The sequence below is a fragment of the Enhydra lutris genome, unplaced genomic scaffold, assembly GCF_002288905.1.
Source record: "Enhydra lutris kenyoni isolate GAN:26980312 unplaced genomic scaffold, ASM228890v2 scaffoldscaffold30, whole genome shotgun sequence".
Classification (NCBI taxonomy): domain Eukaryota; kingdom Metazoa; phylum Chordata; class Mammalia; order Carnivora; family Mustelidae; genus Enhydra; species Enhydra lutris.
In genome coordinates, this window is record NW_019154114.1 from 9,227,528 (window position 1) to 9,297,374 (window position 69,847).

Consider the following 69,847-nt stretch of genomic DNA (forward strand, 5'->3'; position numbering starts at 1 on the left):
CAATCACCTGCTGTCCCGGCCAGCGCTGCGGCTAGAGCCTCCTGTTGCCTGGACTTCAGTGTTAGGTCAGAGGGCAACGCCCTTTGTACCGTTTTTGCTTTTGGGTTTTTTTTGTCCTAGAGGGAAGAATCAAGTGGCTGAAGAAGCGGCTGTTTTGTCTTCCTTCTGGGGGGAGGCAGGAAGGAGACCGTCCAGAGCCAGAACTGGGCAGGGTGGGCAGGGAGGAGGAGGTGGATTTGAACCTTTTCCTCGTGTTTTCTAGTTATTTGTTCACCTGAGCTTCAGTTTTTAAAATATGTAAAATGTGGGGAGGATGCTGTGGGATCACCTGTGTCAAGTGTTTAGTTCAAGGCCAGACGCAGAGTGAGAGAGCTCGAGGCGTCCAGAGTAGTGGTGATACAGCTGCCCGACATTGTCCCTGGGGTGACTCTGGGGTGACTGCCGGTGCATGTGGGGAGCGTGGGGTCTCCGAGCAAGGACTGAGCTTGGTCGGCCGGCATTTGTTCCCTGGGAAGATCCCTTCGTTTTGTCCCTGAGCTGCTGTGCTCCACTGTGGAACACTGGGGCTCCCCGTTGGGAGACCTGGAGGGAGAAGGCATGTGGTCTGCCTTAACGTCCTCAAAGCTCTGGTCCCCGGCACAGTCCACAGATGAATGCACTCGCTGCTGGTGACTGGGCTGCCGCTACCGTACAGAATTCTGTGTATTCTACCTGCGTGATTCCATTCATTCCTCAGAATTACCCCGTAGGGTAGGAGAGACGAATAGCCCCACCAGCCAGCCCCTCGGTCATGGTGGGGCCTAGCTCCATCCAAACGGAACCTCATGTTTGCCGCACGCCTCTCGGTTCTCCTACGCTGCCCCCTCAAGGCAGGGAAGGAGCCTGTGACACGAGCAGAGTTGCCCCATGTTCACACTGAGCATGAGTCCTCCGTGGAGAGGTACGGTGCTAGACTAAAGGGTGACTTGGATTGCGTAGGACTGGAAATGTCATCTGTGGGTCTGAAAGGAAAAACAAACACCTGCTACTAACATCTCGAAATGTCTGTGTGACACTTTCGCCCTTAACACCATCATTGCCAACATGTAGGATAAAACACTGGTCAGCAGCCAGTCTTTGGCATCCTTTTGGCAACACAGTGTTCTCAGACCCTTGCAAACAGACCCCCAGCAGGGCCCATGCCTGTATCTGCGTCTGTTCTCTTGCTGCAGGAGCTCAGGACGAACTGGCTGCCCGGACACTATTGGAACAGCCCTAGAACCGGGTGACGAGGGGACTGCACTGATCTGAGAGCATGAGTAGAGAGAAGGATGAGGCGTTGTTTCGTATACTCAGTATTTATGATGAGCCAGAGGAGATGAGGAACGTGCCCGAAAGCTCTGGCATTTCCTCCCAGTGTGAGCACCAAACACAGTCCCAACCAGAGGGGGTGTATGGAATGCCCCAGCAGGGCCCCGGTTTCCTGACACAGCGTGGCCTGGTTTGTCAGGAGATGAGCGCCGGGACCCCACAGCAGTGGGTCCTCCAGACTCTGGGCAGATCTGAGCTCCAGGCCAGTTGTCTCCCCCAGGCAGAGCCAGAAGCAGCCGCAGAGCTGGACCCCAGGTAGGTGTTGCTTGAACCAGACTGGGGGAGGGAGCGGGAGCGGGAGCTGTCCTGGGGAGAGGAGATCCTGGCACTGAGCTCTCCAGATCACACTGTGTCCCCCTACCCTTCATCCACGTGTCATAGCTTCCTGCCAGGACCCAAGTTTGGTAAGTCCCAGCTTGGACGCGTGGGCAGGGAAGGTGGCAGCCCCAGGCCGGGCCTCGGATTCGGGGGACGAGGCGTGAAGCCTGGTGTCGGGGAAGCAGACTTCTCCTTGGGTTCCGTGGTCCTGTTGCTGTGGGCCGCCCTCTCCGTGAGCCGGTGGGCCTTGATATTTCCCTGCAGGCCAGCCTTGCCCCTTGCCTCCGCCCAGTGAAGAAGTCTGGTCGTTCCTCAGGACAATTGTAAGTGTCTTATTTTTTCTACACTTGGGATCTTTGCCTTCCCCACTCCTCCCCAAAAGAGAAGCTAGTAAGGAAAGGGGAGGGCATGCGGTGTGCCTGGATTCTCTCCCATAGCTCCCTGCTGCCTTTGAACTTGGCTGCCAGGCTCTCACTGCCACTGTGTGGGGCCTTTGGCTCACAGTGTCTCCTCTTCTAGAGCTGTGTCGGGAGTGGGGGGTGTCTGAGCCGGACCCTGTTGTCAATGCTGATGCATAGAGCTGTCTCAGAACCTCGGGTGAACACTCAGGAATTCAGTCAGAGGACCGGGCAGGTGGCCGCCCGTGGGCGATGGCAGGCAAGGACTGTGCCCTCTGATGGGCACCTGCATTCTCCTCTCCCCAGCCGCCTGTTCCCAATGAAGCGGTGGTCAGGCAGAGGGTCCCCCGGCAGTGCTGGAAGGTTGGCAGGCTCCGCCACGGAAAGAAAGTCTACGCTGTGGCCATCAGCAGCTCGACTCACCACGTGTACACGTGTGGCCACGGCTACATTAAGGTCTGGGACGAGAGCGCCCTGCATGCCCTCAGCAAGGCCCCACAGGCCCAGCTGGACTTGCAGGTGAGGGGTGTTCGGGAAGGACTGGGGGAACCTAGACGTGACCTCTGTCGTGTGACTTGGAGCCTGGCCCTCGAGGAGGTTAAGTGAGGGCGGGGACTGTTCCTGCAGGACCACCAGAACTGTGTCCTGGCCTGCAAGCTGTTCCCGGACGAGCAGTGCCTCATCACCGGGGGTCTGTCCCGGAGCCTGACCCTGTGGGATCTGGCGCCCACACCACGCGTCAGGGCCCAGCTGGCCTCCACGGGCCCCCTGTGCTATTCCCTGGCGCTCTCCTCCAATGCCCAGATCTGCTTGGCGTGTTTCAAAGGATTTGTCGAGATTTGGGATTTGCAGAACCAAATCTTGATCAGGTACGCCCCCGGGGAGGGCTGGACGGTGAGGTCTTTGGGAAGGCTCGTGTCCCTTTCTGGACCTCCCTCGCCCATCTGTGCAGTAGGGCTCGGTGAGTCCGTGCGGAGACTAGATGTGGGGGCTTCCTGGGCCCGAAACGTCCTGGTGTTGAGACAGTGCGTGAACCTCGGAGATCTTCTCCTGCCAGGAAGCATGAGGTCCCTGAATATGGGTCCCGCTGCGTGGACATCACAGGCAATAAGTTCTGGACAGGAGGTGAAGACACCAGACTCTATTCCTGGGACCTGAGGAGCTACCAGAGGTTGCAGGAGCACGAGTTACGGCATGAGGTGTCTGGCAGCCCCCAGTGGGCTGCGGGTGGTCCCCGTGGCCGGGAGTAGGGGCCTGAGTTCCACAGGGGGGCGGGGTGTGAATGACCGTGTAGACAGCTTGGACCGCTGACGCCGGTCCTCCTTCCAAACAGATCCTCAGCATTACCCACGAGCCCACTGAGGAGTGGGTGCTGGTAGGCCTGAGAACAAGCGACATCATAATTCTCCACACACACCGGCCGGAGAAGTTTAAGGCAGTCTTGCATAAATACGTCAACCACCACAACCTCAAGTTTGCCTCCTGTGGTGAGTGGAAGCCAGGTGACCCCTCTAGGAGTCCTGTCCCTGACACCCGCGGGATGTCTGGTCCTCTGCAGAGTCTGGGTCCAGCCTTGTTTCAGGCTCTGTTCTTCCCTCCCCAGCCCCAAGCCTGGCGGAGTGGAGACCCAGGTGTCTGGTTCCCTGCTGCTGTCAGCTCTGCACCCCCTTCCCCACTGCTGCCTCTCCCCCCATCTCCTGGCATCCTACATGTCTTCTGTCCCCATCCCTCTCCTCTCCGACTCTCCCTGTAACGGTTCCTTCCTACACAGAACAGCAGCCTGAAGACAAGGGCCGGCAGAAAAGGCATGAAGCCCCATGTGATTGTCCTTTTGTGCAGTGATACTGAGCCCTGTCCCTTGTGGGGCTGGAGGGAAGGGCCAGATGAGGGAATGGTTTGGCTCTTGTCTCTGGTTTTTCTAAATGGGCACAGTGGGCCAGAGGAAGAGCTTCTCTTTGCTCAGTCACCTTGGGGAGGGACCTGGGCCCGGAATGCAAGCTTGGTCTCTGGCTTCTCCACCTGCCTTTCCTTCGCCAGGGAGCTACTTTGTGACCGCGATCGACGAGTCGATCCACTGCATAGCCGCACCTTCTCTACAAAGGTTGTTTCAGGTATCGGGAGGAAAGCTCTGCAAACCCAGGCTCTCAGAGCTCATGGGGCTCTGCAAACCCAGGCTCTCAGAGCTCACAGGCCCAGATCCCAGTGGGTCGGGTCCCGAGGACAGTGACAGAAACTATCCCTGGGGTAGTATATGGGGCCCTTTACTACACCCAGGGGAATGGGGACTCAAGGTTCTGTGACCTCATGGGCTCCACCGTGAGCCCCGAGACCTGCCCCATTGTCTCCAGACTGAACCTCAAGTCTGTCCTTCACCTTGAAACTGCCCCCAAGTGAGGCCTTCATCTGTGGCCCACGCCTGGCCCCTGCCTGTAATCGATCTTCTGGCCTTCTTCCCTGTAGGTAGAGGAGCCGACAGATGTCCTGTGTTGTGATGTGTCTGCTGACAACCAGTATCTGGTCACGGGCTCCAAGAACAGTGCCACAGTTTACCAGCTCTTGTACTGAAGTTTGCGTGCTGTGTTCCTGCTGGCGAAGACCCAGAGGAGGCCAGCAGGCCGAGGGCATGGCAGCCTCCGTGGCCTGATACCTTCACCTGACCCTCGGTGGTTGGGCCTGTCTGCTCCCTCTGCCCCAGACACACCTTGCCTGTGTTCGCAGGTTTTTATGATACGATGTAGGGGTTTTTCCTTTGTTACTATTCTTACTGCTGATTTCTGGGTTTGGGTGGGGAAACTTGCCTTCGTAATTAACAAAATAGAAAAGCAAAACCAAAATGGCATGATAACGTGGTCAGTTTTTTCAAAGAGCAAACCCCTTGTGATGAATTTCTCAGACCCCACTCAGCAACTTCCAAGGTGGGGAAGGAATTTTACAGCAGATTTAGTTTGGCTTGCAACTTTTTTGGTGGGTCAGAGATTTCTTGGAAACTTCAGAAAGTTCAAGAAGAAAGGCATGTACCTGTGCAAACCTTCACGCTGTGTCACAGAGTCAGCACCCCATCAACTCTCCATTCCTGATGCAGGTTAATACTCCATGAGCTGGTCTAACCATATCCCAAGGAAGGGCTCGCACTCTCCCTCTCTCTCTCTCTCTCTGTCTCCCCCTCTCTGCTTTTAGCCACTGCGTGAAGATGTGTGGCTTTATCTGAGTCTTTGGAAGGCTTGGTTTTTGTTCTGGTATTCTGTAATATTTTTGTCTGGTCCTTTGCAGGTAGATAAAGCCCAGCTCCTGAAATCAAGCCATAGAGGCCTGCTTCCTTATCCTTGCCCATTCTGCCTCCTCTTTGTTTGCTTAGGGTTGGCACGGCTGAGACAGCTCAAGTTTGTAGCTCAGAGTTGGCATTGGGAGGAGATGCAAAGCCAGGGACCAAGTGTGCCATCCTTTGACCGAGATACAGTCAGGTATCTAGGACTTGACAACGGATCTTGAGTGAGGAATGAGTCTCTTACTCCTGGACCAAGGCTAAAGGAGTTGGGGGCATTTCCCCCACCCCCCCGCCCCGCCCCCAGGTTCTGGGTCCCCTTCTACCAGCTCAAGGCAAGGAGGTGGAGGTCCTTGGGGACTGCAGGGCCATGAGGTGGAAGCGTCCACTGGGCCAGACACAGAATTACAAGTGTCCACTGATAGATGAATGGACAAGGAAAATCTGATATATCTGTAATACACACACAGGGGAATGTCGGGTTCAGCCTTTAAAAGGAAGGAGATTCTGACCTCTGCTGCAACACGGATGAACCCTGACGGCCTTGTGGGAAGTGGAATGAGCCAGTCACAGAAGGACAAATACTGTGATTCTACTCCTGTGAGGTCCTCCGATCACTCACAGAGACAGGCAGCAGAAGGGTGGGTGCAGGGGGCTAAGGGAGAGAGAGAGATGGAAGGTGAGTGTTTGATGGGGATAGAGTTTCACTTCTGCAAGGTGACAAGGATTCTGGAGATGGAGGGTGGCCCCAGTGACACAGCAGGTTGGGCGTGCTCAGTGCTGCTGACTTGTACACCTCCAGGTGGTGGAGATGGTGTAAGATCTGTTAGGTGCATTTTACACAATTAAATCAACAACTAGGGAATTACAAAGATCAAGTTCAGAATAGTGGTGATCTCTGGGGAGGGAGGGAGAGAAACTGGGTCGTAAAGTGAGAAAAAGGGAGCTTTGACTCTATCTGCAGTGTTTTTTTTCTTCAAAAATGAAGTTGGTCTCACCCAGGTGCTCATTTTTTATTTTGACTATCAGGAAAGGGGACCGACAGGCCACAGAAGGGGAGAGGATATTTGCAAATCCTATTTCTGGTCAGGGACTTCTATCCAAAATACACAAGGAATTCTTATAACTCAACAATAAAAAGACAAGTAAACTAATTGTACACGGGGCAAAGGATTTGAATAGGTTTTTCTCCAAAGGAGACACACAGATGGCCAGTAAGCACGGGGAAGGATGCTCACCATCACTGGGAAAACGCCAATCAAATCCACCCTCTAGGAAGGCTAGAATAAAACAGACAACAGCAGGTGTTGGTAAGGATGTGGAGAAAGTGGAACCGTAAATGGTGCAGCTGCTTTGAAAAACAGTTCCGTAGCTCAAAGCGCTCACCTAGTTACCCCGTGACCCAGCAATCCCACTCTCAGGCATGTGTCCCAGAGAACTGGAAGAAGAAGAAAACCATGTAAGGAGGGAGGCAATAACTAGAGTGATAAGAGTTCTGAATTTTTTTCTGGGAAGGTAAAAGTCTGGAGTGCTGGGCTGCCTTAGTCAGTAGAGCACACCACTGTTGATCTCTTAGGGTTGTGAGTTTGAGCCCCATGTTGGGCAAAAAGATTTTTTTTTTTTTAAAGATTTTATTCGACAGAGAGACCGTGAAAGAGGAAGCTGGGGCAGTGGAAGAGGAGGAAGCAGCCTCCCTGCTCAGCAGGGAGCGGGGCTCCATCCCAGGACCCTGGGATTATGGCCTAAACCTAAAGCCGACGCTTAACAACTGAGCCACCCAGCTGCCCAAGATTACTTAAAAAAAAAAAGGTAAAAGTCCCAGTTAATAGTAGTCTTCATAAGTCGAGTAGTGGCATTGGGATTTCTAGGTTAATTACTAAAAGAATATTAAACAAGGGTACAGTTTCAAAATAGAGGGAAAATGTTGGCATAATAGAACATAAGAATAACATTAGTATTTATAATCAGTATAATCTTAATATGCATAATTTGATATTAATCTATGAATATAAATATGATAAAGCATTCCAAAAGAGAGGATATATGTTAACTAACTAGAATTTTTAAAAATTTTTAAAAAAGATTTTATTTATTAGAGAGTGTGCATGTGTGAGCGGGAGCACATGTGTGTCCACATGTGAGTGGGCAGGGGGAGGGGCAGAGGGAGAGGCAGGCTCCCCTTTGAGCAGGAAGCCCAATTCGGGGCTTGATCCCAGGACCCTGGGATCATGAACTCAGCCAGAGGCAGACACTGTACAGACTGAGCCACCCAGGTACCAGTTAACTAACTAGAATTTAAAATAAAACAGGCAGAACAAAAAGGGAAACCTTATTCAAATGGTAGATATAAATCCAAACATACCAGTAATTATATTAAATGCAAACAGAGTAAATATTCCTATTAATCTGTAGAGGTTGTATGACTGGGTTAAAAATATCTCAAATATGTGTTTAAGAAAGACATATATATGTATATTTAAAGAGATGTATATTTAAGAGAGACATATATATTTAAAGATCTTGTCAGAGCACAAGCAGGGGGAGCAGCAGGCTCCCCACTGAGCAGGGAGCCCAATGCAGGACTGGATCCCAGGACCCTGGGATCATGACCTGATCTAAAGGGAGATGCTTAACTGACTGAGCCACCCAGGTGCCCCTACAAGAAACATTAAAACAAGGATAAAGTATGAAACTCAGAAAAAGATGCTTCTTCTACACACTAAATCAAAGCAAGCTGATATTACTATTAGACCACACGTTGTTTAAAATGAAAAGCAATACTGGCAGTAAAGGAAACACTTCGTAAGTGTTCGATTCAGGTTCATTTCAGCAGGAAGACAGGAGAATTCTATGCTTTATGCATTAATATAAGCTCAAAATATATACAAATTGACAAAACAGACAAATCTATCAATAACCAATATTTCAAACAGACCCCAAAAAATAACAGATTTAAAAAAAAGAATGTAGAAGATGAACATGAGTAGAAAATATAGTTCATTGCCTATGACCAATACAGAATACATACTTTTCCCACATACACAAAAAGCATTTACAAAATGCGATCATACCGTGAGCTATAAATTTCAGTGGATTTAATTCTTATAGAGTATATTCTATGACCAGGGTGCCTGGCTGGATCAGTTGATAGAGTATGTGATTCTTGATCTCAGGGCCGTGAGTTCAAGCCCCTCACTGGTGTAGAGCTTACTTTAAAAATTAAAAATAAGTAATGCACCTGGGTGGCTCAGTGCGTTAAAGCTTCTGCCTTCGGATCAGGTCGTGATCCCAGGGTCCTGGGTTCGAGCCCCACATCAGGCTCTCTGCTCAGTGGGGAGCCTGTTTCCCCCTCTCTCTGTCTCTGCCTGCCTCTCTGCCTATTTGTGATCTGTCAAATAAATAAAATCTTAAAAAAAATAAAAATAAGTAAAAAATATACATATAAAGACTATAATATATATATTTTATTGATGTGAAGAACAAAGGCAAAATAAATGAGATAAAATTAAATTTCCTTCTAACTTGCAGCCCATTGACAAATACTTGAGGCAGGCCAAGTATGACATTCCTCCAGAAATTCCCGACGATTTTACTGTTAATGCTTTGCTAGAGGGAAAAACCACCTTGGCTAGACGATCCTACCTAGGCCTCCAGGATCCTTTAAATCTTTAACATACGAAAATCCTTTTGGAAACTTCGTCTTGACCTCCCCCAGCTCCAAAGCAGATCATCACTTGCCCCTCAACAATCCCAGCTCCGCTCCTGCCCAGGGTCCTGCCCCGGGTCTATAATAAAGCCACCTTTTTGCACCAAAAACCTCTCAAGGATTCTTTCTTGACTCTTTGCTCGGGAACCCCACGTCAAACCACATCGCTATGACCACAGGGCGACCAATTAAGATAGAAATGAATAATAAAAACTAGAAATTTCCCTATTTTGGAAAATAAGAAATATCCTAAATAATTAATAAAAGACTAAATCACAAAGTAATTGGAAGCTATTGTAAACCGAATAATCAAAACTTGCAGGGGTCAGCTGGAGCTGTGGGTAGAGCCGTGGCCTCGCCGGGGCCGCCAGGGTCGCGCCCCACCTTGCTGTCCTGGGCCACGTGGGGGGCGCCCCCGCCCTGAGCGCCCAGGTCCTCCCCCACCACACCCGGGCGGGCTCTTGAAGGCGGGGTCTGGGATGGAGCGAGGATACAGTCTCTGGAGACAGCCGGAAATGAACGTAGAGACCCGGTTCTGCTCCGAGTAGAGTTGGGGTTAAGGGAGGGGTCCAGGAGACTCGGTGTCACAAGTGCTGCAAAAGCAAGCGCACCACTCGGCCACGCTCTGTCCATTTCCCCGCTGTCACGACAGCACGGCGAGTTTTCTCACTTACGGCTTTTTATTCTTGGGAGGGGGCCGTGGTCCTTGCTCCCGCCTGGGGCTTGCGTTCCCGCTGAGTGAGGTCCCCGGCCGCTGGGGTCTCCATTCCTCCGTCAGCGGCGGCTTCAATGCACCGTCGCAGCAAGTTTTCTGCGCGCAGTGCATTGGAGCGCGGCAAAACCCTCGTGCCCTCTCTGAGGCTCGAACTCAGGACCTTCAGATTATGAGACTGACGCGCTGCCCACTGCGCTAAGAGGGCCACAGGAGAGGAATTCCTTTTTATCACTAAAGGGACATATCTACGGCCCCTTCCGCCGCCTGAGCCACCTTCACGGGTCTATCTCTCCCTGCAGCGACCCGGGGGTCCCTACCCCGCGGCGGGCCCCACGGCCTTGGCTTGTACTGACACGCGGGGAAGGAGGGTCGCTCCTGGGAGAGAAGCGGTTTCCGCGGAGAGAACGCGCGCCGAGCCCCGCAGCCCCGCGCGGACCCGGCCCCGAGCCGCGGCGCTCCGGGCAAGTGCCTGGGCTCCGAGGGTGACCCCGCCGGCGCGCTCGGGCACTCGGAGGGCGCGCGCCTGCCTCGGGTGCGGACAGGTGAGAGGGGGCCTCGGAGTCCAGGTGTCAGTCCAGAGGGCGGGGGCGGGAGAGAGGACCTAGGGCTGGCGGTGCTGGCGCGCTGGGACAGAGGCTGCGGGTGGGCGGCAGGGGGCGCCCCCGAGTAAGAGAGGGGTGGGTAGGGCCACGGTAGCAGGCGTGGGGGGCGGAGCGGATGACGGGGAGAGAGGGGCGTGAGGTCTCTAGGCTTGGTCCTGGATTAGGGGTGGGAGTGAGGTAGGGGAAGGGAGGAAAGATTTCAGAGGACTCTTGGGATGTGAATTCAGGGAAGCACAGGGAAGAAATTATGGTTACCTTGGACTTGTAAGTTTATTAGACTGTATTTTTGTATTTTCTTGCCAATGATTTGCTCCCTTGTTACCTATAAGGGTATCTCATCTGGAAGGTCAGAAGACTGGCACCATTGCCCGCAGCAGGGTTTTAAGTTTCATTGTAATAAGATGGGTGGGTGGGCAGAACATACAACCATCCCTAGGAAGGCTTTCCTTCCTTATTCCTTCCCCCCCCCCTTCCTTATTCCTGAAGGGAAATTTCTGCAGATGCCCAGACAGATGGCTCCCAAGGAATCATTCATTGCCTGTCCCATGTACCCAGCGATTATTACAGGTAAGATGACTACGTTGGACTTGTCAGCTTATTCTCTCCCCAGCTCTCTTGGGATTCTTGCTTTGACCCGAGTAGCAATATATTTTCATATCTGGTAGGACTAGCCCCTTCCCCCTCCTTGTGCCTTTAAGGGTTTTGGTGCTCCATTGCAAACAGGTTTCAAGTCACTCTTGTAACACAGTTCACACTGATTCCCTCTTATTTCCCTGATTTTCTATCCTGTGCTTCCAGATTGTTCTCAGTTGTTCCCTCTGTATCAGTTCTGCCTCCTGTCTTGACTGGGTGTTCCAGTCAGGTGATCCAGGGACAGGAGCTGACCCACCTCTAAGTACACCACATTCAGAAGGATGGGTGGCAGGGCTCTGGGCCCCACCCCAAGCCACCCTCTGCTGCCATCTCCTGCCCAGACTCAAGAGCGAGTGGGAGAGTGTGCACTGAGCAACGAGCACTGCATGGAGAGTCAACGGCTTGGGTTTGGTTTTCTCTCAGCTGCTACCCAAACTTGACTTTGTGGCTTCCCCTCCTTTTCATCCTGGGGAGGCACAAACTCTGCCCCAAGAATAGGAGGCTGAATCTGACAGGGGAAGGGCTTTTCGGGGGGCGGGGGGTATCAGAGCCGTGAAGCCAGAGCTCCCTCTACCTCTCCCACCTTGAGAAGTTGCAGAGGGAAGGACACACTTTGTTCTAGGAGTCTCTCTAAACATGCTTTGCAAGGTGTCCCCACGCCCAGGCTTGAGCCGTTTCTCACTGTCCTTTAGGGGAAATAGCCATTAGGGCCCTGCAGTGGTAAGACAGACCCTTGGCCTCCCAGCCAGGTGAGACGTATTGTCCATCCAGGGCCCTCCTGCCTTCCTCCCGTCTGCCTGCTCCTCCTAATCTGTTTCCTGGGCTCCTCCTGCACAGCGGCCTGAGACCGGCAGAGATGCTTCTCTCTCTCCATCACTTCTTCGAAACCTTTGCTATTCCCCTAAGATGATTGCTCGCTCTTTGGGGCAGAGGTGGGTATGGAATCTTCTGGATCCTCTGCAGCAGGTATATAAGAACTAGTTTTAGCTTATTGATCGGCCTGAGAGGGGAGGGCCTGAGAGGAGAGGCAGGTGCAGCTGGGGCGTGGGGGGTTGGGGGCTTATTGTGAGGAGTCAGTGTTGGGAGATCCCCCCCCCCCGCCAGGACTTGGGTGGGCAGGGAGTGAGGAGCTGAGGGGAAAAGCAGGCCCCAGGGAATGTGATGGGAGTCTCTGCTTTCTTTCTTTCCCTGGGGCTTTCTTACTGGCTTCTTCGTTACTAAAATCATCCCCTTTTCACACTTAGCTCAGCTGTGATGCCTCCCACGAGCCCCTCCCTTGATTCGCTGGTGGGTATTTGGTCCTCCCTTCTGTTCCCCTCCAGCTCTCTGGGCACTGCACATTGTGTTTGAGATGCCCAGCACCTTATCACCTCCGAGGAGACGGACAGGTTTATTTTCTCACATTCGGTCTCCTCGGCTTCCATCCCGGGGCCTCGTCCATGAATGAAAAGCCATTCTCTCTAGGTGTTTCTGCAGTTCGTGATTTCAGGGATGCAGGGAGGAAAAACTGCTTTGCGTGTGTTGGGCCCCTGATAGGACTTCGTTGACAGGGTCCTGGGGATTCGGCAGGAGGGCACTAGCAAATCAAGTAGAACCTCCCGCCCTTCTGCCCTGGCAGGGAGGGTCAGGGTCTTGAAATCCACCAGCCTGGAAAGTGAAGCCTTTCAGGGTCCCAGGAAGGGATGCCTGCAGTTTTCCGGCCCTTCCGCCAGGGGGCAGCCTTGCATCGCCTCTAACATCCAAATGGTTTGCATTGAATGCCAGGAGCCTTGCCTATGAGACCTGGCCTCTGGTCTCTGTTTTGGCTTTGACCAGCTGCATGATCTGCAGAAAGTCTCTTCACTTTCTGGATTTATTTCTCCTCTATGAAGGAACAGGGCCAATCCCTTCCATCTTATTCTAGGTTGCCACAATCCCATAAATTCCCTGAGCTGTGGCCATGCCTCCGGGGAGGGGGGACTAAGTCCTCTAGCGTCTACTTTTCATAATGCCCTTACAAGACCAGGTCTTGGAGAGAGCCGTGCACGGCTGCTGGAGTGAGGGGCCTCTGTTCGTCTCCAGGTCGGCTGTGATTGGTGGCCTTGACCCCTCTGTTCCCATGAAGTGGTGACCACACCTGCACCGGCCTCGCCAGGCTGCAGCCTCCAACCTAGCATGGACAGGCAGCCGTGGTGACTGTTGCTTATCACTGATTGTTCGAGCACTGTGAGCCGGAGGACCTCTTCTGGCTTTGCTGAGCTCCGCTGCTCACTGCCTGGTGTAGAGGGTCCAGCATTCTCAAGGGCATCTGCTAGGGAACAGGAGCAGCCCCCCAGAGCTGTGCCACCCCAGTCCCCTTGGTTCTAGTCCCCTGGTTTCCAAACCTGGCTGCCCATCAAAATAACTGAGGAATGCTTGTTATTTACCCACAAGAAAAGTACTTATTTAAAACGTTAAATTCGTCAATTTCTGAGTTACTTACAGAGCTGAGAGGAGCTAAGCTAAGAACGTCATTCGGTAGGAGGAACGCATTCAGGCAGTGGTTTTTGTAGTGGTCAGTTTTTTCAAAACCCCAAACCTCAGATTGTTGTCTGCGTGCACCTTTTTGGACAAAAGGAAATTCTTAACTTGGGGAAGGTGCATATTGCATCTTCTCAGTAGGTCTCAGGGAACTAACTGTATGTGGAATCCTTGTGGGGGTGGGTAGGGCTCAGGGGCTCCTCCTGGGTGGGGCTGTGCTGGAGCTCCTTGGTGGATGGGGCGTCTTTCTTTTGGGATGTTCATGGGAATCACAGAGATGACAGGTGGCCTGTGACATCCACTCTTTCAAGGAGAAGGATTTCTTTTTTTTTTTTTTTTAAGATTTTTATTTATTTATTTGACAGACAGAGATCATAACTAGGCAGAGAGGCAGGCAGAGAGAGAGGAGGAAGCAGGCTCCCAGCTGAGCAGAGAGCCCGATGCGGGGCTCGATCCCAGGACCCTGGGATCATGACCTGAGCCGAAGGCAGAGGCTTTAACCCACTGAGCCACCCAGGCGCCCCAAGGAGAAGGATTTCTTTTATCTATTGGTGGGACCCCAGCTGGGTGCGCCAGGAGGAGGCCTGCCATTCACTTGACACCCCATGTGACTCCTAGGAACTGGTTTTGGGGCTTCTGGTCCATGTGGAGGGCAGGAAGAATAAGACCCCACAGATTGGCTTCTTGTTGGTGTCGGGAGCCAGATTTCACCTGTGCTGATGGTGGGCCAGAGGAACTCTCTGGCCATTGGGAGTGTCTTCTAGGAAGTTTCTGGTGACTTCTTACTTCTTGGAGTTGTTTTGAGGGATGTGGTTTGTTGATAGTAAGATTCGTATGAAAAATAAACTTGCTAGACTATCCAGGGAAACATTGCAATGTTGAAAAGGGGGAGGGTCCATTAGTGCTTGTTCACCAGACATTAAAGCAAAAAGTAAATCCTCTGTAATTAGAACAGCGCGGCCGTGGCACATGAGTAGACCAGTGGAATAGAGCAGAAAGTGCAGAAATAAACCTAAGTACAAAAGGAAATTGATAAAAAAAAAAAGGAAATTGAGTGTGGGATAAAGGTGGCATCTCGAATCTCAGAGGCAATGATAGCCTTTTGAATAAATGGTGCTGGGAAATGGGGCAGTTATTTCAAAAGAGAATTAAATTTGTAGGTCACATCGTATGGAAGAGTGCACTCAGATGGTTCATGAATGTAGATGTAAAAAAATGAAACCATATAAGTACTACTGTGAAAAGAAAAAGCACGGGTATATTCTACTTAAGCTCCATGTAAGGAAAGGATTTCAAACACCATAAAGTCAAAAGACAACTAAAAAATAGGGAGAAAATATTTGCAACACCCAAAACTAAGGGCTTCTCAACAAAGATGGAGACTTACGCTCCCTAATACATAGAAAACTCTAGAGAACTGAGGGGCAGAGGATGAAATTTCCAAAGGAAAAATGGAAAAAGACTTGGACAGTTCATACACACGCCCGAAGACCATGGTCCGCAAACATGGGACATAGTGAACAAGAACATTTGTAGCCCGAGATCCGTCGGTTCCAACAGCTGAGTGCCGGGTGCTGCCCTGGCTTGGCTCCTGGAACGTGGAAAGGACATTAATGAGCAACTGGCGAAATGTGAGTGCTGTCTGTGAATTAGTTTACATCTCCACGTTCATTTCCTGCTTTTGCTCCTGGCGTTCGCCGTTACCTAAGTGTTAACATCTGGAGAAGCTGGGTGAAGCGTGTGTGGGAGCTTGATTATTCAGTCGGAAAATTACTTTTAAGAGAAAAGTTTTAAAAATTAAAAAAACAAACGGATAAAAGTGAGCGCCCTCTGGTCTCCCTCTAGAGATTCTTGTTAGTGACTCTTAGAAAGGGGACTATGGGGGCTCTATTTTTAACAAGCTCTTCTGGTATTCGGGTGCAAAGCCCTCTGGAGCAGGTGGGCTGTAACATCTGTTTTATTCATTGGCATAAGAAATGTTTGAGAGTCTCCAACCTCAATAAATAATCAATAAAACCTGGAGGCATAATGGCTGCCCTAGTTGGAGCACAGACCTGGCCTGTGGGTGTGCCAGGCAATTTCATGTTTCTCTGTCAGGAAATACATCTGATATTTTTTAAAAAAATGTTAATTTTTTAAAAAAGATTTTATTTATCTATTTGACAGAGATCACAAGCAGGCAGAGAGACAGGCAGAGAGAGGAGGAAGCAGGCTCCCCGCTGAGCAGAGAGCCCGATGCGGGGCTCGATCCCAGGACCCTGGGATCACGACCTGAGCCGCCGAAGGCAGAGGCTTTAACCCACAGAGCCACCCAGGTGCCCCCAATTTTTTTTTTAAATCAAAGGCTCCCTATGGATCAGATACTTTCTGGATTAACTGAATCCCCGAATTCATTTATACAAAATATATCGATGGCTTTGTGTGCCAGGCTGACCCCGTTTTGTGGGGATGAAAAATGGAAGAAGAGTCAGTTCCTGTCCCCAAGGAATTTATGATTCACTGGCTGAGATGCACCCTGGGAAATAATGCTAACAGACGCCAGAGTGTGGTCAAGTCTTGGGGGGCTTGGATTTGAGCTGCACCTGCCGGGGCTGTAGATGGGCAGTTGGTCACTTGGAATGTGGGGAAAGGGAACAGCCTGAGAGGCAGTTGGGGGGGTTGGTTCCAAGCAGAGAGGACCGTTGGAAGAATGAGAAGGCTGCTGGAGAGGGATGGCTCAAGGGGACAGCTCCAGGTCTGAGATGACTGGATGAAAGGTAGTGATATGAACCAAAATAGGGGAGCCGGGAGGGCTCGCTGGTTTGAGATAGGCGAGTCTCCCTTACTGTGCTCGGGTCTGTGAGCGGCCCCTGAGGACCCTACATTGGGGGCAGGAGACCAGCATGGCCATGCTGAACTAGCCTTCTGGAGAGAGTGGACCCAGTGCTCTTGGGGGGGGTGGTGGTGGCTGAGGCCAGAGGGAAGGGTCAGGCACTTGGAGCTGGTTGGGTTTCAGGGGAAGATAGACGTCCATGTGCATATGGTCCCCTGGCCTTTGAAAATGTGGGTCTGTTGAAAAGAGGGAGGCTCAAAACAGATTGGCCCCCACAGCTGCCAGGGGAGGGATTATGGAGGGAGAAGGCGTGTCTCGAGGGTCCTGGGTGGGGCCATGTGCACCGGGGCTTAGGAGAGGGGTGTTTGATTCAGTAACCCCTGTTCTGACCCCTATTGTGTGCATGTGGGAGCTCTGTCCTTCTTGAGTTTTCTCGCCTTTAAATCTGGAAGGAACACAACACGTCTGGAAAGCACTGTGGTAGGATTAAATGGCTCACATATGTAAAGTGATTTCAGGTTGTGTGCAGGACTTATAAATGCTACCATTTAATTAGGAGTCAGGAGGAGACTGAAGGAGCAAGTCAAGGGGCTGCAGAGGCTTCCCAAGCCCTGAGAAGAGTGAGTCCTAAGAAGTGGAATGGCGTCATCATGATTTCAAGCAGCCGCTAGATGCCAGGTAGGGAAGGGATATTAGCACAGACAGTCCTCACTCTAACCTTAGGAGGGATTTTTTGGTTACCATCCCCAGTCTATGCTGAAACAGACTGAAGATACAAGAGTGTGACTTACATTTTCTGTTCTGATCTGGACTCTGAGTATTAAGTGGCCCTTGGGTTAAAGGTTGGCTGCCTCTGGAGATGGTCATTTGCAGGATGTGTTTAAGTGCTGAGGCTCTGCTAAGTGCAGGTGACCTTAAGCTGTCCCCACCCTCCCTGGCTGGAGTGCGGGTTGATCATAACTCCTGCAGAGAGACTGGCCATCCTTTGTCCTGGGAGTCTCTAGAAGCACTTACTATGTCTCTTTCCTGCATCCAACCTTCCAGCTGCCATCTGGGAAATAACTCCTTGAGATGTTCCACATCCGACGGACTCATCCTGAGCCTTCCTGCTCCAAGTCTTTTCTCCTAATTCTGCCTCTCCATCCCACCTGTGCAAATCCTGCCACCGTTGCCCATAGGGACCACATCCCTTCCTCCCCAATTGCTCTGGCCTTAAAAGGGGCCAGAATGAACTTGATCCTTCCTCTGAACTTGTAGAGAAACTTCCCTCAGCATGACTCCTTTATACCTTTCCTGCTTCCCCGGGAGGATTTCTGTTTCTTCGGATGGTTTAGACTTTGCTGAGTTCCCTGGGTAAGAAACATCTCCCAGGTATTGAATTCTCAAGTGTCCCGATTGTGGGCAGGTTTGTGCAGGATTCAGGAAACCCAAGTGTTCATCAGCAGGGCTGAGGTAAGAGGGCTGGGAGAATCCCAGGGATCCTGGCAGACATGGACCTGGCCAGAGCGGCCAGCCAAGAGAGGTGGGTAGATTCTTGAGGTGGACAGCCACTGTGAGCCATGGTGAGTTAGGAGGGAGAGCAGGAGGAAGGAAGAGGAAGCAGTTGGGACAAGGGACGAATGAGGAGGGACATTGGCTGTGTCTGTTCCTGGCCCCAGAAATGCCTTTCCATGTTCTTCTGTCTCCCTCCATTTTCCTCCAGAGCTCACCGTATCTGCCACTAGAGTACCCCGCCCCCCCCCCGATCCATTTGCTTGGTACTGGGTCCCCCATCCCTCTGCACTCACTCCGTCAAATCTTTGCTTCACTTGGTTATCTGCCTCACTCTGGAAACTCCACGGGGGCTGGAACAGTGGCTCACCATCTCTGGTTCTTAACGTACCAGACCCAGTGGCTGGGCTGCCAAAAGCCACCAGTATGTGATCCTGACCAAACCCATTCAGGGATGCAGCAAGGGAGAGGAAGGAAATGATGGTGGGCACGAGTTTCCCGTTAACAGGGATACTGGCGGTTCCTCCGGGGTTGTCTATAGCGAAAGGAGATACTCCCCGGCGGGGGGACGGGTATGCACTGAACCCCACCCTCTGCTTTCCTGGGCAGGGACCCAAAGAAATCTGTGAGGCCTACCTGAGGTTTGGGTTCCTTAGCAGTTAGACAGCAGGGGGTGCTCTGGCCCCACCTAGAGCCCTACCTCGGACCCCCCCCTAGTCCTCTCCCTCCTGCCGGGAAGTGCTGACCCCAGCGGCAGGATGCCCACAGGTGACATTGTAGCAGCTGGGAACCTAGGGCGGTTGGCTGGCTCCTCTTCGTGGGGCCGAGTGTGGGGAAAGAGACCCTCCCCTTCACACCTTCCAGCCCGTTATACGATGCAGACCCTCCCCCAGATCATCTCGGGCTGTGGTGCTGCTCTGTGGAGCCTTCATGCTCTGTGGCTTTAGACATTGCCCTTAGGGGACCGGAGTCCAGAAAATCCACGTCCTCCTGCTGTGGGGACTGGCCCTACACCAGGTATTTCCCGTCCCCTTCCCAGAAGCCACCCAGACACAACTAGGGGGACGAGCAAGCCAGGCAAGGGAAGAGCTGGAGCCTCTTAGGGAGGAGCCCCAGGCAGGCCGGTCGGAGGCTGTGTTGAACACAGGGCAGATGGGGAAGGGCTGTCGCCCCGGGGGTGGCTGTTGTTTTCTGAAACAAAAATTTCTCCATTGGAATACGACTATTTGCAAACTATCAGGAAAATGTGCCTGGGAAGACAGTTGGCTGGAACCCAGTCTCCTGCTTGTCACAGGCCTTCCGGGGACACGAAGGGGCCGCGCTGGGTGGCTTTCCACAGGAAGCCGGTGGTGAGACTGGAGAGTCGTCGGCTGGAAATGAGGACAGAGGAGGAGTCCTGTGCCCGAGTGTCAGAGCGCGGGCATCAGTCTCGGCTGGAGGAGGAGAGTCCCCTCGGTCCCCGCACCACAGTCAGCCCGCCCGCGTCCCCAGCCATCTCTTGCCATGGAACAAAAGCAGAGACAGACTCCGGGACCAAGGAGAGGTTTAATGGAGGAAGAATGAGGACTCCTCGGGGACTCTGGTGATTCGTCATTTCCAGAGGCTGACTGGCTGCAGGGGCCCGTGAGGAGCTCAGAGAGGGGCCCAGAGGAAGGCTGGCTGGGCGGCTTTGGTGCCCACAGATGCAGGCCATGTGCCTGGGAGCTGACTTTGCTGGCTCCGTGAGTCGATCGCCGGGGTGGCAGGTGGTGTCCACAGGTGAGCATGGTCGGAGATGACCAGGCGCTGACCCAGACTGCTGCTCCCTGCCTGGCCTGAGCCCAGGGTGGCCCCTGCCCAGCCCTGCCACTCGGGGGAGGCGGCACAGGGCCCTTTGCCTGCAGATGGGGCCTCCAGGGGAGGGCACTGCCTCCACATTGGTGGGTGTCCACGCCCACACGAGCGCCTGTGGAGCTGCGGCCCCGCGCAGGGTGCTGTCACCCCGCTGGCCTGCGAGTGGAGGGCGGCCCAGGAGCGTGAGCCCCATGGAAAGCCAGCCTGGAGCTGGAGTGCCAGGGCCTCGCCTGCGGCTCTGCCACTTGCTGGCTGTGCTACCTTGGAAAAGTTTTCTTAAGGCTCTCTGTGCCCCAGTGTCGTCCTCTGTCACATGGTGATCATAACAGTCCTGACCCGGTTACTGGGCTGTGAGGTCTAAATGAGGTAATACGGGCCACAGGTTCTTTTGAGCAGGATTTCTTTTACTTAGAAGGATAAAAAAAAAAAAAATGGAATACTCCCTAAGAAGGGTTCCTGATCTCAATATCTTTGGGTTCTTGATATTGGGAGGGGGGCGTGTGGAAGGGCATCAGGGGTAGAATGGCATCAAGGACTCCTCCAGACCGCAAAGCCTCGTGTCTGTGTGTATGTGCGTAAGTCACTTCCCCTCCCTGCCCAGCACAGGTTCTATATACTAAGACGCTCGGGGGGCGGGGCCTGACTGGAGATTGGATGCCTGGGGGGGAGGGTGTGGTGGTTCACGTGTCTTTATTTGAGACCAGCGTTTCTCAGCCTCGGTGCTATTGACACTTGGGGCCGGATGACTCGAAGCTGTGGGGTGCCGTCCTGTGCATTGTAGGATGATTGACAGCATCTGTCGCTCTTCGCCTCGAGATGCCAGTTGTGACAATCAAAAATGTCTCCAGATGTTGCTAAATGTCCTCAAGGAGGGGAGAGGGGGACAGACGGCCTCTGCCGGAAAGCTCCTGCTTTGTCCAGTTTTCTAGGCAGCGAGCCCTCTCTAAGCAGACCTTCTTCACTGTCCCGAAATTTATAACAAAGTCGCTTTTCTGAGCCTCCATCTGTCTGTGTCGCCCTGTGCGCGGTCCACATGGGGTCCAGTGAAAATCCTGGCAAAGGGTTTTTCAAAATTGGTGGACCGTGGGCTTTCCAAACCCCAGTCCCGTCTGATATAAATTACTGGTTCCTTAACCTGGCTGGGCAGCTGGATCAATTGGAACTTGGTTTTTATTGTATTTCTTTTTCGCTCAAACCTAAAGGGTTTTTAGAGCGTTAAATGCAACATAAATCACTTAGTCCTTTACTATTAAAACCCGAGCTATGATGAAAATTAAACAGTTAATTCTGTGGAGCACAAGATCTTGAGGTAATCTTCTTTTGTGGTGAATACATTTTTTTTTTTTTTTAAACCACAGACCTCATATGTGTAGTTCCACATTCAGGGGAAAGGCCAGAGAAGGGTTTTAAGGAGAAGACCCAGCAAGAAACAGATGTGGAAAAGGAATCGGAAGCATTGGAGGTTCCCACTGTTTAGGATTCTCGGCACGGGTACCCTCGTGCTGGGGCATCCTGCTTTTTTCCTAAATGCTGTGGAGCTTGCTTTGGGGCAGGTCCTTTCAGCCATGGGTTTGCCAGCACCAAGGCCCCCTGTCTCGGGACCAGGGTGCCCAGGAGCGGGCATCAGAAGCAAGCTTCGGAAATGTTGGGGTTGCAGCCGGGAGCGCCTCTGGGTGACAGATTGTCTTAAACGAAGCGGCTGGTGTTTGCCCTGTGGGATTTGGGAGGTCTTGTCAGTAACACCCGGGTTCAGGAGCAGCATGGCGTCCAGCTCGCCGAGGTGTGTGTCGGTAGCACTGAGCGTGGTCATTTGAGTCCCCTTTGTATTCGGTGGCCTGGGCTGTCATCTGCACAGCTGGTCCTGTGGGCACGGTGATTAAGATTCCAACCAGCGCCTGGGGACACCATGGCTGTACCAGGATAGATGTAACCTACATGCGGAGACATCTAGGGTCCCGTAAGGTGTGGGCACCCTGGCAAGGATGCTGGCTGCTTGGAAGGCATTAAGATGGCTCTGGGCAGAGCAAATGCGGCTCCTGTCCCGGGGTTTCTTAAGAATGCACTTGGATGCTGTTCCGTGTGGACCAAGTAGATGCTGTGGGTCATCCTAGAGCTGAGCAGTAGGAGACTTGTGATGGCAGATGGGCGTGGCAGCCCCAGGGCAGGGATATCTGTGATGAAGTTAGTTGCAAATGGGCCTCTCAGAGAGGAAGTTTCTTCAAGCCAGACAAGCTAACACCAAGGGTTGTGGTGCAAATCGCCCTAACAGTGTAGAGTTGTTGTGTAGACGGTCTTGCCTTGTAGATGGTCGAGCTGATGCTAGAGTGGATCCGGTCTCCACTGGTGGGGCCACAATCTCATTTAGAAGAGCCAGGGAGGACGGGTGGGGCAGGCGATGACGGGGTTGGCCCTGGATTGGCCATCTTTGTGGGCACCGAGTTGGGTCCTCTTTGACACTGACACTGTGGTTCTCCTGCACTTGCCTGCTGAAGTGAAGGGTTTCAGCGAAGCACAGAGACGAGGTCGGGGGCCCGAGACCTCAGACAGGCCTGGACCCTGGTGGAGGCTAGGCTCCTCCAGTGAACCATGAGGAGAATCTTATGGTTTGGCTCATTGCTGGCGCTGGAAGGAAGCAGTTTGAGCGATGGTCTTTGTAGTGCTTAGACAGTTTTTTGAACCCCCAAGCCTCAGATTGTTGTCTGCGTGCACCCTCTTGGGCAAAAGCATGTTCTTACTTGGGGAAGGTGCAGATTGTGTTTTCTCAGTAGGTCTAAGGAGAACCACAGGTTCTGAGCCTTCGTTTGTCTGCCTCCTTCTGTGCACGGTCCACATGGGGTCCAGTGAAAATCCTGGCAAAGGGTTTTTCAAAATTGCTGGACTGTGGGCTTTCTAAACAGGTGGAAGGACAGGAAGTCCTTCTGGGTGGGGTGGTGATCTCTGTCCCCAGTGGGCTGGGCATCTCCATCTTGGAAGTCATGGAGACGATGGAAACAGCAGGTGGCCTGTGGCATCCAGCTCTTCAGAGGAGAAGGATTTCTTGCCTCTACTGGTGGGACCCCAGCTGGGCCAGCGAGGAGGCCTGCCATGCCCTCAAGGCCTCAGATGACCCCTAGGAATTGGTGTTGGGGCTCCTAGTCCAGGTTGGACTCCTTCAGCAAGAAGACCCTATGGGTTGGCTTATTTTCAATGCCAAGAGGCAGACCCCACCTGTGATGGTAGCTGGGCTAGAGGAGCACTCTGGTCATTGAGGGCACCTTCCAGGAAGTTTCTGGTGACTGCTTACTTCTTGGAGCTGTTTTGAGGGACACTGTTTGTTGACGCTCTCTTTCCATCTTGGTGTGTTTGTCCTAAAACGTATCTCGGATTGGAGGCATCCCATTTCTGTGGCAAGAGCTCTTGTAATGTCCTGTGCCGTGGATGGGATTTCATGGCTTTCCAGTTTAAAATGCAACTGTATATTTTACAGGACCTTTCTTGATGGTTGTTTTTTGTTTTTGTTTTTGTTTTTTTAGTTTTTTCTCCAGGGCCTGGATTTCCTCCTGGTTCATTTTCCCTTCCTCAAGCAGCTTCTGCTCTTTTCCCTTCCTGCTGGGCTGTCTGTGCGTGCCCATGACGTGTTGCCTGTGGACTTCATTAGGGCCTGCGGGGTGCTGCCTTCCTGCCGCATGCGAGCAACCACCCAGGGCAGGGAGCACCTGCCTCCTTCGTTGCTTCATGCCCTCTCGCAGTTCTGGCCAACGGCCCCATGGTCCCGCGGGGGACTGGACGGCTGCATCTTTCTCAAACCACCCTCTTTCTTCCCGACTCTGTGTTGCAGAGCCATGACCCTGCAGAGCCATGCCAGCGGCCTCCTGAAGGCTTGTATGATGCTCTTCTCGATTTTTGGGTAGTGTCTGAGCCATACATATTCTTCCCTGTTCTTCCCGCTACGCCCTGGTGGCCCCTCCCTATCCTGGTGGAAGAGAAAGAGGCTGCCCGTTTCAAGCCAGGGTGGACAGTATTTCTGTCTTGGGATGATCATGGTCAGACACGATCATCAGACTTTGTCTTTTCTCATCCTGGGATTAAACTGCTTTCTGACTCGTGGTGCATCGGAGGCTGGTGGGGGAGGGGGTTGGCGGTGTGAGCCATGGTAAACGCCCCCGGGGATGTGGACTCCTGTCCAGCCTCCTTGGTGGAGGGATGCGGTGCACGTGTCAACTCTCCGGAGCTTTTGTAGCCTCCTCACCTTTTGGGGCCAATTTCTTTTGCCTGTGGCTCTTCCTCTTCTTCCCGGTTAATCCAGCTGTGGCTTCAGCTGCGTGGTCTTTGATGAAATAGCCTGTCTTCCGAGGAGTGTCTCCTGACTTCAGTGATTTTTCACGAAACCAGAGGCCAAAGAAACAGGGGCCCTGGAAGGGGAGTCGCAAGCAGCAGCCCGGCTTCTCAGGACTCAGGCCACCTTTGGAGAGGGACTAAGACTGTGCCCTCTAGGCTGTCCCTGACTTCAGTTTCTCCTTCCCGGGTGCTGACAGTAACCCTGGGGGTTGCTCCCGCCCTGAAGCCAGGTTCCGCCTTTGGTGATTTAGAGCAGGGTTTTGTTGTGGGGGAAGAAGAACCCTTCAGAACTTCACTTTGGTTTTTAAAATTTCCATTCCAAAACCTTGCTTTCCTTTAACCCTTTAAAATCTGTTTGCAGTTTCTGCTCTAACAAATTGTATCGATCCCTTTTAAGGAGGGGGGAGTCCGTGAGATTCTGGGTCCTGTTCGGAGCAGTTAGTGGTGAGAGCCCGGGACTGAGGATTGCAGGCAGGCCTGTCCTGTTCGGCCCAGGGCTGGTGGTCAGCAGCTCACTGGTCTCTCCGCGTCCCAGAGGGGCAGGGTGGGGTGGGGATGGCGGGGCGCTGGCTTCAGGGACTTGCCCCCTCTGCTTGGTTTAATGCTCTGCTGTCATTGTCTTGAAATTCTTTATAATTTCTGGAAGAAGGAAGCCATGTGTTTTCTTTTAGCACTGGGCCCTACGAATCACTGACGTGGTTCGTCCCGATGAGGGGCAGTTCGCTGAGGGAGCTGTGGAAGAGGCGGGGGTTGACGATCGGGGGTAGAGGGTGGGTGCGGGTGGGAAGGGAAGGAGCCATCTTAAAATCAATGGGATGAGGAGGGCGAGATTAGGCTTTCTGTATGGGACTCAAGGCAAGAACATCCGTGTGATCATCGGCCATCTCATCAGACCGGGAGCTCTGGGCAGGCGGGGACAGGTGCGCTTTGGTTCTTGGCTCTGTCACCCCCGGCACGGGTGCAGCACAACTCATGGTTGTAGTTAACCCCCCAGAAAATGGTTGTCAGCCCGTGACAGGTCTCAGAACCCAGCTGAGTGACAGCGGAATGTGCTGCTTTGGCAGCTGGTGAGTTTCCTCCTGGTCAGGGCACTCGTTAAGCAGAAACCAGCTCCTTATTTGATGTTGTCGTGATGGTTTTCTTGGTGTTTTCACACAACAGAGCATGCTGCCTTTGGTACATTCCTTTCCGTGGCCCTGAACTTGTGGATTACTCTGTGCCTTTTGAAGAGCGTTGTTCTCCCAGCCTCTGGCCCTCCAGTCAGGATTTTTTCTGTCTCTGCTGGGTTGCTTTTTTCTAACCCCCACGACCTCCCCCAGTTGGGCACCATGACACTCTTAACTCATGCACCTTAAAAACGTCCGCTGAACGGGATGGCGGAGGCTTCCTGCACGTGCCTCCCCACTGGCTGGCACTCCCGCCCTCATCCCTGCAACTGAACCAACCCTCTGGTCACCAGTGAGGTGGTCTGAACATAGTGAAGATGCTCGCATGGCCTCTGAGCTCTCTACCTACCCGGACCTGCCTTCCCTGTCCTGGGAGCTAATCCCTCCCAGCTTGTGGGTGTGGATGTTTCCCTGCTCTTTACTGTGCCTGGATTTGCTGGAAAAACGCCTCCAGGTGATATGTCTTTAGGAAGGAGGTGGTGCTGGAGCCTATGAGAGGGTCAGTGTGTGGTGTCCGTTCTGTCCTGGGCAGCTACAGCTCAGTGGGGGAGCCCAGAGGTACTTTGTTTTGGGGGTGGGGGCTTGAGATCCTCACCTCCCACATGCAGAGGGTTAATGTAAGCACACTTCTCAGTTCCTGGCAGGTCATTATCAGTGGTCTATGCCGGGTCCCTCTCTTGGTGTTGCACTCCCTTTGGGTGAGATTTCCCACAGCCATTCATCTCCCTTGGGGACAGCCATTTGGGATGCTCAGTGGGGGTCCTTTTTTTTTTTTTAACGCTCTGCTGTAACAAAACATCATTACTGTCTTGTGTATAAGCACATTTAGTTCACATAGATGAAATTGTTAATGCCATTTCTTATTCTGTTTCCTTCCTCCTTTAGCACTGTGTTTTAAGGTGCGGTCTTCTGCTCTACGTTCTTAAAATGTATTGAGATTACCCCAAGAGCTTTTGTTTATGTGGGTTAAAACTATCGATACTTGCTCCATTAGAAATCAAAACAGACGTTTACAAATTTTTTTTATTCATTTGCAAATAGAAATGGTGAAAACATTGCAAGTTAAGATAAATAATATTTTGGCATTATTATGAAAATAGTTTTGACCCTGCAGACTCCTTGCCCTGTAGTAAGGTGTCTGTTTGTTCCAGGATCCAGAAGGATACTATGAAGGGTAAGGTTTGGAAAGTGAATTTCATTTGTCTTGCTTTATAAAACCTGCATCTGAAGAGAAACGGTGAAATGTAGTGTATTGTAGGAGAGTTTGCTAGGTTTGATGGGCTTGCCTCCCTGGTTTACTGATCATTGCCTGCAGTATGGAAGGTTATTCTAGATAGCAGAGACTCTGTGTCTTACCAGAACACTTTTTGGTGCTTTATGTTGAATTTGTCCTGTTGTAGGATAGGTGATTTTAAAACACAAAAAACCAAAAACTTATCCGTTATGAACATGCCATATGTATATATGTATATGTATATAAACAGGCATTTCCTGTTTATTTTACTTATTTCATAATCCATAAGGATTTTTTTTTAAGGAAACGAAGAGGATATTCACTTATTTTTGGTCCGTGGTTTTCAGTATATTATTAGGTTGTGCAACCATCCCCACTATCTAATTCTGCTTGATTCCAGACAGAATTAATTCCTAATTAATGAATTCCTTATTGTTAGGGCCCTAATTAATTCCCCAGCTCCCAATTTGAAAATGAAACCCTGCGCCCACTAGTGGTCGCTCCCTGTTAAGGTACCCCTTCCCCACCCCCTGGCAACCATGACTCCATTTCTCTCCTGGCCTCTCAGTATACATGGCATCACCCAAGATGGGGCCTTTTTTGTCTGGCCTCTTCTACGTAGTGTCACATTTTTTAGGTTCATCCGTGTTGTAGCCGTGTCAGCACTTCATTGCCTTTTGTGGGCGACTCTCCAGTCATCCCCTCGTATGGATGTATTGTACTTTGTTGGTCTGTTGCTTGATGGACATTAGACTTGCTTCCAGTCTTTGGCTATTATGAATAATGCTGCTGTGAACACTATGTGCAAGTTTTTATGGGGACAGAGGGCTTCTCATTAGCCCGGTGTCTGTTTACTTTCAACAGTTGGCACTTTTTGACCTGGGTGACCAACGGGTTATTTCTCAGGCGCCCATGATCATATGTTAATCAGGTGTCCAGATCTCATCTGACAACTCTTTAGATGTTTGCCTTCTCAAATAATTTAATAAGTAGAGGGGAAAAGAAAACAGAGGAAAGGGAACTTTTTAGGATATCTTCTACACCTGCAGTGGTCTTTGAGGTGCCCCAGAAGAGCCCTGGAAAATCACAAAGATTTGGGTTTGCTCCTTATTAAAAGAGGGATGCTAGCAATTATTAGGTTGGTTTGAAGTGTTCCTGTCATAAGATTTGCACTAGAGGAGTTGTCAGATCAGAAGACACGTTCCGCCTTCCTGAAGTTAAGCTTATATGGATGAAATGTGAGTGTAAATATTTTAGAAGAATTGTGAGTGAGTGTGAGTGATGGGAAGTCCCTGGAGATTTGTCAGTGCCCTCACTGCCCACATATGTGTGTACCTTCAGGGGAAGCGCCCGTCTAAAATCTTAGGAAATAGTTCTGCACTGTCCTCAGATAGAGACATGTCCTCTCCTCCATTCTGGTGATACTGGTGAGAGTAACAGACAAACCACAGCTACACAGGCTTTGTCATACAGGCGTTCTGGGGCAACACTGTACAGCTTGTTCTGGGACACGCTTCCCCGGGGGCTCTGCTCTAAGCCCCAGGATGCAGTTCGTGTGTCTGAGACAAGGGACAGTCCTACAGCCTCATGAAGAATGACTGTACCAGGTACTTCCAACCATCCTGCCTTGAAAGAATAGACTCAAGGTTGCGGGCTTCTGAGCAGACGTCGCTAGAGCAGCTCTCCGACTAGCCCTGTGGGCCGCATCAGGATTTCCAGAACTCTCTTTGTTCCAGAAGCAAGACGGAGTCCTGAAAGCAGACCGCTAATCCAAGCTCCAGTGGAACAAGAATGGATTACGTAGGACTGCATGAAATGATGTGGGGATTTTATTGTGCTTTTGTGTTTAAACTAATAATGTCTTGTGGCTCTATATTTTTCTGGTTCTGTGGGGAAGACTTTTCTCTTCTTTGGGCTCCCTGTAATCCACACAATTTAGTAGACTCTGCTTTTCGAAACAGAAATAAGGCATTTAAAAACGATACTTGGTTCCCTCTGGTGTGTAATGGTATCTCATCTCGCCAGTGGCTAGCGATGTCAATCTTGTGTTTGTTTTCAAGTAGGCTCCCTGCCCAGGGTGCAGCCCAGCACGGAGCTTGAACTCACAACCCTGAGATCAAGACCTGAGCTGAGATGAAGACTCAGATGCTTAACGGATTGAGCCACTCCGGCGCCCCAGTGATGTCCGTCTTTTTTGTGTTTGCTCGCCGCTCGAAGACACTTTCTGGTGTCTTCCTGCCTCTGCTGGGGGTCAGCGTGGCAGACAGACCTGTGCCCCTAAGGTGTCTGCCAGGTCTGGAGAACTCCCGTCCCCGCAGGAGGGGACAGCGCACCAGGCGGGCACCTTCTCTGAAAGCTGAGTAGGACTTCCCAGATTTGGAACCAGCTGAGTCCCTGAGAGTCCTGGGGCAGCCGGGAACTCCCACCTGGGGGTCGAGGAAGCCTCTGGCTTTTGGACCTGGGCAACCTTGTGTGTCTGCAGTGGACTCATAGGCTCTTGCTGCTGCATTTATCACAGTTATCACAGACTTGGGGCCTTAAAACAGCACACGCTATTATTTTACCGCTCAGAAGTCCAAAATGGGCTGCTGTCAGAGCCTTGAGGGGCTTCTGCAAGCTCTGAGGGAGATCTATTCCTGCTTCGCTGAGTTTCTGGATGCCTCCGGCTTCCACCTGGTATGGCCGAACCTTTCCCACAGTGCCTCCCTTGACCTCTGCCTCTCTCTTTCCCATCTAAGGAACCCTTGGGATTACTTGGGGGGCACTGGGGTGATCTCCCTAAAGTCAGCTGATTAGCAACCTTAATTCCTTCCTGGACCTTAATGCCCCTTTGCCTGGTAAGAGAACATATTGACTACGTCCTGACATCTTTGGGGGCCCCTAATGCAGGACAGTGTTGGGGTACTGGGTGGGGACGCTGGGAGGAATGGGGTGGAGCAGGTATGGGCAGGGGGAGCTTGCCGCCCTCGGGAACTCCCACTCTGGCTGGGGGAGCGCCTGGAACACATACCAGGTCACATGCTCACGGGGCCATGGGGGACAATGCTGCCGGCAGGAACTAGGGGTCATGGGGTGCAGTGGCTGCAATTTAATCAGGGTGGGCCTCACCGAGGAGGTTCTCTGTCTGAAAACAGGATCCATTGCATAGGAATCCTGCAGCATTAAATGTAATGTCAAAATGCATCCTGTAGACCATGAATGATTGCATTAAAAAAAAAATTAGTTATTTCTGTATTCTAGGATCTCAACTCTGTGGATGCCTGGGCCAGGCTGGCCCCCTGCCATGGGGCATCTGAGGAGTGGTGGGGCTCATTACATTGTGAGGAGGAGAGGTTGGCTTTGTGGTGGTCGGAGGAGTCCCCAGCTTGAAGGACATCACCTAGTCCCACTGTTGCCACACCCAGCTGGTGTCCCTCCTAGAGAGAACGTGGGTCCAGTGTGTGTGGGAGCGTGCCCGGGCTCTGCCCCACACTGGCCATGAGAGGCTCTGCCCCACACTGGCCATGAGAGGCGGGGCTCTTCCTTAACCTCTTCGATCTTGAGTTTCCTTTTCTGTGCAGTAGAGGCGGTCACAGCACCTCTCTCCAAGGAGTGGGGGATACTTCAGGTCCACCGTTTAGCATAATACAGAGCACTTCGCTTTCAGGGAAGGGATCGCTGCTCCCATTATCTCAGAGGTGAAGAGACAGACGTGCAGCAAAGAAGGGACAGGTTGGTGAAGAGACAGGCGGGGGATGACGAGGGAAAGCCCAGAGTCCTGGGGTCCTACGCCCCTGCTTTTTGTGGTTACTGCCCAGTTGGGTGGTCCCAATGGCTCCCCCCTCCCCACCCCATAGGACAGGCGCTCTTCTCATCGAGAGCTGCTGCCTGCAGAGAGAAGTTGACCACTTGACTAGAACTGGGTGAGCTTCCACGCAGAACGTTTCCACTTTATTGTCTGTAAACTCTTCTTTGGTAAACAAGGAGACAAGAAACCCACAGAGCAAAGGAGCACGCTTGAGTCCAGAAGACAAAGGGCCAGCACCCTCCACGAACAGGGACTCCGAGAAGACAGCTATGCCATTAGCGAGGTGGTGGGTGGAACTAGGGAGTTTGGGTGGGTGGTGGCACCGGGGAGAGGGGAGTGGGAGGGAAGAGTCCGCTCGGTGGGACAGAGAAGCCTAGATCATACAGCAGAGGAGCTCATGCATCACAGCGAAGAGGGGCAGGGAAGCTCCGCCCATGTCCCCGCCCACCGCCCACTAGGGTGGTGCACTTCCGTGGGCAGAGCAGCCTGCGAGTCGGGTCAGGTCCGGGGAGGTTGGAGAGGGCACCTGGAGGCCTGTCAGCAACCCACCCTCCTCTCCTCTCTTCTCTCTCCTGCTCTGCAGGCTGGTGGGTGCAGGTGGCAGGGGCGGAGGAGGGGTGCTCACGATCTCGGGGGTCCGGGGAGAAGTGGCAGGGCAGCTGGGGCAGGGTTTGGGGGAGGCGGAGAAACAGCCCCCCACCCCGCTTTACATGGGGGGCTCGCTGCAGAGGACGATCTCCAGGTCCTTGCGGTAGAGCTTCCCCGCCTCAGCCAAGGACATGACACTCTTTCTGTAGTTGGTGAGCTGCTGGATATTCATTTCCTAGGAGACACACGGAGAGAGAAAGAGCCCCTCACTGGATGGCTCCAGTGGAGCGTCCTTTCTGCTCATTCACAGACACATCCACCAGAATGCTCCTCTTCTCCCATCCCAGCAAACGTGGGCTTTGGAGTCAGAAAGCCCTGCGTTAAACCCTCTCTTACTGGCTGCCTTGCTTTGGGGAAAGTAGTCAACCTTTCTGAGTCTCAGCTCAGCTGCCTCATCTGTAAAATGGGTACATTAACAGCGTCTGCCTCATTGAGGAGTTAGGATGGTTAGCTGAGGGAATGAACGCAAACGATGGGCAGTGCGGCCCCTGACACACAGCGTGCCCTCCCAAATCGGCTAGTCCCTATCTCTGCATGCCTTGTATCAAGTTCTCGTCTCCCTGGGGCTCTGGTACTCGCTGTGGGTCCTTGTAGGTGAGGAAGAGAACACCAGGGAAGCTCCCTGATCTTGTCCCCCGGCCCCACGGAAAATACTTTCCTAAACCTCCCCCATTTAAACAAGGAATCCTAACTCCTGCCGCCTCCCAGCAACAAAGCTCTCCTGCCTACTTCTTGTTCCCAGGCTTCTGTGGCCATTCAAAGGCCACGAGGACAGGTGAGCCATGGACATAGGGCCACTGTCTCATGTAAAATGGAGGCCAACATTAGAACATCAATACCTAATATGCCTTGGGTCGAATACATGCTTTACAATAACTGATTGGGGTACAGATAACCAACAGGGCTAACATACAGAGGAGCCATCACTTACACTATGTTTTTGTCTCCCTTTCTCCCTCCCCCGCCTCTTCCCTCCTCTTGTCTTGAAAATGTTGGCAGATCTTCCTCCCTCCCTCCTTCCCTTCGTTTCTCCCTCCCTTCCTTTCTCTCTCATTCTTTTCCTTTTTTCACCACCCCTTTCAGGCTGATGGTCTTTATCTCCATTCAGCTAATAAAAAAAAACGGAAGCATAAAAACTATGGTATTTGCTAAAGGACTGGACCAACTCTACAGCCACGATATCCTTGGTCTCCCAAGTCTCAAAGTCTACGTAATTCTTTGTCTGGCTTGCCTGTCCTCAGTCACCTCTTTTTTGAGTGCTCAAAGGTCAGGCCTTTACAGGGTCCCAGGACATCCCCTCATGTTACTGATTCCTGGTTCTGTGCCAGCAGCCACCCCAAAGGCACTTTGCAAGCATCGTTAGCTTTGGGGAGCATCTTCCCTAAAGGTCTGAAGTCCCTGGAAATACCTCCTAGTTTGCTATACTATCCACCATTCAAATTAGGAGCCAAGGAAGGGACCCCATATATCAACACAGAGCTGGAGAACCACCCCGCCCCCCACGCCGATTCAGTGAGAGGGCTATGCTCACTTTCTATATCTAGAAGTTCTGCTTGAAGCTGAGGAAGGCTTTAGTGAGCTGCAGTGGCCCCAGGAGTGGTGAGAAATACTGAGGTTTGGGGCGCCTGGGTGGCTCAGTGGGTTAAAGCCTCTGCCTTCGGCTCAGGTCATGATCTCAGGGTCCTGGGATCCTGATCGGGCTCTCTGCTCAGCAGGGAGCCTGCTTCTCCCTGCCTCTCTCTGCCTGCCTCTCTGCCTGCTTGTGATCGCTGTCAAAAAAATAAAAAAGATCTTTAAAAAAAATACTGAGGTTTGATCGCACCAGCCTGTCCCTCAGGGACCTCAAACATGAATCTGTTCAGAATCCATGTCCGAGACCTCGCTCCATCCAAATGGAATGTGCACCTGCCATGTAGGTTCACAGAACACGGCCCGATCCCCTCCCGGCATAGGTGCTATTTCCAGTCCTATGGTTCTCTCTACTGGTTCCTGCTCTCCCATCACCAGGCACCACATCCTGAGCTTAGGGCAGGTGGAAGACTCCCAGGTAAATGACTGTATCATTGTTCTCCAACCTTCAGAGTTGCTTCCTAACCCTCAACACCTGTTTTTGTTTCTATATCTTGAGTGAACCTGTGTGGCTGTAGGATTTGTATTTTGTGGTAATTAAGAAAGAACCTAGGAGCACCTGGGCTCAGCTGGGTTAAGCGTCTGCCTTTGGCTCAGGTCATGATCCTGGGGTTCTGGGATAGAGCCCAGCGTTGGGTTCTTTTTTTTTTTTTTTTTAATTTTTTTAATTTTTTTATGTGACAGAGAGAGAGATCACAAGTAGGCAGAGAGGCAGGCAGAGAGAGGGGGGGAAGCAGGCTCCTGGCTGAGCAGAGAGCCCGATGTGGGGCTCGATCCCAGGACCCTGAGATCATGACCTGAGCCGAAGGCAGTGGCTTAACCCACTGAGCCACCCAGGCGCCCCCCAGCGTTGGGTTCTTAGCTCAGCAGGGAGTCTGCTTCTCCTTGGCCTTCTCCCTCTGCTCCCTCTCCCCATTATGCTCTCTTTGTCTCTCAAATAAATTAGTCTTAACAAAAAAAAAAAAAAGTTAGGTGAAGAGCAGAAAATTGAGGTCACTCCCAAGATTTAATGCTTGCCTTCAGGGTCGATCAACCTCAGGTGTCGAGCAGGACCACATGGAGAATAATGATGCCTCATTAATACAATTACAGTTGAAGATATTTTCCACTAGGATGCCAACATTCCTTGGACACATAAGGTTGCATAAATAATTTTCTCCTAGAGTTTGGTGCCAGGAAGGAGTCCGCTGAGTTCAAACACCTAGTGAAGACCCCCTTCTTCCTACGAAGCATGTGCTTACTTATGATTTATTTTCTGCCTCTTTCAGAAAGCATTTGTAGGTAACAAAAAAAAAAAACGTAGGATGAAAGAAATGAATCATGATATTCAGGACAAAGGTGAAGCGGCCAGAAAGTAAGCAAGTGGCAGGGGAGACAGATTCAGGCCGCAGTGAATGTTTTCCCCTGAAATTGAGCAGTAAATTCAGCTTGTGCCTGGCAGGCAAGACGGTTAGGCAACGTGAGGAAGTATGGAGTGTTCCTCATCTAATTAAAGAAAACGGCAAAACCATTTGCTTAGAGAAAGGCATCCCAGGAGGTGAAGGAAGGTGGCTGCTAGGACAGCTGTGGGCTCCTGGTCCCCTGCTGCCACCGGCCCTCCAGCCCTGAGAGGAGCCCACCGCCTGCGGGCTATCCTTCAAGCAACACCACCAGGCAAAGTAATAGTTTGATTCCCCGCCTTTTGCCTTTTCTTTGAGGGGAACAAATGCTTCCGTGGCTCCTCTTAGCCTCTTGCCCTCCTCCAGACTCTGCATTTTTTTTTTTTTTCAAGATTTTATCTATTCATTTGAGAGGGAAAGAGCGCACATGCACACACAGGCGGGCGAGGGGCAGAGGGAGAAATATCTTCACCTCCCACTGGCCCCTTCTTTCCCAAATCACTCCCCCCTTTTTTTTTTTTTGTAAATTTAAATTCAATGAACATATATTATTATTGGAAGTTCTCCCAACTCTCTTTGTGGGGAAAGTCTTTTCTGATGGCGGTCGGGTTGCCAGCGTCTTATCATCGCACTACTGTAGAGGGCCAACAGGTGGGGACACACTGAGTGTCTGGGGATGGCTGAACAGATAGAAAGTGCTGGACACAAACCCTGGAATATTACTCGGCCTTAAAAAGAAAGGATGTCGGGGCGCCTGGGTGGCTCAGAGGGTTAAAGCCTCTGCTTTCAGCTCAAGTCATGATCCCAGGGTCCTGGGATCGAGCCCCACATCGGGCTCTCTCCTTGGTGGGGAGCCTGCTTCCTCCTCTCTCTGCCTGCCTCTCTGCCTACTTGTGATCTCTCTCTGTCAAATAAATAAATAAAATCTTAAAAAAAAAAAAGGAAGGATGTCGGCACTGCCACAACATGGGTGAACCTGGAAGGTGTTATGCTCAGTGAGGTAGGTCTGTCACAGAGACAGGACCTGGATGCCACCATTTGTAGGAGGTGCCGGAAGCGGTCAAGTTGTAGCCTGGTGGGGGTCTGGGGGCCTGAGGGTCTGGGGGCTGGGAGAGGGAGGGCTGGAGAGCTCTTGTTTGCTGGGCGTGGAGTTTGGGTTTTGCAAGAGGAAGAGCGTTCTGGACGGGGTGGTGATTACAGTATGGGTGTCCTCAGCACTGCTGAGGGGTGCTCAGAAATGGGGAAGAAGCTTTGCACGAAGGGGGTTTTACTACAATTGAAAGAAACGTCAACGGAGCATCCATCCAGAAACCAAACAACAGCCCCCACACTGCCGTTGCCCAGTTATGGGTGATCAGAGGAGAGCGAACGCACCCCACAGGCCTTTCCCCCTCCCTCAGAAGCCTCTCTCCTGCCCCAGGGTCAGCTCCCTCGGCCTCGAGGCTCCCCGGCTTACCTTCTTGTTCTTCTCATACAGGTCCTTCAGCAGGGCGTCCAGCTCATTCTCGTCGATGTAGCCGCTCCCGTCCTGGCGGTGGGGAGCAGGGGCACACAGAACTCGAGAATCAGGCCCCGCCACCCTTGACCTGGCCTCCCGATTTCCCCAGCTCCTCCCAGGGAGCCTGCAGAGTCTGACCTTCCCTCTGCTCCGTGCAGAAGGCGTTCACACCCTGCGGTGTCAAAATAACACCGAACTGCTGACTTCCCCAGCCAAGGCAGGGACGGGACACTCCAGGGCAAATGTGTGTCCCGGTGTTTTGCATTTGCATTGAAAATACAGATGAGGTTCCAGAAGCATTTAGCTAACTCCCTAAGATGTCAGGATGAACACAGGGGCTATTTAAAGCTTACCCTCCAGGCTTTGGTTATAAGGGAGACTACTGGAGTCACACAGGTGAAGCAGCAAAGGAAGGGGTGACGGCGGTGAGGGGGTCCTCTCCCTTCCAACTGCCTAGCAAAACAGTTGGCTCCGATGTGAAATTATGAGCCGGAAACAAGGGAGCAATACTGAGCCCCTCCTTCCCCCGAAAGGACAAAGAGGAGCCAGTGGCTGGGGGCTCCCCCGCTGGCGGGCCCCCTGCTTTTCCCTCCGACGCTGCTCTCCCTCTTACCTTGTCGTAAAATGTGAAGATCGCGTTGAACTCCTCTGAGGTCAGCTTCATGCCCTGTAAGGCCCGAGGTATTAAAGAGAGAAGCAAAAGCCTGGGAGAGTGTGGGTGCATGCACGTGCGTGTGTGCATGCTAGTGTGTGTATGCAAATTAGCGCACCGCTTGTGTGTGCACGAGTGGGCGCGTATGTCCGTGTGCACATGCATGCACATGTGTGAGCGAGTGTGTTTGTGTGCTTGTGGGAGCGTGTGTACATGGATGCGTGCATGGGTGCATGTGTGTACAAGTGAGCAGGCACAGGGCTGCGTGTGTGCGTGTGTGTCTGCACGTGCGTGTGCGCACGTGTGTGCTGGAGGGCCAACAGGAGGGTGGCAGCATGAAGTGTGTGGGGTTGAGGGAAGGGAGGAAGCGAAGAAAAGCAGAGGCTCTTTTACCTGAAATTTAAGCAGGAAGTTTTCCTGTACAGGCAAGAGTCTGGAAAGGAAGTGTTAGAGCAGAGCTTAGGAGACAGGGCAGAGGCTGGAACAACGGGACGGAGGGGATGTGGAAGCCACGCCTGTGGTTCTGGAAACCGTCTCTGAGCACGGAGGAATTAGTGGCAAGGTCTGCATGGAGGGAGGCGGATGCACTGAGGTGCTGGGACTCTCTCTAGCTTGCTCTTGAGCTTCATGACACCCGACCTGTCACTTCTTACAGCCCTCCCCCCACCCCGACTGGTCTTCGAGCCAGGGAGGGTGGCACAGAACCGTCGGCAGAGGTCCTGGGAGAAGTGACCCTGGGGTGGGCTCGGGCACTTACCGGGACATCTCCGAGAGGCCCAGCTTGCCATCCCCGTTCAAGTCGAACATCCGTAGCTGTTGGGGACAGACAGAGGTGCCTGGGTGATTTGCTTTGACCTCTCATGGGGGACCTTGACCCGCCATCCCCTTGCATAAGAGAGGAAGGGAGAGGGGTGGGTGTGCTCTGCCCCCTCTGAGGTCACCCGGAGGCCAGAGACCAGCAGGGTCTAAATGGGTCCCTGGTCCTCTCTCCTCTTCTTTGGGGGAGGGCGTCAGGAGCTGGGCTGGCCAGCAGCAAAGGCCCACCCTCTCCCAGAGCTGGGGAGGTTGTCATGGAAACAGATGCTCCCGTCTCCTCCTAGCTCAGTGAGGATCTCAGACAGAGGGTGCGTGAGGCCAGGGACCAGCATCCCTTTTGCCACTGGGAGTCACTTCACCAAGGCCTGAAGACAGCCAGCACAGAACCCTGGAAACCCAGAATCCCGCTGGCGTGGGGCGGGCCCCAGTCCCGTGCCTCTGCCCACTCACTATGGTTTGGGTGTATTCCTGCAGCTTGGGTTCATCATATGGCCGGTTCGCCTTCTTCAGCAGGTCAGACAGAAATCCCTAGAACACAAAAGGTCTCTTGAGAGCTCCTGACGCAGTCAGCCCCTCCTTCATTACTTGCTCCTTCAGTCAGTCAACACTGTTTTCTGAGGTCTCCCATTTGTATGGCTTACATCCCTCCTGATTCCCTAATCCCTAATGCTTGTGGGATGATCATGAAGGCCTGGATGCAACTTCAGCCCCCAGGAGAGGCTGCAGAGACTGGCTCTGGCACCTTAGAGAGCCCAGGACCCAGGGCTAAGCATCGGCCTGGGCACCACTGGTTGCAGAGGGATGGTGGTGGGGTAGACTCACAGGTGGGAGACAGATCTGCAGGAATTGTCTTGAAGGTGCCTGTCCCGGGCACTGATGTGCAAAGGAGTAGAGTCTGGTCAAGCTCCCTGGCCCCGTGGCTCCCTGTAACTCATTCACGTGGCTGTCCAGAACACGTCCACCGATTTGGAGTCGGGCTTAATTCCTGAGCATTCCATAAACCCATGTTCCTCACTCAACATATCCTCCCTCCCTGGGTTCCTTAAACCTACCACCACTCTGGCCTCAGTCCTATTCTCTGTGCCTTCCGTACCCTCCCCAAGGCCCATCCTACCTTGAGCTCGTTGGCTTCAATGTAGCCACTTCTGTCCGTGTCATACTTCCGCCAAGCCTGCAATGGGAACAACAACCTATTTGCAAGGACCCGTCAATACCTCTAAGCCTCCTTCCAATTCCCTTTAATGGACCAGGTTGGGTCTTGATGTTCAAGAATATTACCGGGGGATGGGGATGTGGAGATGGTCTAGCCCAGTACCTTCCGTGTCACAGATGAAGAAATGGGGAAAGTGTCTTGGCCAAGGTCACACAGAGAAGGAAAAAAAAAAAAAATCCCTGGGACGATATCTACCTACTCTTAACTGGCCTGGGTCTCTTTTTGGATCATTTTGTAACTACGGTTATGGTTTTCTTTTCTTTTTTTGGACAGGGTTATGGTTTTCTAAGGTGCTAACCAAGCAACTTCTAGCACTAGGATCTGGTGGATCCAATTTTTGCTGTGGGTATACAGCATGTTCTTTTACTGCTCTGGAAGCTTCTGATTGTCTGGGTGGGGCCTGGGCCAAGGGTAAGAATCTTCTGGAAGGGTCAGAAGGGTCCCTCCTCCATCCCTTCATCATGGTGCACATGGCATCCACAGCTAAAGGGGAACAGAAGTGGTAGTGCTGTCAGCTCATTTAGACTGTCCCAAGGCTACTCCCTACCTGTGTGATAAAAAGCATTTCTTTCTCTGTTTTTTAAGGAAACCACCCCTCTCCCTGATCAATCCAGAGGGCCCCACTTCCCCAAATCTTTGATCTAAGTTGGTGCCTGAATATATTTTTTCTATTTTCTTTCAAGGTTTCTTCCCTTGACTTTTTCTCTCTTCTCCCTCACCTCCAAAGTGCACACCAAACACAGGTGACACCAGGTTTACTAAGAATCACAGGTACTAATTATTTTGCCAAATTTGGATCCCCTGCATCCCCTCCCTTCTCTATGTCATGCCTCCCTTTTATTGTCTGGATGGTGAGTTTGCAGATAACCCAGGACCTTTCTTCCATACCAGCAAACAAGGCTGTGTAATTCTCATGGGAGAGTGGTGGACTCAGAGAATTTGGTAGTTTTTTTTTTTTTTTTTTTAACCTGATTGCTTAAAAAGTTATGAGACATGAGCAAATCCCAGCAAAAATGTAAACTTATGCCACGGACAACTTGGATAGATGGTATTTGATCAGGGAATTGTCTTTTCTCTGCTTTGGTTCCATTCAAGTATTCCTTCCTGTGCCCAGAAAGCCTGCCCTTGAGAAAGAACCAGTAAGAGCAGGTTTATAAATACGACGTCACCAACCACCTGCATGTACCCAGTGCCTTAGAGTTTAGCTCATCTGAGTCTTGACTGAGAAAATAGGCAGATAGCCCCTAAAAGTTGGGGCTAAAGTTGCCTAAAAGGAGGGTAACCTGGGGGTGCCTGGGTGGCTCAGTCTGTTGAGCACCTGCTCAAGCCCCACATCAGGCTCCTTGCTCAGCAGGAAGCCTACTTCTCCCTCTTCCTCTGCCCCTCCCCCTGCCCTCTCTCTCTCTCTCTGACAAATGAATAAAATCTTGGAAAAAAAAAAAGGAGGGTAACCTGAAGGCACCCCAGTCCTCACTCAGAGCAAAGCATCGCTTTGCTTTTTGCTTTTTTTTTTTAACCGGGGTTGAGGGGCGGAGATCCTCAGCGGCTCTGACCTCCCTCCCCCCTGGCCCCGCCTCCTCCCCAGGCTCTCCCCGTTCACTTCTCTTCCCTCCAGTGCTTTGTGCTCGTCCATCAGTGGGTCATTCTCTTCCCATTCAAGGAAAAGAGTTCAAGGGACCTGGGCTTTGTGAAATCTCAAAGAAACCCTGAGGCGTCACTAAAATTAGAAATTACAATGTTGTGCTTAGCAGTGGGACGGAGCTCTCTGCCCTCGCTAGCCTTTCAGGGCGGCACAGGGACCAATTCCTGTTTCCAGCTGATGAAAATGGAACAAGCGGCCAAGCCCAGGGGGGTGGCGCTGCGGGATGGTGGGGTCCCCGGGAAACTCGGTTGAGGGGGGTTGTCTCAGCTATACCGTGGATTAAAGGATGAAAGCAGATAAGAATATGGAATCATATAAACGACACAGAGAGGAACCACTAATGACTTTGAGAGAGGGGGACACAGCGAGAGAAAGGTCTTTTTTGCTTCTCTTTAAGTATTTTCAGCTCCCCTCACCCCCGCAAACTATTCATCATCCCCATTTTCCAGATCAGAGGTGGAAGAGACACCAATTTTGGGCTGCCTCCCTCCCCATCAGGGAAGGAACCATCAGGCATAAGGCTCCCTTTTCTACAGACAGAAAAATGGACTCTCACAAAAGCAGCGCTCTGGCAAGGAGATGCAGACTTTCCCCCCCCCCCCCACCCCCCCCCAGAAGACAGGCAAGAGAAGGACTAAGAACAGAATCCAGAATGTCAATGACTAGCTTACGGAATCTGGCCATCTTGAAAAGCCTGGAGAAAATCCTTTAAGGCACCATAAAATTAAATCCATATCTGAGGCTTAGGCAAGCTGCCACTTAAAAAATGACTTTTCTGCCCTGAGAATTGGTTCTTTCTAACCAATTTTCTACCCATGTGGGGAACTCCATGCCGTGTGGGTTTCTGGGCTAACTCTCCATTAGTTTTAGGCAGTAAATCACGGAGAGGGGATTACCGGTGTCTGGACATGGATTTAACACGAGGAATGGCAACTCAAGTCAAGTTGAAGGCTAGTCATTCTCCTAGCAGGCAGTGTGTATGGGGTATCGGTTAAGTTTCCCTCTGGGGGACACATATCCTGAACAGCTAGGGTGCAGAGTCCAGAAAAATACCAAGAAATAATCAGCAGTTTGCCAGGTATCAGGATTAGTCATGTATTTGGTTGAATTATATGGAATTTCCAATTTTTATAAATCAAAAATGGTCAAATATCAGCAATTTCACATGGCTGCATCTATCGGTTCAATATTACTAAAAAAAAAATTGAGTTTCGGTGGTCTTCTTCACTTGAGGATTTCAAAGAGTTTCTTTTGCAAAGATCTCTTTTGGGGGGGGGGCACTGATGTGTAGACCACAGTCAAGAATCAGAACTGGAAGGGGCGCCTGGGTGGCTCAGTGGGTTATGGCCTCTGCCTGCGGCTCAGGTCATGATCTCAGGGTCCTGGGATTGAATCCCGTATCAGGCTCTCTGCTCAGCAGGAAGCCTGCTTCCCCCTCTCTCTCTGCCTGCCTCTCTGCCTACTTGTGATCCCTGTCTGTCAAATAAATAAATATAATCTTAAAAAAAAAAAAAGAATCAGAACTGGAAGATGCTGCAAACTGAAATTCCGCCCCTCCCCAGGCTTTTCCAGCTTTGGGATGGCCCAGAAATCCATGGTCCCCACTCATGCTCCTTGGAACCCTGACCTCAAGGGACACCAGTGTTATTGAGAACACAGTGCGTGAGCTCTGGAAGCCAAAGGACGTGAAACAGGTCTCTTCACTGCAGTATTTCTGAGATACGGCAAGATGCAAATGTCTATGGACCAGTTCCCAAAGGGGAGATAAGCGTGTACCTGGCATTTCCCACATGTACTTCCCCATACTTACTTCTCACCGTATTCTGCACGCTTTGATGTGCGCATATCATATGCGGATCTTGCTGAAAGGTAGATTCTGAGTCAGTGGGTCAGGGACTCTGCGTTTCTCACACGCACTCAGGTAATGGTGATGCAGACGGCGCTGGTCCAGGGACCACACTCTGAGTCATGGAGCTCTAAGGGGTTTAGCATCGCCCCCCCCAGGGGGGGGGACCACTCCCAGGCACTGGGGTGGGCCTGGCCCTGAGCATGGGAGAAAGGCAGTGCCTTGGCCTCACCTCCATAAACTCCGTGCTGGAGCCCACGTGCTGCCGAAAGCACAAAAGGAAGTTCTCTTCCGTCGGCAGGATCTGTGCCAGCTGCGGGGGGCCGGGGAGCAACACAGAGACACAGAGACATTACTGGAGGGCCCCGCCAGGGAGCAGAGCCCACTTTGCCAGAAGGTGGTGAATGGCCAGTGGCAAGGCAGTGTGGGACCCACATTTTGCTCTTCTTCCTGAGAACAGCCCCTTAAAAGGGAAGAAGGATGTTCTGAGGAGTGCATCCCCCCCCCACAGCTAGAGGGACAGATAGTGGAGCCCCTTTAAAAATGCAAGTGTCCGGTCTCCCAAAGAATACTTAATAGATGATTCCAGTGATATAAAATTCTAAAGAAGGCAAACGAATCTGAGATGAGGGGTGGCCTGGGATTTTTTTAAAAAAATATTTTACCAAAATTTATTATTTTTTTTAAATTAAAAAAAAATTTTATAAACATATAATGTATTATTAGCCACAGGGGTATAGGTCTGTGAATCGCCAGGTTTACACACTTCACAGCACTCACCATAGCATATACCCTCCCTAATGTCCATAACCCCACCGCCCTCTCCCTACCCCTCTCCCCCGGTCACCCTCAGTTTGTTTTGTGACAGTAAGAGTCTTATGGTTTGTCTCCCTCCGGATCCTATCTTGTTTCATTTATTCTTTTCCTACCCCCCCAAACCCCCCACATTGCATCTCCACTTCCTCATATCAGGGAGATCATATGATAGTTGTTTTCCTCTGATTGACTTATTTCGCTAAGCATAATACCCTCTAGTTCCATCCCCGTGGTTGCAAATTGGCCTGGGATTTTTAAGGGCAATAGAAATGCTCCATCTTGATCGTGGTGGTAATTATATGGCTGTGCACAACGTCTAAGCTCCCAGAACTTGGCTCTCCCAATCAGTGCAGCTTATTGTATATAAATTATACCTCAACAAATCTGATTTTCAGAAAATGCAAAAATACCCTTGTTCAGCCCCCCTTATTTTGCTCCCAGCTTCTTTGGGTCACAGGCAAATCCTGATTGGTCTGAGTCAGGTAAATGGGCTAATTTCCTTGCCAGGGATTGGCTTATGAGCAGGCATGTGACCCAGTTCTGGCCAATGGGATGTGAGGGGAGGACTGCTAAAAGTACTCCAGCCAAAGCTTTCCTTACTCCCAGGAGGAGCCAAATGAGACGGATCCTTTCTGCATCCCGACGTGGGTGCTTGCAGATGGGATGGTTAAAGCAGCAGGCCAGCCTGAAGATGAAGGTGTTTTGGGGGGCAGAGAAGTGCAGAGAAGCAGAGCTGGGGACCTGGCCTCCTTCATCTAGAGCCATGCCTTCTCGTGGCGCTTGTCTCACTAGAAGCCTCTCATGGTTTAAGCCAGGAGTAGGTAAACAATGGCCCGTGAGCCAAATCTGGCCCAATGCCTGTTTCTATAAATGAACTTGTCTTGGAACATGGCCATGCCCATTCATTTACATGCTGTCTATGGCTTCTTTTCTGCCACAGTGGCAGAGTTGGAAGAATTGTGACAGAAACTATGTGGTCTAAAAATCCTAAAACATGTACCATAATCTGGATCTTTCCAGAAGAAAGTCTGGTGACCCACGGTTTAAGCCCATTTGAGTCAGGATTTTCTGAGACTTGCAGCTTAGACATCTATGCTCTTGGTGCCCTTCCCAGACCCCCCTTAGCTAGGCTGGTGGGCCATCCCTCATGCCGTGAAGGACACCTGCTAATGGCTCAGAGCTGCTCCCTGCATCAGAGCTGCCCTCCAACAAACCACCATTGCCTCAGGCGCCCACCTCCACTTCCCCGACCTGGAGGGGGCAGCCTGTATCCAACGACTGACTGAACTGAGGGTACGAAGGACCACCCCATCCCTTGCCCAGGATGAGACCACCTCTGGTGCAATCCTCATTCCAGAGCTCCCTGTGAGATCAGGTCAAGACCCAGCTCCATCTGACACCATGTCCTTCCTTAGCTCCTTCCTCTGCCTTTTCCTGCTGCGTTCTTCCCTTCTTTCAAGAGTTCTCTCTCAATAAATCCCATCCACTTGAGTCCTTTCTCAGTCTCTGCTTCTGGGGCACTGACCTAAGGCAGCATCCCACCCAATCCACCCTGGGAGGAGCTATGCCCTCATTCCTGTGCTGCCGTCATTATTCCTGAGCCTTAGGCCACACATCACAAACTGATGTACGTAGGAATGTATGTGTGTATATGTGTGGATACGTAAGTTGTTTAATTAGACAAGGAAGCCATTAAACTGAGGTGACCTTAATGCCTTAGTAGACTATGTGAGCAGACCCAAATGGAAACCAGTCACAACAGCTCAGGAGGGGTTCCCAAATAATGCAACCACTTAAGCGATAGCCAATCAAACACCTTCCTTGCTCTGCTCCCACCTCTGCTCTATAAGATTCTTTCCCTAGCTACTGTTGGGGGGGGTTGTTCCTGATCACTCGTGGTTTGGCATTGCCCCATTTGAATCAATTTTTGCTCAAATACACTCTTAAAATTTTTAATATGCCTCAATTTGTTTTAGCAATACGTATTTATGCAAATGTAGGTGTGTATATATAATATATAAATGATATGTGTTATATATGTAAATTATGTGTTTACAAATTAATTAAGTAATTAAAACTATTGCCTTGGGATGCCTTTTGGTGGGGCATGAACTCTCTTGTTCTCCAACGGTCCTGCTCCTTCCTCTCTCAAGCTGGGCTCCTCACCCATTCAGAGTAGCTGCTGGGACCGTGAGAGCACGTAAGGTCTCCCTCCCTGTCTTAGGCCACTGTTTGTTGCTTCTTTCCTTGTGAGGCTCAGAAAAAGTCCTGCCTGTTCTCGTTGATCAGCCTAAGTGCTGGAGGTTGGGTGGGGGCTTCGAGACCCCCCCCCCTTTTAGAGGCCTAGAAGGACACTTGTGCTTGGCAGAATGGAGGTGACAGGAACCCCTCTCCCCCATAGCTCTTAGCCAGGATGTAGGACTCACCTCTGCCATCTCGATTTTGCCGTCAGAGTTCTTGTCATACTTCTGCATGAACTCCTTCATCTTCTCCCCAAAGTTGTCACTCTTTGACATCTGGGGAAAAACAGAGGCCAGGCCCCACGGGAACCACAGATGTCTCACCTGCTTGGTGTGGCAGTGGCACGGAGCGTTCTATGCCCCAGATCTGCAGGCCCAGAACCGGGCCGGGCCGACGCTCTGACTGGTCAGGGCCCCACTCATCTCCTTCCCAAGATCCCTCCAAGTCCAAGTGATCTCTCCTCTGAGGCTTGGTCACATGGGGACATACACCCCCATCCCATGTAATTCATGCAATCAAACATGCCCCTCTGCCTTTGAGACGGGATTAAACCACAGCTTTGTCAGAAGGGTGAGGACTTATTCCCATCACTCAGATGCGAGAACTGAGGCCCCAACATTTTATCAAGGCAGCTTCTCATACAAGCCAACTTATTCCAGGAGGAAACCAGCACTACCTCAGAGCAAGGTAAATCATGCATTTTCTTCTCTCAGGTCTAAAGGGAATTTACTGTATTTTTCACTCTGATTTTAAGCCAGGAGGAAGGTGAGGAGAAGGTCTTCATATAGCTGAGGGGTAATTTCAATCATCTGTGCGATTATTGTGACTACTCCAAAGGCAGAGAACTTCAAAAGCTCCTTTGGCCCATCACTGCCCACTGTAAATCTAAGGTTCTCTGAAATTCTCTAATCTTAGCCTGTTTGGGGGTGCTGCTGAATAGTTCCGTGTGTGAACACGTTCTTCCTTAACCCTCACTGATGGGCAGTCTGCTTGTACAGCTGATGGCGCCTCTTGCCTTCTCTGATGACTTCCGGGGTGCTTGGACGCTTCCTCAGATCGGGCCCTGGAGAATTCTACCAGTTCTTCAGATTAGAGTCTGTTCTTTCTACCTGGGAAGTGGTTTCAGTTTGCCAGGATTTATTCATCAGCATTTCCTGCCTTATATGTTCAAGTGTGCATGGAATGCTCCTAGGCCTGGATCCCAGATGGGGTGAGCTGATTTAGTTTTCACAGCAGCCCCGGTGGGGTGAGTCGTCTGTCCATTCTACACACCGGTGCAGGCTGGGGTGCCATGTCTTCTCCCGAGGTCACCAGCCGGTGTAGCTAGAATTGGAACTTGTGGCTCCTGCTTCCAAGGCTACTATCCCTTCTGCCCAGCTGCTCTGAACACCAGTCACGGAGGCGGTCAGCTGAGATGTTGTTGACAGACTTGAGAATCACCCCTGAAGCCATCTGAGGAGGGGAGTGACTAAGATTTCAGACTAGAAGCACTGATCCCAGAATCAGTTTTGATGCCTGGGATTTCTGGGATGCAGGCTTCATTATCCCAGTAATGAGGGGTGATGGGGGAACAGGTGATAAACAAACCCATGAATCAAGGCCGTCGCCGAAGCCCATGGCTGGCCCTCCTTCTCGCTGGGGCGCTCTGCCGGGCTCTGGACCAGGAGCTCACTGGTGGATTTGCTGCTCGTCTCCCAGACTGCCCCACGGAGACTTGCTAAGAGGCAGGGGATCGGCCAACAGACACGTAGCAGGAGAGAGTGGGGAGACCCCCAAGGGACCAGCGGGAGCTGGGGGGAGGTGATGAGTCTGACTGTGTATATCTGAGAACCAGACGCGGGGATCGCAATAAACTAGGTCCAATTACCTCAGCTTTTCGGTATTTCAGACAGTCCTCCCAAGGCTTTCGTGAATTTAATAGTGTAAGCTTGTGACTACAGGCCCCACAGTGACCCTGCTGTGAAGGGGTGGGACGTGATTTGGAGTCGCTTCAGGCAGGCTAAGAAAGGCAGACTGATACCACCACGAATGAGGCCAGGCCGTTCTCTCGGGTTCAGATGCTGGTCTGGAGCAGCCAAGTTTCCCTCTAGGTCCTTGCTGAGGATTCCAGACTCTGTTGGTCTAGAACAGTGCTTCTCGGGTGGGGATTATTCTGTGCCCCCCAGAGGGGACCTTTGGTAATTTCTCGAGACATTTTTGATTGCTACAACTGGAAGAGGATGCTGCTGGCATCTCACGGGGAGAGCCAGTGACGATGCTATATACCCTACAATCACAGGACAGGCCCCCTCCACCTCCCCACGATAAAGAATTATCCAGCCCTGTCCATAGATCCGAGGCTGAGAAACTCTGGTCTCGAATAAAAACACTTGAAACCCCTGAAGCATCCAATCGAGTCATGACTCCCCTGAGAATCTTAGATAGGCTCTGGACTATTCCTTAGGAAAATAAAAGGGTTTTATACACATATACACAGACACAAACGTTGCAGTTTTGGGGGGTTCAGTAACCCCTGGTATCCATTCACGAACACCCCTCAATCCCAGACACCCAAAGGTATTGCAGGAAGGTTCTCTTTTTAAGGGATTATTCCAATTTAAAAAAAAAAAAATTCTTACAAAGGAAAGAAAAACTTGGAAGGTCAAGACCGGAGATGTCAGGCTGGCTTAGGAGACACAGAATTTGGGACAGACAATGCTGACCAAAGCCACGATCGGGGTCATAGAAAAATCAAACAGTTCGACAGAGTACTGGGCTTACCATGCCAGAGCCTTTTCTTGCTTTTTCCAGCTCTTGGAAAAAGTTTTCTAGCTCTTTACCTTCAATATACCCATTTCCTGTGAAGAAAGCAAAGAAAAAGAAAAAAGCAGTTGACCTCAGAGCTGAATAGTAAGACTGATGGGGTGGGGTGAGGAGGTGGGGGAAGTCAGGGGCTTCAGGGAGAACTTCTTGGTCAACAAACAGGTGTGTCTGGGTTAGCCTCCGACCGTGCAGCGTGAGGGACGTGGGTCCTGCCCTCAGGGTGTTTCCAGCTGTACAGCTGCACGATCAGTAACTGCGGGCCTTTGGGGTATACATTCAGTAGGCGGAGAACACTGGGAGGGACCAGGATCAGGGTCAAGCTGGTAGAAGTGGGCGGAGCCGGAACTGGCTGCAGCTGGCTGGGTGAGCCCAGGATCGAGAATTTGACGGGGTGACGGTGGGGGGGGGGACACAATGTCATCAGCATCCCAGCTAGTCAGCAGGTGGCAGACCCCCGTCGCTGGGGGGAATGAGGCCCGAGACAGAATTTGGGTCTCTGGAGTGGGAGGGTATACTGAGTTGAAGAGGGTCCCCCGTGCCCCCAAACCCATGTCCATGGAGAACATCAGAATGTAACCTCACTTGGAAATAGGGTAATTAGTGAAGATGAAGCCATAGTAGATTAGGTAGGCCCTAATCCAAAGACCTGTGTCCTTATAAGAAGGCCTTGTGGAGACATAGAGATACTCACAGGGAAGAAGATTATGTAAAGACTGGGACAAGATTGGAGTGATGTTACCTCCAAGCTAAGGAACGCCATGGATTGCCAGCAACCACTAGAAGCTGGAAGAGAGACACGGAAGGATTGTCCCCAAGAGCCTCCAGAAGGAAGCAATTCTGTCGATGCCTTAGTTCTGGACTTCCAGCCCCAGAACAGGAAGAGAAAAAAACGTCTGTTGGTTTAAGCCACCTGGTCTGTGGGACTCTGTTACAACAGCTCTGGGAAACTAACAGAAGGGAAGAGTGGGAAGAGAAAGGCAGGGCGTCCCTCCTTTGGGCTGGGGGCACCCGAGAGCATTGGTCACCAGGATTATGAGGAGGGGAGGCAACCCGCTGCACGGCCATGAAGAGAGGAGGCCCTCTGTTCTGTGAGCACCTGGGAAAACCCTGTTCTGCTCGCTCACTGCCTGTAGGACTTTGGGAAAGTCATTAACCCATATCAGCTGCAAAATGAGTTATGACACTTAAATGGGATTTTGTATGTACCAAGCCACCCATTATGAGTGCACCGTGAACATGACTGCTGTTCCAGTTCAATGACCAGAACCTGTGCAGAAGATGGAATGAATCAGGGCAAAAACTGCAATGATCAGGACTGGGCCCCAAGGTCAGTGCCTGACTTTGAAGATCACATTTAGTGGTGAGAGGCCCTTTAGGTTCTCAAATCTTAAACCAAGATGGCCTAGAGACTGGGTAAGCTGAGCCCGTGGCCAAGGTCACTGGTCCCTGCTGTGATTGAGAGCAGGCATTTGTGGGTTGGAAATCAGACAGGCCGAAGGGAGTGCTCTCCCACACTCCCCCAAACTGGAATCTCCTGGGATCTTTTTTTTTTTTTTTAAGATTTTTAAAAATTTATTTGACAGACAGAGATCACAAGCAGGCAGAGAGAGAGGAGGAAGCAGGCTCGCCACTGAGCAAGGAGCCCGATGTGGAGTTCGATCCTGGGACCCTGGGATCATGACCTGAGCCAAAGGCAGAGGTTTTAACCCACTGAGCCACCCAGGAGTCTCTCTCCTGGGATCTTTAAAAAAAAACCAAACATATGGGTGTCTGGCTTCCACCAGACATGCTGGTGCCATTGGTTTGGGGTGTGAACTAAGCATCACGGTTTTTTTTTTTTTTTTTTTTTTTTTTTAAAGCTCCCCAGATGATTTCCATGAGCAGCAAGTTTGGAAACCACGGGCCTAAAGTCAAGTTTCAAATCTGATCTAAAACAATTGAGCAAGGTTCCTATAGAGAATAGCCAACTGGTAGCTTTCGTCAAGGGCAAATGGAATTACAAGTGAAACAGAGACAATAAAAAAGGAGTATTTATCCTGGCCCTTGGGGGTGGGATGGGGTTGCGGTGGGGGTGGGGGTTCTCCTCACCCTCTGCCCCCTGGCATCCCCTGAAAATTTAGATTCCCAATAAATAGCCACAGAGGCGCCCCCTGGTGGAGAAGATGCCACAATAAACATGGCATGGAGAGGATCCCGTGAGATAAATAATCTATTTTTTCTCAGCAGGGAAAAGATGTGATTGTATTTAGGGGGTGGGGGAAGGGGACTGGAGCTCCCTTTCCCCCCCCTGGCATAGAGTGGTCATCGTTCTTGTGACGGTTGGAATTTCATGAGCGTGCGTCTAATGGCCTGTGAGGCCAGCGGGAGAGGGGGCGTGAGCGGAAGGGCCAAGGGCTTTCTAGGCAAAAGGCAGTCTAGTTGATGATGCCTCGGTATTGAAGGAACAAGTGCTTTTTCTCTGCCTCGCCAGTCCCTGCAATGATCCGGAAGGATGGGCTTCAGCTCTGACCAGCATCTCTCCCCACCCTCAGAGCTGGCCCTGCTATGCCACTTTGCCGCCAGCTCCAGCACCTGCTGTAGAAGGGGGGTGCGGGCGGGTTACCCACACTTCTTGCAGAGGCACCCACACCCACTTCTTGTCCTGCCTGTATTACTCACTGTTTCGCTCTGGGATGTCACCTCTGCGGACCTGTTTCCTCACCTATAAAATAGGGATAATGACGGTGCCTGCCTCCTATGCTATCAGTGAAGACTCCACGGGGGTAAAAACACATGGAAAGTGCTGGCCCACAGTGAGCCTCCAAAATGCCAGTGGTCATCACCACCACGGTGGGTGTTTCTGCCCAGGCCGGGGGACACCTTGCCCTTGGGCGGCTTGCTTTCAGCCACAGGAAGAGTTGGGGTACAGGAGGCCAAAGCAGGTGAGGCCAGTACTGAGCCACCTCCCATTGAGCAATATGAACGGGAAGAAGAAATCTAGAAGAGTACAGACCTGTGGGACCCACCTTTTCCTTGCAGTTTCTCTGAAACTTACTAAGAATAAATGTCCTTGTGTTTATTCCTGTTCTAGAAAGGTTTTAAGGTGGTTTAATAACCCCCAGAACCTGACAATCAGCCTGTGCCTTGCTCAGCAGGAGACATGGACACTTGTGAACATCAGGAATGCTCACGGATACAACGCTTTTAATTTTTCAAAGCACATTCGCTTCTCTCTTTGCTTCAGGAGATAATCTGAAGCCTCACTATGTGTGAAGCCCTGTGTAGGTTGCCATGAGGGAGGGATATGACACTGCACAAGACCGAGGTCCGATTTTCCAAGTTGTCATAATCCTTGCAGACACACAGGATGGTAACAGGGCAGAGTAGAATCCTCCTCTTGTGACAAAGAAACTTGAGGCACAGAGACGGTAAGCAATCTGTTCAGGGACACACAGCAAGGCGGGACCAGAATTGGAGTATCCTAATTGCTGATCTAGGTTTCATCCATCCATTCATTCATTCATTCAACATTTCTTGAGCATTCACTTTGTGCCTGCTGTATGCTAGGCCTCAGGGGTATAAAAGTGAGCTAGGGGGCGCCTGGGTGGCTCAGTGGGTTAAAGCCTCTGCCTTCAGCTCAGGTCATGATCCCAAGGTCCTGGGATCGAGCCCCGCATCGGGCTCTCTGCTCAGCAGGGAGCCTGCTTCCTCCTCTCTCTCGGCCTGCCTCTCTGCCTACTTGTGATCTCTGTCTGTCAAATAAATAAATAAAATCTTTAATAAAAAAAGTGAGCTAGACGGGGTCTGCCAGGATGGGTCTTATGTTCTAACTGGGTGGGGTTGGGGCCGGGCAGACAAACAGCAAGGAAAAGGAAAGATGATGTAGTAGAATGGGGAGGGGCTCCCAGGGCTACTTGACAGGGTGGGCAGGGAAAGCTTCTCTGAGAACCCTCAGCTACCAGGAAGAGGAGGAGAAAGGGAAGACTAACCGCGGAGGCCCGGGGAGGAGCCAGGACCCAGCGACGGGTAGAAAGAGGTCCCCTCCCCAGCCCACCTTGCACAGCCTGAGCAGCAGGAGGGCCCCAGAGGCTGGCAAGCCCCTCGCACCCTACTAGAAATCCCACCACCACTTCCTCTCCGTGGCCCCAATGAAGAGACAAAAGGCGGCTCAATTCAACAAACCTATACTGTTGGAAGTAACAATAGTTCAACTTTGTGCCTGGTGCTCAGCGGCGGGGGTTGGGGGGCTAGGGGGGCTATAGACAAGTCCTCGATGTGGGCTTACTCCCCAGAGTGGTTCATGGTCCAGTGGGGGCAAAGCAGCCAAACAAGAATTGTCAGGATCTACCAGCCGAACGCAGAGGGAGAGGGGCAGAGACTGGATAGGGAGGCAGGGGCTGTGGGGCCCAGAAGGGGGCATCCTCCACCATTGGAGGGAAAGGCCTTTGCTACTTGGTCTCTCTCAGGGCAAATCCCATCCATCCCCCAGGAGGCAGCTGCTATCCTGGTCTTGTCTGGGTGGGGGGTAGGCCGGGTTGACCTACATCCTTCCAGAGCAGACTTCAGCACCAGACGAATGGATTGCTTTTTCTCTGACCCCAGTATCAGGGCGTGGGGTGACTGGCCACCCAGCGAATCTCATGTGGACGGGTATTGATAAGAATGCGGTTACCATGGCAACCGCCACTCCTTCGCTTCCTATCAAACTGTATCCTGAGAATATTAGGAAGAGGGGGCTGGGTGGGAGTCAGAGACCCTGCATTTTTCCTTACTGTACTCTGGCTACCATTCTTCGTCACCATCGTGCCTCAGTTTCCCCCAGCTGAAACTGAGACAACATTTGTTGGGGGCGCCTGGGTGGCTCTGTTGAGTGTCTGATTTTGGCTCAGGTCGGGATCTCAGGGTCCTCGGATGGAGCCCCTTGTCTGGCTACTTCTTCCCGCTCAGTGTGGAGTCTCCTTATCCCTCTCCCTCTGCTCCTCCCCTACCTCTTGAGCCCGCATGCATCACACCCCAGATAAACAAACAAACAAAAATCTTAAAAAAAAAAAAAGTGACCCACCACTTCTTTACTATTAAGCTGATCACAGACACCTGGAAAGCCTTGACTAAAGGATGCTTTGCCCCCTGTTGGAAAGAGGCCCCCTTGTTTCTCACTGAGATTCACGTGTACTAAGAGTTGAACAAGGAAGAGAGTAAGAGGTATAATTCTGCTACAAGCTCCATGACTGCCCATGTGACATCGAGTGAATCAATCTCACTGAGCCTCCATTTCTTGACCCCTAAAATGGGTATAGCTGTTTATGCCCTTTCTGCTTTATAGAGCTGCTGTGAGAGCCACACAAGGTATTATTGTGAAAGCATTCCAGAAAATGTAAAATCTCACATGAATGGAAAGCATCATTTCTAACCTCTGTCCTCTGAACCAGTCCATGGCTGTCAGCTCTTCAGCTCAGAGTAGAGAGTACTGGTTTTCAGCCAAGCTGTCTAATAGAGTCACCTGGGGGGACACCTGGGTGGCTCAGTGGGTTAAGCATCAGGTCATGATCTGAGGGTCCTGGGATAGGAGCCCCACATTGGGCTCTCTGCTCAGCAGAGAGCTTTCCCCTCTCTCTCTGCCTGCCTCTCTGCCTGCCTGTGATCTCTCTCTCTCTCTGTCAAATAAAAAAATAAAATAGGGGGTGCCTGGGTGGCTCAGTGGGTTAAAAAATAAATAAATAAAATAAAATAAAATAAAAATTAGAGTCACCTGGGAGGCTTTTAAAACACCATTGCCTGGGTCCCGCCCCTGGAGGTTCAGATTTAATTGATGGGGGTGGGGACTTCTCGTGAGCCTGTTTTCAAAAGCTCTGTCGGTGATTCTAACGTGCAGTCAGAATTAAGGATCGATTTATGGTGAGTCTCAAGTGTTAAGGTGTGCAAGAATTACCTGGGGATCTTATTAAAGTGCAGAGTCTAATTCAGCAGGTCTGGAGGGTAAGGGCTTGCTGTTTCTAGTGGGGTCTGTGGAACAGCAACATCAGAATTACCTGGGAGCTTGTTAACAAGTGCAGAATCCTAGACCTTCCCCAAGAACTCCTGAGGCAGAAGTGCTGGGAGAGAGACCCCGAAATCTGTGTTTTCACAAGGTTCCTACGCTTCAAGTTTGAGAACTAGGGGCCTGGCAGCAGTAGTGCTCACCAGTCCGTGTCTCCCCGTGATGCACAGGTTAGAGAAATCCAGGACAGGGATTGCCAAATTCCAGATGTCCTCGTTAAGGAAGTGTTCCTGAGACCCAGCCACCTGGTTGTCTGTCCAGAGTTCAGATTTATGGAAAGGCAAATAGCCCTCTGCCCACCCAAGCCTGAGCACCCTTTGGGACAGTCAAACCCCACCCCCTGGGGCAAGAAAAGGGCTGAAAAAACACAGAGCTTTCAGACATGACTTTCAGTCTGTGTTTCTGGACCGAGCTGCTTCTCGAACAGTGGTTCTAGAGCTGCGCTGGGTCCTCTGAACCTGGGGACATCTGGCAGCCGAACGCTGGGCTCGTTCCCAGGCTTGGGGGAGTCCAGAAGGCTTGGGCAGATTGGACAGCAGAGAGCCAAGGAGGAGCGGGGGAGGGCCAAGCGAGGCCAGAGGCCCCAGATGGGTCCGGCTGGGCCAAGGAGGGCGTGGCCTGCCACACGGGAGAGCTGCCAGGAGAGGCCTGTTTTCCAAGAGCCTCATGCCCGCTCTAGTAATTCGGGCTCCCCAGGTGTTGGAAGAGATTTCCCCGAAGGGTCTCCTCAGCCCTGGAAACCTCCCTCAGGGGTTCAGCCAGGACAGCCACTGAAGTCCGGAGGGAAATAAGCTGGGTGAGCGGGCAGGGGCGCAGGCTCCCTGGGCTGGCAGCTGCCGTGGGCAGGGCGGGCTCAAGCTACCTTGTTTGTGAAAACTCTCCCAGGGCTGCCTCCCCGGGGAGCCCGAGCTCCTCACAGACACAGCACCTCCTTACAGATACAGCACCTCCTCACAGACACAGCACCTCCCCGGCTGGTGTAATCACCCCCAAGGGCAGGCTGCGGAGCCCAGGGCGTCCCCAGAGGCCACCAGCGCGGGGCGACCCAGCAATGCTGCAGACACCACAGCAAAGGGCCCTGTTAGCAAAGCATTTGGGGGTTTAGGGGTGAAAGTGGAGTGGGGACTGATTCCTAAGGCTTACCCCGGGTGGACCAGGAGGCTGCCCCCAAAGAACCCCACGTCCTGCCATCACGACCAAGCCCGTCCCTTGCTGTCCCTGATGAGACCCACAGACCCCACAGAGATTGGCAGACAGGGTTAAAAGACAGCTCCCACCTCGGCTCCCCGCACCAGACCCCCTGGACTCTCTTGTGCCAAGAAGCGATCGTTTGTAGGAGTCCTGGAATCACCCTAGGAATGGCACAGTGATACTGCATTGTACATGTTAGAGTGTTTGCTGAAATACTTAATATATACCAATAATATATACCAATACCAATATATACAATACCAAGTATTCTGTAACCCTGTTTGGGCAAGTCTTTTTTACTGTTCCAAAAGCCTTCACTTAGTATCCCAGTGCAAGTTGCCCCAACCTCTCCCCACCTTGGAGAGGCCCTGGGGCTTTGCTCTCCTCGCCTCTCCCTGCAGGCACACGGACTAAGCCGTGAGGCTCCACCAGGCCCGCCTGGGTGCTCAGGCCTCCAGGTGATCATGGTGCCTGGATCTGAGGGGACACTTCTGTTATTACCATCGGTGTGGGAGGACAGAGGAGGGAAGACAGGGCAGGGCCTTCCTCTCACTAATTTTCAAAGGCCTTGAGGCCCCCATGGGTAGCAAACAGGCTCACTCCCTGTAAGAGGCTTTGAAACCCCCCCCCCCCCTCAACACCAGGGCCACCTGGAGGCAGGCAGATACCCTGAAGTATCTGGGCAGATTCCCACACCTGGAGATACAGATCTTCTTACATCTTTACTGTTTTGCGGATTCACCCCAGAAACATAAGCTCTTAGAAAATTTGCAAACACTCCTGAAATTAACTTAGTTAAGGCAAATGCCTTCTAATTTTTACCTCAGCCGCTCTGTAGAGAGAACCACCATTTTCCATTCCCCATAACGTGTGGCATTCTCTCGAATATCTTCCAGCATTTGAGCTTAGTGAATAATGAAAATGGGTTCATATGGTAATAGTGTCCTGCTACCATTAAAAAAACAAAACAAAACCCTTAGTAGTCCATCTTGGATGTTTTCCCATGTCAGTGGAAAAGCTCCCCCTCCCTATACTTGGTTGCATAATATTCCCCTGTAGAGATGGGTACAATTCATTTTTCTCCTCCTTTGTGAAGGGCATTTCCTTTCAAATTTTCAGCATTCCCAAGAACTCGGTAATAGATGCCCTTGTTTGTCTAACTTTTTGTACACGTCACGGTAGAGCTATGTTAGAGAGATTCCGGAGGTGAGTTGTGGTCCCTGTTTGGATCCAGGTGTCTGCTGGCCTCTGGGAGAGAACCCATCCTGTTCCTGTGATTTCAGTGGCTTCTAAAGGCTATGGTATTTTTCCCTGTTGAGCCACACCTTGGCTCTCCATGGAAATTCCTACTGGTCGTCCGTGAAACTGGAGCCTGGTGGCCCATCTGATCGGAACCACACGGACAGGCCAGTGTGGGCTCCGAGCTGGGCCTCGCACGGCTGCTTGGATCGTGCAGAGTGAGGACATTCTGGAGAAAGAGGTGACCAGGCAGCATGGGATGGGGCTCAGACATGGAGGGCCGTGTAAGGGTCACTCTGAGCATGGAGGCGGCATGTGGGTCAGAGCGCGGGCTTGGCTGCGGTCTTCCCTACTTCTGCCTTGGGGAGATGACATCTGAATTCTCCCAAATGCATGGCTGCAGCTGACCTTGGAGGGAGAGCCCAGGGATGGAACCAGACACGAGGAGACAGGATCCCTGGGTGCCCCCCGACCCTCCCACTTTGCCTCTTGGAGTCCCAGTTTTTCTCTCTCCAAACACTTACTCCTTCCTTTCTCCACGAGACTGATGCAGATTTTGAAAAGAATCTCTTAGGGCAGCGTCACCAGGCTGACCTTCCTCCTGGTTAGTAACGGGCTGAGTTAAGGTCAGAGTTCCCCGCCCCAGCTCCCCTCTCTTTGGCATCCAGCTTCTCCTAAGTTTGCCTCATCTGTTTCCTAGAGGGTCTGGGAAGAGTGGGGCAGTGGCTCCCTCCCCTGGGGGGCTGTGTCTGACTGGGCTCCAGGGTCCTGGTGGGTTGCAAACGGGAGTCCTCCCAGAGCTCTTTCAGTTTGTAAGAGGCAGGGGGACTCCATATCAGGGAGCAAGTCCGAAGTGAACACAGAAGCCAGACTTAGTACGGGGGAGGCCCAGATAGGGCAGGGAGTGCCTCAGGGGAGGGGGTGGGCTCCCCAGAAGTCTTTGGGTGTGCTCGAGGGGTTAGGTAGGGAAGGTACGGAGCAAGGCCGTCCACAGCCTCTTTCTGGATCCTTCCGTGGAACTCCAATCTGGCTGTATCCTCCTTTTCCTAAATCACCTCTGTGCCATCTCTGGCACTGTAAGCCCCTTTGTCTTCTCTCTCTGTTAGGTCTGGGGCTCCTCCTTGGGACCTCCCTGAGGCAGTGGCCGGAGAGGGCAAACGGGGTGTCTGGTAGGCAGGAATCAAGAAGCATGCATTGAGCTCCCCTTTGCCATGGGAGCAGGAGGGAACCAGAGGCCCAGTGGCTTTGGGGGTGTTTGTCGGACTCTTGCGTCTAGTGCTAACTTAGCTTTGCTCCAGCCCGCACCAGGACCCCTTTCTGGGATTAAGGAAACAGCTCATTGCCTCGGAGGCAGGGGGTGGTAGAGGCTTTTAGGTGGTCAAGTGGGAAGGTGGTTTCCAGCGTCACAGAAAAATCCCTCTTGCAACCCAAATGCATGTTCCCAGGGAATAAACCCTGGCCGGGAAGGAGCCCCACGACTCCCTTGCTGTACAGCCTGTGAGAACCCGCCCCTCATGCCCCCGTCCTCACCTGCGCCAGGAGCACCTCACCTGCCCAGCAGCCTCACAGGGACTCCAGGAGGTGTGACTGCGTTTGGAACACTATGAGGTCTCAGATAGATGTAAGGATTTGCATGATTATTGAGTGTGCTATTGGTTGTCCCCACGAGGACAGGGGGAAGTAGGAACCATGGAGTCCTCTGTTATAGCTGACTCATCTGACAGGAGGCTGGTGGCATAACCTTGGCCACTTGGTAACTTTCCTTGAATCCTGCGAGTCTCTGGTGCAGATAAACTGGCAGAAGCATCCTCGGGGAATGTGCGTGTCATCTGGAATACTAAGAGGCTGCACCTTACATCCCTTTTCACCCAGGCAAAAGACAGTCTTATGGTCCAAGCTGGGGATTGGAAGTACAAACCCTCCTTAGCCTCATTTTACAGATTTAACAGGCTACCCTCCTCCTTCAGTAATTCTCAGATCACCATCCCAACCCGGGGATTACCTGCCCGGTCCTCTGCCTGGCTCCCAACCCAGCTTTCTCAGGTGGCTCCCAGGGAACAAAACTTGACTCATTAACTTTATTAGACATTAACCCTTGCCTCTCCAAGCACCCTGGGCAGAGGGCCTCTGTTTAGCCACCTGCATGCCCTGCAGAGATGAGGAAAGGAGGAGGGAGGAATTAAGTGAGCCACCCCTGATCCTCCCTCTGGTTCCCATCCCCCCTCACTGTCAATCCCAGGCTAAAACCCCGACGCCACCACCCTGCCAGTAGTCCCAGATGCCTGAACATTTGGGATGCCCATCTCGGCCAGGTCCTGAGAAGGGAATCAGATCACTTAGTTTTTTTGGAAGGGTGGAGAAAACGTCTCTAGCAAGATCAGAGGCTCCTAAAGGGGTGGGGGTCTCCCTTTATGCCTGAATCAGACCATCATAGACCCATGGAATGCCAGCCCAGGGAGACACCTCCTAAGGTCATTCTGTCCGGCCCTCGATTTTTGGGGGAGTCGGTGTCTCAGTAGGCATTTAAGATTGTGCCTCCCTCCACCCAGAGATGTCACCTAAAGCAGCCAGGACTATCACCATGAGGGAATATGTCAGGCTGGTCCCCCAACCCTGTCCCCACCACACCCACTGCTGCTGTGTACAGACCCATTTGCCCAGGGAGGATGGGAAATGGGCAAAGGAAGCCCAAGGGGTGTTCAGGGCCCCCAGGTCACTCTCGACTCCCGCTCCCAGCCAGTTCGTCTGGGGGAGGCCCAGGCTTTCCCTTTAGTATCCCCCAGCTTGTCCCAACCTCCAGGACGGGGGCGGGGGCGGGCTAAGCTGGCATTAAACAAAAGGAGAACCCCAAGAATGAAGCAAGTGGGCTTGAGACCTGTGGCTGCAGCAGCTGAAGGCAGGCCATTACCATGAAGAGAAAGGTGGGGATGATAAGATGGCAGGGGGAATCACGGGGAGCCTTGCCCGCCCAGGCCTCCTCTTGGGAAAGCTCCAACTTGCCCAGAATGAGGCTGCAAAAGCTGGCGGGCTCTCCGCCGTCTATGTCGGAGAAAAAAAGTTGCTGACAGTTGTCACCTGAGCAGCCCGGGCATCTCCCAAACTCCAGACCCCGACCTCAGCAGGCTTTGGGACCCAAACACCACCACCACCCCGCCCCGGGGACAAACGTACACCTGCCCCCATCAGCGCTGTCCCCTTCCCCTCCACCGCAGGTTCCCTGGGGGTCCACGGGCCCAGAAGTTGGGAGATCTACTGACCGTCTGCGTCAAAGTGCTTCCAGATTTCCAGGAACTGGGATGCCGTCAGCTCGGCCAGGTGCAGGTAGGGGGGCTGCTGCTGCGGGCTAGCCATGGCGAGCTGCTGGGAGACTTCAGGCGCACAGCGTTGTCCCTGCGCCCGGCTCCGCTCCCGCACTCGGCCAGGTCCTGCGCGCCACGCTGCCTTTATATACGGTGCGGAGGCTGCGCCCGCGCCCGGCCGCCAGCAGGGGGCGCGCGCGCTCAGAGAATCGGCCCGGGGCTCGGTGGCGCGGCGGCGGCGCGGGGCTTGGCCGGGAGCGCGGGGTGGGGGCCAGGGGCGCGCAGGTGGGCCCTGAGACCACTGGAAGCAGAGGCCCCCGGGTGCGGAGGCGAGGGAGAGGCTGCTCTTGCCTCTCTCTGACCTTCTTGAGTACAGCCACCCCGTATTGTTACTGGCATGGAGCAGTAGTAATAGCAGTAGTAACAGCAGCGCCACGAGTAGTAATAATAATAGAAGCTTGACAAGGAGTTAGCACCCGCACCTCGCAGCTCACTAGGTCTCTCTCAGGGCTCCTCTCGTCCGGCCCTTCCACGGTAGCAAGAACAGGGACCGCTTTTCTGAGGAGGGCACTTGAGTCTTCACATGACGAACTGACTTGCCCAGCAAAGAGGGGCCGAGCTAGAATTTGAACCCAGCTCTTTCCCATGCTCTCATGGCCCCTCAGTACAGCCCATGCTTGGGGGAGAAGCCGAGAGTTCTCAAGGCTTTGTGGGGCGGGGCAGCTGGAATCAGGGACACCCAGGGAGGATCCAGATGGAATGGAGGAGGGGCTTCCACGGTCCCCTTGGGTGGTGGTTGTCGCCCTCCCCTGCCTGACTGTGTCCCTCAGCGCTCTGGTTACCCACCTCTCCCTGGACAGGCTCTAAGGGCTTTTAGACAGTTGTTCAAGGAGCGTCTCCCCTACTGGGGCTTAACCCCATCCACCTAAGGACATCATGGGAACCTGCCTCGGCCAGTGGGCAGAGAACATCCATCGCTGACCTTGGAATGTTCCATGCTGGTCTCAGAGAAAACAGAAGTAGCTGCTGAGGGCACAGTTCTGAGGACAGCTGACGGGACTCCCCAAACTGGGCACTGGGCTCCCTCCCTATTCTCTCCAGGAGCCTGAAGCCTGCAGCCTCCTGGCTGGCTGTGGGTACCCATTACCCCTGGAGCAGGCCTACTTTCTCCCCTCTCGCTGGCTGACTGAGAAATGAATTGATGCTCATTAACACGTGCTAATGAGTGTTAGCTGAACTGCCTTCCGAAGGGAGAGCGAAAGGGAAGGAGGTAAGTGAGAATCAAAAGAAGGTCGCTGGGGAAGAGGAGCCGGTAGGAGACAGAGGGGGAAGGTTGTCCCTTGGAGGGAGGGACAGCCTAGAGCGAGACTCAGAGGGGCAGTACAGAGCGAATGCTCCAAAACCTCTTAATTTTGCTTGGAGCAAATGTGTTTAGAGTCTCTTGCAGGAACACACAAAGGGAGAGAAGGAGTCCTAAAAAGCCAGAAGCCCAAATGTATTCCCCTCCCCCTTGTGCCACAGGAGAGCCTGGGCCTGGGAAATTCACCAAAGCTGCCAGGTTTCTCTTGTATTGCCTCTGGGAAGGTAGAATGGCTCAGGTATTGGGGGTGGACACTCTGGAATCAGGTCTGAATCCCAGAATAAGCTGTGTGACCTTGGGCAAATTACATAACCTCTCTGTGTCTCAAATGTTCTCTTCTGCAAAATGGGAACGTGGGTATTTACCTCTTAGGATTGCTCTGAGGTTTCAATGAATTGATGTTCCCACTGCCCTTCGTGGATCCAGAGATCAGCAGTGATTAGCTTGGCAAGAGATTCCTTGGCCAGCATCCCTCTCCAGGGTAACCATGGCTCCCTAAGGGGCCAATCCCAGAGGGAGGCCAAGGGGAAGTCTAAGCACAAGCTCCTCACCACAGTGCTGCAGAGTCCCGCAGGGTGCAGGCTCAGCCCCTTCCAGCTCTGCCACTGTCCTTTGGGCTCCTCTGTCTCACCTCCTGCTCCTCCCCTGGCCCAGATCGGTGGGGCCAGCGAGCTCATCCCTGGTTCTCTAAGGAGCAAAGCCAGTACTTCCTTGCTGCTTTGGTTTTCCTGGTGAAGAAGAGAGAGTAGAGCTCATGCTTCCTATTTTCCGGAGGCTGAGTCGGGTGTTGGGTACGTTGTGGGGTGGGCGGGGGGCATGTTGACCTGCCTGGGGGATGTTCTGGGTATGATGGCAGCATGGCCGCAGTGACCACCAACTCTGACTTGGGACAGCCCAGCATCATTCATGTTAGATGCGTGATTGGAGTCTTCCTGGAAGGCCCATCCCTGGGCCCATCTCAGACACAGAGGACTGCAAAACCTAAGCAAGTCCCTTTGTCCTTTGTCCCCAAGCCAAGCACTGCAGAAGCAGTTGTGTCGAGGAGTTACAAGCTCTGCTCAGGGGTCAGAAAGCTGCAGGTTCAAAACCTACTTAGTATTTGTGAAGCCGTGAGCAAGCTCTTTGACCCTTAGGAAAAAAATAGAGATTAAAAAAAAAAAGTCATATTGGGCACACAAAGTCAGTGTAGGGACCAAAAATATTGTAGTCAACGAGTTAGCTAGCAAGAATCCTGGCAGTGGGGGTGCCTGGGTGGCTCAGTGGGTTAAGCCTCTGCCTTCAGCTCAGGTCATAGTCTCAGGGTCCTGGGATCGAGCCCTATGTCGGGCTCTCTGCTCAGCAGGGAGTCTGCTTCCCCCTCTCTCTCTGCCTGCTTGTGATCTCTCTGTTAAATTAAAAAAAAAAAAAAAACTTAAGAAAAAAAAAAAAAGAAGAAGAATCCTGTCAGTGGTGTTTGCTTAACTGAAACATAGTTATTATATGAACACAGGATGTTAGAAGGAATTTTTCTGGTTATTCTGAAAAGAGGCCAAGGGCCCCACTTGTAGAGCTCTTGCAGAAGCCAGGCACCTCCTGTCTGCAGGACTCCTGAAGCCTGACCTTCACTCCAACCCAGGCCATGGGCTGTACTGAGAGAAGGTTATGTGTGGGGGGTATAGGGAGGGAGCCTCAGTCTTTGGGGAGTGCAGACTTTGTGGCTTCTGTAAAGCCGTGTTTTGTTGGGGGGGTCTCCAGAAGACCTTTCCAGGTCAGAAGGAGTGCCTGCAGTGGAGGGTCGGGGGAGGGAGCTCTGACCAGCCCAGCCAGTCCTGCAGCAGAATTCTGGAGTCTTGGCCCCCTGTGAAGACAGAAGAGGTGCTGTTTCAGACTTAGAGTCGTCTGAAGGCCCACACTGTCCTGTCCAGTGCCTGGAAGGATTGCACCCCATCCCTGCTCTGAGCAGCCTTTGAAGGTCGCTGTGCCTCCCAAGAAAGGTGCATGGAGTTGAAGGGCAGAGCAGAAGCCAGACCTGCCTGTTAGCCTTTGGTATTGAAGGAAGTCAGGGTAGAGCTGAAAACTGATCTAGGAAAACTTTCATTCCACTCTGCTGGACCCCTGACTCCCCGGAGCCCAGCAGCTGCTCCAGCCCACGGGGAGCAGATAGGTGAGGAGCGCTCCTCTTCCCCCTCTCCTCCTGGGGAGGAGATGTCCCAGAGCCAGACCCTCTCCATCCCCCACATCATGCTTAGCCCAGGAGGGAGCCAAGGTCCTTGTTTGGCAGTGGGGGGAGTGGGAAACTTTACATCAGAGAGAAGACTGGGGTTTCGACTAGACTGGACCAAGTTTAAATAACTAAACATGAAGAGAAAACCATAGACTCAGAACAGGAGATTGCTAAGGGATGGGAAAGAGATTCAAGGAGTGTGTTTGAAAGCAGTGATGACGTTTGTATCTCCATGAATGGAGACTCTTGTAATTCCCTTAGATATCTGAGGTTTTGGTACCCTCCCAGGAGCTCCCTCTCACATTTATAACACTAAGGGGGATGACGACCATGAGGATACCTTTAAATGCTTTGATAGAGGGCTTTGGTATATCTTGTTTGGTTTGGGCCTTACAACTAGCCTATCAGATAGGCAATGCCCATTTTAAAAGATAAGGATACCAAAGCTCAGAGAGATTAATACCCAACCCAGACCCAGCAGGGGTGGGATTCCGGGAGCCCTCCGGCTGCTGCATTTCCCAGTTTCCAGGGTACATGCAGTTCTTGGGGACCAGATTCCAGGCCCCCACTTTCTCCCAAGTGTGTGTATGCAACATTCTTCCTAGATCCTGGCCACAGCTTGCTTTCCTGTGGCCAGGAGTGATGTCATCCACTGTTTCCAGGACGCCCATGAGTTCAAGTGATGGCTGGCTCCCCCCTTCCCCAGAAGGGGAAAATTGGGTACCTTTTTCCTTTTTGCTCCCCCAGCTCACCAGCTGCCCCTCAGGTGCTGCAACCCAATGTCAAGGATCAGCAAGGAGGCTTGCCCCACTCACCTTCTGCCTCAGAGCCCTGAGTCGCTTTCCGAAGGGAGGGGGGCCTGCGGATGGTGAGCAGGACTTTGCAGCCAGCACCCACTGGGCCCAGATAATTGGCAGGGCTCCTCAGAGCACCTGGTGTTAGTTTGGAGCACATCAAAGAGAAAACCAGAAGCTCGATCCGGTTCCTCCTTCTGCCTGGAACTATTTCTTCCAGATATTGCTTCTTTGGTCTTTATAATGGTCAGGCCTAGTGGCCCGGGTGCCAGAAAGCTGGCTTTTCTTCCCGGGAAGGAGGATAAAAGGGACGCAGGAGCCCAGCAGTTTCCATGGAAACAGATCAGGTGGAGGAGAATAGAGTCCAGAGGAACCCAGAGGTAGGAGCAGGACTTTTGAGTAAACTCCGTCTGAAGCCTGAGAATCTATGGACAAGATAGTTGCCTCTGAGGAAGGGATTTGGGTCACCAGGATAGCAACAGGTTGTGGAATAAGAAAAGCCGGGGGGCTGGTGAGTGACACCTTCCCCCAACAGGCAGGGCACGGTGGCTGAGAGCTCAGGCTCCAGAATCCCGTAGGTCCCTTTTACCTTTTGCATTTGCTGCTAATTAGCAGTTCTGCCAAGTGATGGCTGTGTGAGCCTGGGCAAGGTATCTACCCTCTCTGAGCTTTCGTTTTCTCATTGGTGAAATGAGGACAATTCTAGTAACTTCCTTGTATGGCTTTTGTGAGGGTTAAACACGGTAACACATGTAAAGGGCGGTATAGGGCCTGGGACGTCATAAGCACTCAAATATTGTTACAGGAGGGAAAACTGATGGCAGTTGATAGGTCTAATTCAATCAGTGTAGCCCATCCCCCTGACCAAGGTGACCAGTTCAGGGATAGGCAATGAGAGATTGTTTCTCAGAATGTGAAAGAGCTACAGAAAGGGCTCCCTCTCCACTTGCAGACGTTTTGGTATGAAGCTGTGACGTCTGGAATTACTGCAGCCATCTTGACACCATGAGTGAAGAATTTAGAGTGGCCTAAGTTGAGGAAGGGCACAGGATGGAGACTGAGGATGAAGCCCACGTTGCAGAAGGTGGGACAGAGAGACTGTAAGAAATTGGGTGGATGTGATCTTGGGGTCCTGGAGCAATGGTCAAGAAAGAATTCTTGAGACATTTTTGGTGCCGAAAAGGTGGGGACAGGACCCGTGGGCAGGAAGGGCTGCCCTGGGATTGTGAGGAGTGACTGATTGTATACTTTTTAGTTAGTGGGGATTAGAGATGGTGTAAGTCTTGCTGCTGGGAAGATAAGATTCATGAGACCATTCAGATGTGTATCAGTTGGCCGTGTGTTTGAAGGATGATTGCTAGCATATATCTTATGGGGGGTAGAGATAAGGGAAGTTTCCAAAGGGATTTTTATTTATTTATTTTCATTTTATAAAATTTTTTAGAGAGGGAGAAGAAGAGAAAGAATCTCAAGCAGGCACCCCGCTGAGCGTGGACACGCCCCCCCCCCCCCCCCCAATACGGGCCCGATCTCAGACTCTGAGATCATGACCTGAGCTGAAATCAAGAGTCGGACGCCTAATGGACTGAGCCGCCCAGGTGTCCCTCCAAAGGGATTTTTAAAAAAGACTTACAGGATCGCAGAGGTCAGGCTAATGTCAAGGTAAGTTTGCTTTTCTCATCTAGCAAAGTATTAACATTAAGGCAGTTGAGTTCCTCAAGGGAGGTCACTCTCCTTGTCTCAGGTACTTGTCAATGGGCTGCAAGTTGTAAGGAAATTTTATTTTTTTACATTTCTTTGGTCTTTGACATCATTTGAACTGTTGGATCAAGTCGAGCCTGAAGTACCTTTGGACTTTCTGTTGTGTGAATCAACATACACCCATTAATGTTTAAGCCTGTTTATGTTGGATTTTGTTTCATTTGCAACAAAAAAGTTCTAGGTCTTGACTCAAGAAGAGGGCAGTTGTTCTAATGGAAGGTGGAATTGGGAAACCTTTTGGAAAGAAGGCTTCTGTCTTTTCTGTTTTCTTAGGGTACCAGGGCCCCCTTTCATAGATTCTGCCTCCATCTGGATCCTTCCCCCATTTTCTGCTCTCGCACAGCAAGCACCCTCACACCTTGCCTTTTCCTTCCCACCCATAGCCACCCAGCGTCAGTGTGTCCTCAAGAATCATAGCTTCCATTTCTCCCCACAGCCTCGGGCTCTCTGTTTCCCTGTTCCAAATTCTGAAGGGAAGAATGTGATTGGTCCAGGTCATCTTTTTGTGTCGGGCCATTCAGATCCTAGGTTGCTGTTGCCCTGGGCGTGGCCCCCACCTCCTGATCCAATCAGCCGTGGCTGGGGACAGGGAGCAAGGGCAGTGCAGGGAGGTCACAGGGTCTCTGTCTCAACTACTCAGCTCTGCCTTTGTAGCACGAAAGCAGCCACAGACAATATGCAAACAAATGAACATCACTCTGTTTCAATAAAACTTTATTTACAAAAACATGTGCTGAGCTAGATGTGGCCTACGGGCCATACATAGTTCACTGACCCCTGATCTAGTGGAAAGAGTTCTAGACTCTCTCTAACCTCTCCAAGTTTCAGTTTCTTCTATGAAAGAGAGACCATAATAGCACCCATGTAGAAAGACTGTTGGAACACATCAGTAAAATGACGAATGGAAATTATTTAGCACAGTGTTTGGCACAGGGTGATAGATACTGGCTGCTTTGATTCTCTTTATTGTTGGATGGGATCACAGAATAGCGGGATTCTAGATCCACCAATTTGCTTTGTGATTTAGAAGAGTCCCTTCGTATTCTCTGAGCTGAGCTGGGAGCTGGTCCTCTCCTCTTTTCAGAAGGTGGGATGGGATTACCAAAGAAAGGGTTGGAGGAACTGGAGAAAGGCAAGACTCAGGCAAGGAGGGCAAAGGGAAATGTAGCTGCCGTGAATCCAAATCTGTGTGGCCTCCTTGGGAGGCTGGCTTGGCCTCTGCTCCGGGACCTGGCAGGAAGCCCTGGGCTCCATTTGCAAACAAACCTGCTCAGTTTCCTGCCAGCATGGGACTTCCTGGTGGCCAGGAATTTGGACCCGTTCACCAAGGCTGGGAAAAGGGTCCCTTGAAGGATCAGTGTCCCACTTCCAGGATTTCCCAGGATGCAGTGGGGATGCTGGGATGAAATGCTCAAAGATAAGGGATGCATTCCATTCATGAATGAATTCATTTAAAATTTAATTCCTCCATGCCGAGGTGGGACCCGTGACCAGGGAAGGGGATTGGGGGGGCACCCAACAGTAGCTGCTGCCCCCAACATAGGACCAGATGCACCTGGGTGGTCCAGGTGGGGAGAGACAAGGCTGCCATTCTGGACCAGTGGCCATGGGGAGGACTCACTCTTTCTCCAAGTGACCTCCACCCTACCACCACTAGGTCTCTGGTAATCCCTGCCCTTCCTCATACTCAGACACTGTCCTGGAGACACAGACAAGAAAAGGATGGAAGAGACAGCATTTATCCAAAAGAAACTAACTCCTCCAATTTCCCTCCTAAGCCAAACAGCACGGTGTTGCCATAAATCGGCAATTTTAACGTGAGCTCCCCCATTCCTGTCCCTGCTTCCCAGCAGGATGGGAGCCCCTGGAGGATGATCACATCAACTATGGGAAAGAAAAAGCCTATATATTCCTTGTGCATCTGTCTGAGTGATCTGTGACCCTGCCACACTCAGTTTCTTTGTCACCCCAACTGGAACGGAAGTCGGGACCCATCTGTTCTGTTCAGATTTTCCCAGCTCTCCTGGGCACTCAGTGAATAATTATTGAATGAATGAATGAATGAATGAATGAAGGGCAGCAGAGAGGAAGAGGATATTTCTGTGTATAGAATGAGAACCCTCTGGAGGCTCTAGAAAGGACCCCAGGTGTGACCTGGCCAGCTCATCTCCTGGCAGTCAGGGCCCAGGCTGTGGGCCCATCTGGGTTGCCCTCAGGAGGGCAGCTGCTCTCTCTGTCAGGGCTGCAGCACCGGCTGGTGGGGCGGAGTGGGCTGGCTCTCAGCATCTCCTCATTCACTAATTCCCAGGCCTGGCTCTGGGCTGTAGCCTGCCCTGCTCTGCCTTCCTGACCACGTCACTGGGAATCCCCTCAGAGGCAGGCCACAGGATGGGGCATGTGGGGAGCGGTTCTAGGCTGGAAGAGACCGCAGTGGGACACTTCCTGGAACCTTCAGCTCCGGCTGGGATCGCCGATGGTCTGAGACAGGAGCCAGAAGGCCGGGCCAAGCCTAGCCCAGCTGGTGCCGGAGGGTGACAGAGGAGGAGGTTCAGAAGGAAGAGGGGGAGTAGGGTAGGGAAGGGAATGTGGTTTTCCAGGAGCTACAGAGCTAGTTAGTGAGGTCTGGGCCTCCAGGGTCACCTGCTTCTAGTGGATGCCAATGGCACCCTGCCAAGGTCCTTCTAGCAAAGGGACAGCATTCTCCAGCAGCTGTGAGTGTTGACTGCTAGGACATTGTCCTCTGGAGAATTGCCACCTCGTCCAGAGATGCTCCCCACAACCCCGCGTGGGCTGACCACAGCCAGTGACTGATGGGTACATGGTGTCATGGGCCGGCCCCTTGCCCCGAGAGAGAGAGAATCCTGTGGTACCATTCATGCTCCAGAACTCCCTGTGGGATCTGGCCATGACCAGACCAGCTGAACCTGCACCTTTGCCTGGCTTTTCCCCTTGCCCCATCCCTCTTCCTTGCTTCTCCCAGATTTTTCCTGGGGCCCCTCCCCATTCACGCAGTAACTCACCAGCATAAGAATCCCTGTCCTGGGCTCTGCTTTCAGATCAGACCTAAGACATAGCCTCAGACTAAAATCTCTCTTGCCACTTGCTGGGAAGCCCAGCTCCACCGTCAGGACCCTGGTTTCCCACAGTGTCTAGAAACGTGCGTTTTCACATGAGGGCAAGGTAGTTTCCAGAATCTCGGTGTGTCAGCGGCTCTGACACAGAGCTCTAGCACCACCGCTCATCAGATGCTTGAACTTGGACCAAGACTTTAGCTTCTCAGAGTTTCTCTTTCTGCGTCTGAGGCACTGGGGTCATTGACACGATCTTGCAGGGGGGCTGCAAGATAGGGAGAGCCGGGGAGCCAGGGACAAAGAATCTGGCTCGGAGTCAGAGAGATCTGCCCCGCTGCATGAACTTGGGTGTGTGGTTAATGTTTCTAGGCTCTGTTTTCTAATCCATAAGACGAGGATAATACAAGCAGTGAAATCACAGGTTCCTGAGGGCACTAAGGATATGTACAGCACTTAATACAAAGCCTGGCCCCTTAGTAAACATGAGCCAGAGGAAGATTCTATGGGGCCTGCCCAGACTAAGTACTCAATACAGAGTGAATGTTGTTCTTAGTAATAGGTATATGTCTACACTTAGTTGGTAATAATAATAATAATAATCTTAAGTAATTTGGGAGATGTACCTAAAAGGTGACCCAGGAGTGTGGCATGTTGGGCCCTTGGGGCCTGATGCGTGGGGTGTGCGCTTATAGCTGGCCAGCGCAAACCCTGAGACCAGGGTTCTGCAGCCCGCCACCGTTTGTCACCCTGCCATCTCCTCCACACTCGAGAGTCATTCCCCAGGGATCAGGCGCCAAGCACGCAGAACAAGGAGCTGCTTTTTTCTCTAGGTCTGGAGGAGGGGAAGCAAGGATGGCAAACAGCGAAGGGTGACCAAGGGCTTGTCCTTGCAGAGAGGATGGTTTGGTGGGAAGGATGCGAGTTCTGCCGCTCAGGTCAGTGACGTGTCGTTCCCAGGTGCATCCAGCCGCCTCCTGTGTCTGCGTGGCCTGCCAGCGAGGGATGGCCTTTTCCATTCATAAGGGCTTGGAAAGAACGAGATGGAAAATGATATTTTTAATGATAATTATATGAAATTCCCATTTCGTTGTCTGTAACCGTCTTACAGAGACCCAGCCATGCTGTCTTTGGCTGTTTACATGGGGCAATGGCAGAATGGAGAGCTCCCAGCTGAGACCCAATGATCTGCAAAGCTGGAAACATTTGCTCTCTGGCCCTTTCCGGGACAAGGTGGCCACGCCCTGGCTTAGAGCATCAGACTGATCAAGAAAGGTCAGAAAGTAAGAAAAGCAAAAAGCACGTTGTTTCTCTCCTGCTCACATTTTGGTTTTTCTCTGCCTCCCCCCTTTAATAACCTTTCCCTTGCAATGCTCGGTCCTTTCTTAATGCCTGGCTGATGCCACGGGATGAATCTGATGAATAAACTCGCCCTAAGGTGTCAGTGACCTAATGCATGGCACCCTTCTTCTCCCGGGAGGCTGGACTCAGGGAATAAATCTTTGCGTAGTGGAATTTGAGGAACCGGGGACTGTGTCTTTGTGTGCGCACGTGTGTTTGTGCGCACGTGCATGAGAGAGACAGGAGAGGAGACTTTTTCCGGAGAGTGGA

At 51.9% G+C, this 69,847-nt stretch overlaps 1 protein-coding gene, 1 long non-coding RNA gene and 1 other non-coding gene across 3 annotated transcripts; 1 reads left to right on the forward strand and 2 right to left on the reverse strand.

The window, feature by feature from the left end:
• Positions 1–3,399: 3,399 nt before the first annotated feature.
• On the forward strand, positions 3,400–4,894 carry LOC111152740. Its single transcript, XR_002640940.1, has 3 exons — positions 3,400–3,553; positions 4,104–4,177; positions 4,527–4,894. It is a non-coding gene; the product is annotated as an uncharacterized LOC111152740 (long non-coding RNA).
• A 4,987-nt stretch (positions 4,895–9,881) lies between these two features.
• TRNAM-CAU lies at positions 9,882–9,954 on the reverse strand. The gene has a single exon. It is a non-coding gene; the product is annotated as a tRNA-Met (tRNA).
• A 20,285-nt stretch (positions 9,955–30,239) lies between these two features.
• LOC111152990 (calbindin 2) lies at positions 30,240–59,141 on the reverse strand. The gene is made up of 11 exons (XM_022511782.1): positions 59,009–59,141; positions 47,264–47,340; positions 44,689–44,778; positions 41,679–41,759; positions 37,860–37,916; positions 37,196–37,273; positions 36,687–36,742; positions 36,323–36,362; positions 35,891–35,944; positions 35,236–35,307; positions 30,240–30,946 (listed from the first exon to the last, which is right to left on the reverse strand). The coding sequence occupies exons 1-11, from the start codon at positions 59,100–59,102 to the stop codon at positions 30,830–30,832; spliced, it is 816 nt and encodes a 271-aa protein (XP_022367490.1). The 5' UTR covers positions 59,103–59,141; the 3' UTR covers positions 30,240–30,829.
• Positions 59,142–69,847: the final 10,706 nt, after the last annotated feature.

Coding starts and splice junctions, on each gene's coding strand:
- LOC111152990 (XM_022511782.1), bottom strand. CDS start 59,102: ATGGCTAGCCCGCAGCAGCAGCCCCCCTACCTGCACCTGGCCGAGCTG. Junction 47,341..59,008: donor GAAGCACTTTGACGCAGACG/GTCAGTAGATCT, acceptor CTTTCTTCACAG/GAAATGGGTATATTGAAGGT. Junction 35,308..35,890: donor TCTTCACATTTTACGACAAG/GTAAGAGGGAGA, acceptor CCCCACCGCCAG/GACGGGAGCGGCTACATCGA.